The sequence below is a fragment of the Globicephala melas genome, chromosome 4, assembly GCF_963455315.2.
Source record: "Globicephala melas chromosome 4, mGloMel1.2, whole genome shotgun sequence".
Classification (NCBI taxonomy): domain Eukaryota; kingdom Metazoa; phylum Chordata; class Mammalia; order Artiodactyla; family Delphinidae; genus Globicephala; species Globicephala melas.
This window is the reverse complement of record NC_083317.1, coordinates 107,549,819-107,621,907: the sequence shown is the minus strand read 5'-3', so window position 1 is coordinate 107,621,907 and position 72,089 is coordinate 107,549,819. Positions and strand designations below refer to the sequence as shown.

General features: G+C 40.1%; 1 protein-coding gene across 2 annotated transcripts; it reads left to right on the top strand.

The window, feature by feature from the left end:
- Positions 1–16,250: 16,250 nt before the first annotated feature.
- Positions 16,251–45,132, top strand: TIPARP (TCDD inducible poly(ADP-ribose) polymerase). 2 transcript variants are annotated; one of them, XM_030842411.2, is made up of 6 exons: positions 16,251–16,487; positions 19,336–20,292; positions 35,202–35,370; positions 37,016–37,176; positions 42,095–42,373; positions 43,058–45,132. In XM_030842411.2, the coding sequence occupies exons 2-6, from the start codon at positions 19,376–19,378 to the stop codon at positions 43,503–43,505; spliced, it is 1,974 nt and encodes a 657-aa protein (XP_030698271.1). In that variant the 5' UTR covers positions 16,251–16,487; positions 19,336–19,375; the 3' UTR covers positions 43,506–45,132. The 2 variants fall into 2 exon arrangements, with proteins under 2 accessions (XP_030698271.1, XP_060154471.1); XM_060298488.1 differs by having other exon boundaries at positions 16,251–16,592.
- Positions 45,133–72,089: the final 26,957 nt, after the last annotated feature.

Here is a 72,089-nt window from a genome sequence, read left to right as displayed (position 1 = left end):
GTGAGAGTTGCATGCAGGTATATTTTACAGGCTCCTTTTCCTTTTTTCAAAATAACTTTAACATACACCTACTCAAATAAGCCACCCATCTTATATGAACTGAGTCATTTGTCAATAACAAGTGCAGAAGCCAGTGTGGAGGCTGACTGCTCCACCAAGAGCACAAAGTGTATTGTATTTCAGCTTAAGCATGTCGAGCAGTGAACTTTTCCTTGTTCATAGGACATCCATTGACTTACATGTGGGTCCTCAGTGTCCTGAGAGAGACTGTAAGTTCAGTGCAAAGGGGACAGGGACACAACATGGGTAGAACGTAATAGAGATGATGTATGGACTATCTCATTGTATTCGTTATTGTATTAGTGTCCTAGGGTGGCCACAACAAAGTACCACAAAGGGGTGGCTTAGAACAACAGAGATGTATTGTCTCCCAGTTCTGAAGGCTAGGAGCCCCAAATCAAGGTGTTGGCAGGGCCATGCCTTCTTCTGAAACCTGCAGAAGAAGTCTTCTTTGTTTCTTTCTAGCTTCTTGTGGTTGGCCAGTGACCTTTGGTGTTTGTTGGTTTACAGCTGCATAATTAGTCTCTGCCTTCATCATCATGTGGCATTCTGTGTCTGCATGTGGCTGCCGTCTCTCAAGAACACTAATTATGTTGGATTAGGGCCCACCCTACTCCAGTATGACCTCATCTTAACTAATTATGTCCATTTCCAAATTTTTGTGACCCTATTTCCAATTAAGTTCACAGCCTAAAGTACTAGGGATAAGGACTTCAACCTATTTTTTTTTTTTTTTTTTTTGAGGAGACACAATTCAGCCCACAACACTCATGTTCACATCAAGGAAGGGATGGGAGGGAGGAAAGGGGGAAAGAAAAGTGATAGTTATGGATAATGAGTTGGAAGGCTAGTTGTCCCCATTACTGTTTCCAGACCACTACTTCCCTACCCTCTTCTAACAAAAAATTGCTTCCAGGGGGCCCTGCTATTTGGCTAAACTACCCTCTCTTCCTTTCTTCTGGTAGATATTGTTATATACTGAACAGTCTTCTGTTCTTTGCACTAAATACTGGGCAGTGGTTCTCAAACTCTTCTGGATATTCCAGATCACCTGGGAACTCGGTAAAAATACACAGAAGTCCAGGCCCTATCCTACTTCAACCAGCCTGTCTCTGTATCTTCTAAGGCTCCCTCAAGTTTGAGAACCACTGGCCTTGGACATATGGCTTGCAGTCTTTACCCCAACCTTTGCCAACATCGTGGGTACGTTATCATCAGAGTCACAAAGATGACTCTGCCAGCACCAGACCTTTCATTTCTTGACCTCTTCACCCTCAGTGACCTTCTACTCACTCCTTCAGAGCCAGCCTGTCCCACAGCCACACCCTGGACCTTGTCGGCATTATCTCATTAATGTGCGGAAGCAATGTCTCTTGCCTCCTACTGGCTTCCTACAATTCCTTCCTCAGCCCCTGGCCATCTATCTGGTGGCAGCTCCTTCCAGCCCATCTTGAAATCTGAGATAGCTCCAGACTGCCTCTTCCCACAGGCCCCCACGTGGTCTAGGAGAAATACCCACCCCTACCCCACCGCTGGGAGAGGTGCTCCCAATGCAGCCTTACCACTCCCCCCTCTCCCCTTTGGTCAGAGCTTCTCTTACCAGTCCTTACACTTTTCAAACTTAAGGAGGCACATTTGAAGTTCTTCAGGTTGCTTCCTTAAAGTATCTCTCTCACTTGGTTTAAGAAGAGAGGAGAACCATTCCCTTCACCTGGCGGCGGGGTGGGGTGGGGTGGGGGGGGGTGGGCACGGAAAGAAAAAGCCAAGGTATTCCAACAATTCTCCAAAGAAAACTTCTCTCAATTTTTCAGCTCTTGTGCTTATACAAACTCCAGTTGGGTGGATTAAAGGTCACAAAACCAGTTTGACCCCTCTTTACAAGTTCTGCATTGGTGGTATAGCCCCTCATTATAGCACCTATTGTTTTCTTCTCAGTCTTTAGGCCAAAACTAAAACAGAAAGAGCCCCAACTGAACATCCTGTTTACACACACACTGCTCCCTAATTTAGGAAATGGCTAGTTCATTTGTTGAACAATTTTCAGTAGGACCATTCCTTGACCTTAAGGGGACCCTTCCCTAATTCGTGGTCCCATTTACTTTCACCACTAGCCTTCTCCCGCCTCCCTGCATCACAGGTTAGATTTCATGGTTCCTACTCTCGGTAATCCTCTTGCCAATGCCATAAATTTCCTTGTCTCCTTATCTTTTCCTCATATCAATCTGGAAAAACCTCCATCCTGGATGAACTCAACAGCCTACAGCCTCCATGCCTGCACCCAGGCAGCTGTGCACCACACTTTAGAAACACAGAAGGGCAAGTTGGTATGACTATAATTTTAAGGTCACTAGCTCTAGGCCCTTACTGCCAACAATTCTGTTATATTTCTTGGAGAACACAGAAGTCATTATACTGTAACACCTTCTCCCTAGCAAATTTGCCACCCAACCTTCAACTGCACCCATCCTATTCTCTTTCCCTCCTGTTAAAATAGAGATATTCCCCCTTTGGTCCAAGACCAATGCCTCTGTTTCTTCTTTGGATCTCATTCCCTCTCACCTTCTTAGGAACCATACACCATTAATTATCCCTTCTTCCATCTGGATTCCTGTCGGTGTCTAAATATACTAAAGTCTCCCCTAGATTAACAAACCTGTAACAGCTTACACTTTATAAAGTACTGTGCATCACTGTTATGCTAAGTACTTCACATATGCAAATTATTTAGTCATCATATTACCCTCTGAAGTAGGTAGTATTTTTATCTCCATTTTTTAAAGAGGAAACAGATTCAGAGAGATTACATAACTTGCCCAAGATCACACAGCTGATGAGTAAAGTGGGATTCAAACCCAAGGAGTTTGGTTCCACAGCCTTTTCTATTCTCTGGATTCCCTGTTGGTCTGTTTTTGTTGTCTGTTGTTTCTCCAGATTTTCCATTTCATTGTCTTGTCTCCTCCATGAACTGCTTATTCCCCCCATCCTGCTCTAACTTTTATTATGATAAATTCAAAATTTACAGAAAAGCTGCAAGAATAGTGCAGTGGACCCCTATATATACTTTACTGAGATTCACACACATAAATAGGTGTATACACACACACACACACACACACACACACACACAGAGGCAGTTACACAATGACATGATTCAAATTTCAGTTACGATGGTATACTAGCTGTAATTGCGTAAAGACTTCCCTGCCAGAGCTTCAAATAGCTACATAATGAACAGATGCCCATGATGATCGGTGACAGTGACCAATCATGACACTTCTTTCAAAAATCCATCAGATTGGTCACTGCACATCTGTTACTCAGTTCATGCAGACAGCAAAGCATGCAATTGTGTTGCCTCCTTGTGTCTCAGTGATAAACTCACATGACATTTTATAAAAATGGATACTGATCAAAAAAGATGAAAGTGCAGGAAAGAAATTAAAAGTGATAATGCTAAAAGTGAAATTCCAATCAAACATAAATGGAGTTGTAGAAGACAGAACTGGGAATATTGACACTGCCACCATTAGAAACACTCTAGATATGCAGCCAGAGGAGCTTGGTGAAGGCAAACCTATCAAGATTAATGAGGAAAGTGGTTGTGATGAAAAGGATGAAGATGTCCCGGGAGAAGTGACATTAGCAAAAACTTCACATTAAAAGAGCTTCTGGAGATATTTCACAGCATTGTAAGTGCAAATGATAAAAGGATGCAAGCTGATCCAAACTTAGAAAGGAGTATGACAATTTGCAAAGGCACAGAGAAGATTCTATATAGTTAGTTATATGATCAGAAGAACTGTTCAAACTACTCTCAGTGTTTTACAAAGAAAATATTTTAATCCTCAGTGTTTCTAATGGTTTAAATTACAGTATACTAAATAAAAATTAGTTTTACTAGTATTTCATTTTCCTACATTTATAACTGACCATAAGAGTTCATAGTGTTTTGACAAAACTGTTTAAAAGTCATGCAACAGTGGTAATTTTCCCCATTGATTATTAAAAATAAGTTTGCACAGTTTCACTTTACACAGTCATTTCTGAGTCCTGTACTACCATGCAAAGTGAGGACTGCATATATGTATACATATATATATTTTTTTTTTGCCTGAGCCATTTGAAAGTACTCTGCAGATATCATAATGCTTCATCCCCTAAATATTTCAACATGTATCTCTATCTCTTAAGAACAGGGGCATTCTTCTAGGTAATCACAATACCTCTCTTACCACTCTCAAGAACTTTAACATTGATACCATATCTAATATTCATTATGTATTCAAATTTTCCCAACTGTCTGAATAATATCCTTTGTAGCATTTTTTAAAATCCAATGGCTACATAAAGGCCAAACATAGCCTTTAGTTGCCTTTAACGTAGAATAGTTCTGCTGCTTTTTTTTTCTTTTCTTCTCCTGACATTCATATTCTTTAATGAGTTCTGTAGAGTGTCCCACTACTTGGATTTGTGTGATTGTTCTCTCATGCTTAGATCTAGATATTTATGTTCTAGAACTTGTTTCCTTCACCTGCCCTCCTCCCATTTCCCAATCAGTGCCCAGGTAGCTATGGTAAGGTATGGTGAAATTTCTGTAATGTCCTTCTCTCCTTTTTATTCCTTTCTCTCTCCTTAACCAAGTAACCAACCAATCCTCTTCTCTCAAAAAAAAACAAAACCAATCTACTCTAAGTAACTCCCTCAACCCTGCCACACATTCTTATGACTGACTGAAATTCCATCATCCATTCCCTTCATTCTGTTGTTTCTAGGAGAGTCTCTCTTTTCACCCCTTGGGTGCTCAAATGCCTGCACATTCTCTATCCCAATCAAAATCTGCTCTCAAGAAAAGACTTAAAACCCTCATATTCAAAGTGAACTGACTACCAGCAGTTTAAAAAGGCACATCTCCCAGGGGAAGATTTGCCTTTTAGCAAAGTTCTGTGGAGATATATGCCCAGTGCTCAGCCAGTTGCCAGGGCATAATAGAGTCTCTAATTTTTTGTTGAATTAAATTGCCTTATAGCTCAGCAGGCAAGTTAGAGATTTCCATATCAAACTCTGTCTTCATTAAAGCACTGCTTTCAGTGGTATCTCTTTCTACTGATAAGTTCATATAGGAGGGCTAGAGTCTTGGATGACCAGGTGGGCATTTGAAGAAAATCTTTGTAATATTGTTGTTTTACTCTTGGCAAACAAAGTAATTCTTGTAATATAATTTTCATGGATGGCTTGTCTCATGAACTAGTTTATAAACTTGAATTCAGAGAAAACAAAGTTATGATATCTTAAGGTCTCATTCTCCCACGACTCCTAACACATGCCTTACCTGTAATCAAAGTTCAACAGATGTATACATTTGACAAGAATACTACATAGATGATGGTTTGTCCTCTTTTGTTCATCATATCACAAGGTATATAATGTCTGTTCGTAGTCATTTAAGTTTTATCATTGGGTTAAGGTGGTGTGTGAGATTTCTTTGTCAGATTACCTCTTTCCTTTAATTATTAATGAGTACTGTATAAGGAGGTACTTAGAGACTATGTGAATATTTTATTTTCCAGCCTTTCACCCAGTAGTGTTAACATCCATTGATAACCCTTCCCTTCTCAGTTATTATTTTGGTGGTTACAAAATGAAGATTTTCTAATCCCATCAATCCATCTACATTTATTACCTGACATTTTTCTGTAAAGAAGAGCTTTCCTTCCTCTCTTGCACCCTACACCCACCCCCTGCCTTTTTTTTGAGTATTTTAATTGACTCATGGATCCTTTTTCATTCAGCATGCTATAATGAATTGCCATCGTTATTTTTATCTTTCAGATTGCCCTGTTTTGGCTAGTAGGAGGACCTTTAATCTGGCTTCTGTGTCTTTTGACATATCCCATTCGTTTGGAATGCTTATTTGGTTGCTTTTAATTGAGTGCCAGATATTGCATTTGGATAATTGTACAAATAGTTGGAGGCCTACAATAACATCTTTCTCCAAGGAGGATTTATGTTTGCTTCTGGCAAGAGGTTAAGGACACTAGCAATCCTAGATCATTTTAATCCAATTGGAGAACCTGAGAGGATTTGAAGCTGGGAGGGCTGGTCTATTTCTGGTTTACCCTCACTCCCAATGCAGTTCTTTGGGTCCCAACCCAAAACCTGGCGTCACTCCCTTTGACCTTCCCTGAACTTCAGTTTTTATACCCCTATCCCTGCTAGTCTGTCAAAAGTTCTGTTCAGCTTCTTAGCCACCTCTTTGGAAAAAGTGGCTTGAAATGTTCTGCTCACCTCTGAGTTTTCTTCTCTCAGGTCTTATTACCTTAAATCTTTGTGTTAGCTCTTGGAGTAATTTTTAAAGTATTTTTTTCCCAGCTTTTGTGGGTTTTCTGGGTAAGGTGCTAGCCTGAATTACCTAATCCATTACTAGAAGTGGAAGTTCTCCTGACCCCAGAGTTGACTTTTAAAAATAAAGTATGGTCACATCATCTTTCTAATTTAAACACGTCAGTGACTGCCTATCTTTCTGCAGAATTGTTAATTAGGCCTGAACGTCTACATCCCCAAATCATCTCCAGCCACTCTCCCTCTCACTTTCTGCTTTCCAAACCCACTCACTCTTTTTTGCATGCCACACCTTCACAATTCTGGCTTTGCACTTGCCGTTCCCATCTCCTGACCGCCGTTCGTTTCTCCCACCTATCTCCCTCTGAGCTAGTTAATGCTTACTTAATCATCAGAGCTCAGTCAAATGTTTCTTCACCAAGGAAGCTTTCCCTGGCTCTCCCAGCCTAGGCAGGTCTCAGTGATGGCACCATGCTCTTCTGCAAAGAACTTAGTGAGGTTTGTAAGTTTAGGTTGTTCTGAGTGATTATTCAAGGAAAACCTGTCATCTTCCATATCCTATATGAAGGCAGGGATCATGTCTGTTCTGCTCACCATTGCACACTCAGCGACTGTTTGTGGCAGGCATTCAATAAGATAGAAGAATGAATAAAAATAATTGTCAATCAACAAGTCCTTTTCTGGGTCACTTATCTATGCAATTAGCCCACTTATTTTTACCAACAGGTCCTCATGTAGGGTTTCGTTGATGCAGCTAAAATTTCCTGGCTTTTAACTTTGAAGTCTGATAAAAAAACAGTTTCGGTTTCCATCTCTCTTACGGTCACACTGATTTCATGTCTATAGGACATTATTTTTAACCAAAGACACACTGTTTTTTTGATGACTTTACAAAACTTTGAAACCAAGAGTTTTCCTAGGTTTCAATAATCATCGAGAAAAAGCCAGTTCAGATCCTTGATTTCCAATTTAGTTAAGTCTTCAGAAAGTGAAAAAAGTCAGAGTCTCAGGCAGGTGATGAAGTCAAAATAATACGGCAAATAATGTTGCAAATATTTTGTTTAATATAGATTTCCCTGACAGAGTAAATTTCCATCTGTTTTGCATTTGAAAATAAAAGCCAGCTGTTTTGTAGGCAAGAAGTCAATAAATAATGGGAACTCTAATTGATACTATAGAGTTCTGTTTTAAAACCAGACTTAGGCTTACATTGCTAGAAACTTGTATGCACCTGTACCAATTGTTAATTTTCATACTGTAATATGCTTGACTTGGATATTTTTCTTTCTGTAAACTCATAGAACACACAAGTGTCAACTGTTTCCTTAGACTCTAATTTCTTACTCAGCTTCCCCAAATGGGGTCTTCATTGACCAAGTTAGGTAATAGGAACTGTAAATTAGCTTAGATTTACAGGGATTACAGCTTGCCTCAGCTGGAGAAATATGAAATGAGTGGACACCACTGGGCAACACCTCACTTTCAGGCTTTGTGAAAATAAATCTCCCTCATCTACAACAAATGAAGAATGCAGCCCAGTACTCTTTTTAAAAGACACACGTTTAGGGACTTCCCTGGTGGTCCAGTGGTTAAGACTCCGTGCTCCCAAGGCAGGGGGCCCAGGTTCAATCCCTGGTCAGGGAACTAGATCCCGCATGCCACAATGAAGATCCCGTGTGCTGCAACTAAGACCCAGCGCAGCCAAATAAATAAGTAAATATTTAAAAAAGTAAAATAAAAGCTAGCCCTAGTCCCACCAGGGTCCCTAAGTTTAAAAAACATAAAATAAAATAAAAGACACATATTTAGGCCCTCCTAATTAACCTTTATGTCAAATGGAGGAACCAATGTATTCACCATGTAGGTTTAGAAATGGGGAAATTCTTAGATATGATAGCAAACAGTCCCAACTTTTCTCCTAAACTCTAGTCTTCTTATCTACTAACCATCTCCTCTTTGTTTTTGCTGCGTTGGGTCTTAGTTGCGGTACACGGGATCTTTGCTGAGGCCCATCGGATCTTTCGTTGTGGCATGCAGGCTTCGCTCTAGTTGTGGTGTGCGGGTTTTCTCTTTCTAGTTGTGGCGCACAGGCTCCAGGGCGTGTGGGCTCTGTAGTTGTGGTGCACGGGCTCTCTCATTGAGGCATGTGAGCTCAGTAGTTGTGGCGCGTGGGCTTAGTTGCCCCATGGCATGTGGGATCTTAGTTCCCTGACCAGGGATCGAACCTGTGTCCCCTGCCTTGGAAGGCGGATTCTTTACCACTGGACCACCGGGGAAGCCCCTAACCATCTCCTCTTAATGTGTCCAAAACTACACTCTTGTTTCCCTTTGCTCCCAAAAGCCTGCCTTCCACAATCTTCACCCATCTCAATAAATGACAATTCCATTTTCCTAATTGCTAAGCTGAAAACTGAGGGATCATCCCTGGTTCTTCAGTTTCCCTCATAAACTGTGTCCAATTCAACAGCAAATCCTCTCAGTTTTACCCTTATCATGCTTCCAGAATCTAATCACATCTCGCCACTGCCACGGTTAGTACACTGGTCCAAGCTACCATAATCTCTTGCCTACACCAATAAATGATCTTCCTGCTTTTACTACAAGGCTCTTCTACACCCAGTAGCCAGAGTAATCCTTTTAAAATGTAAATTATATAGATTTCTGTCTCAAGTTGGAGTACAAACTCCTTACCATGGGCCTAAAAGATATGAGATCTGGTCTCTGGCCACCCCTTTGACCTCTTCAGCAGAACTTCCTTTCATTCATTCCACTCCAATCAAACTGGCCTCTCTGATTTTTTTTCTAATATGCCAAGCTTGCCTCTACTTCAGATGCTATTTCATCTACCTGGAATGTTCTTCCCCTGATATCCTCATGGCTAGCTCCTTTATCTTCCTCAGACTTCTGCTTAAATGTTTCCCTTTAGGAAATGCCTTTCCTGAACAGCACATCATTTTTAAAAAGCACCATCTTACCCAGAGTGACTATACGTCTCGATTTATCCAGGACAGTCCTGGTTTTATTGGCATCGTCTTAACATAATTGTGAATAATTACTCTCAATGTGTCCTTGTGTGATATATTATGTGGTTGTCCACCCTTAACATGTCTTATTTTTACAGCTTTCACCACTACCTGATATCACCTGTCTGTCTCCTCCCATTAGAATATTTGATAAGAGTTAACCATTTGTTCTATTCTCTAGTATCCCTAGCACTTAGAAATGTCTAGAACATAAATAGTAAATGGGTTGAGTGAATAGGACATTAAGTACCCGATAATGTCAAGTGCTCTCCTGGGAACCAGAGAGGAAAAGATAAATAAGACAGTCTATATTCAACGTACCAGCCCCACCTGAGAGATTCTGGTTTGACTGGTCTTGTGTAGAGACTAGAAACGTATGTATACATATAGGGTGTGTGTGTGTGTACACATATATATAGTCAGTGGCTCAAGTGATTATCACAGCCAAGTTGCAAACCTATGGTCTAGGAGCTATATGCCTGTAGAGGAGTCAGAGGTGAAAGGCAAGTGCACTTCAGAGCCATCTCTTTTCAGTGAATGGCTACGATGTCCAATCTGCCAAAATCATCATATTGAGTTTGGACATTAGCTTTAAAATTTATGCTCTGTACATGATCTTGCCCAGTGTGGCTGGCCAGGGCTACTGATGAATTAAATTCCTAAATTCTGTTTTTGTCACTGGAAACAGTGTTTACTGTAGGGATAGAGTACTGGTTTTACAGAGCCTGAACAGCAAGACTGGGAACTATTTATGGTCCAGAATGTTTTAAGACAATATAAAAAGTAGGGACAGGGAAGTTGTCCATGGAGAACAGATTCTGGGACTTGATGAAAATGAGCAGTTGGACACAATTTATTTGCTGCAGGGAATAGCTTTGTAATCAAACCTGTGCATAACCCTAATTATATCCTTAGGATAAATTTACACAGTAGAAATGCTGTTAACTCAGATGATCTCTGCATACAATTTTCAAGATCATCTTTAATTACTTGGGAATTCACTTATTTAAAAAGTAAACTTTTTCTTATTAAATTTAGGAGTACTTCAAGAAGAAACAATTGAGTTGCTTAACATTCTAAGGAATAATGATTCTAGATACTTCAAGAAATCTTGGTAATTCTCTCCTCTGACAATTTATAGTCAGGCTTAACTCTTCCTCACTATGTATTCTTAGCACTTTGCAGGTGTAACTCTATTATAGCACTTACCACACTATAGTGCATTTATTTGTTTTCCTGTTTGGCCATACCCTCCACATCTCCTTTCCCTCCCAGCACTTACCTACCCCTGCTCCAAGTCCACCTCCCCAACCCCAGAGTGTTTTAAACTCTGAACTCTTAAAGCAGCAGTGCCTAGAACATGTTCAAAGTGCAGAATCCTCTGCCCTCTGAGATTTTGATTCAGGAGGTCTAGGGTGGGGCTGGGGAATCTGCAGCCAACTTTCCCAGGTGCTCTGGGTCGTCAGTTCACAAACAATTGACAGAAAGTAGGAATTATCTTAGTCATCATTGCATAACTAGTACCTGGTACATATACACCCAATAAATGAATAAACTGAATGAATGGCCTGGAAAAAATGTGGGACTTCTCTGAAGGAATCATTTCATATAGACCAAAACCAGTTACATCAGAAAGCACTTTGATTATGTGCTGTGTGAATTACTCAACAGGTCCAAAATGAAGGGGATGAAAGAGCACACTTGGCTGTCATGGATCCTGTGAAGATAAGAACAGTCCAGCAGATGATTGGGCAGTTTACAAATACAAATCTTGGCTAAACAGAATAGCTGGTGATCTGGCATAAGCGTTTTAGAATTCATCCTATTCATATTTTGTCTGTATCATTTTCTAGTAAGCCTTCACTTTTCCTAGACATACGTACCTTGTTGCCTCATCAGAGGTGGAGAAAAAAAGTTTCAAGAAAAAGAGTATAAATGAGAAATATTTTTAAAACTTGGAAATGGTCTGCAAAGCGAATATTCTATCACTTTATGAAAATATGAATCTTAAGTTTACATTTATCAAGGCATGTTCATGTCAAGCTCTAAACCAACCTACCTCTGAGCTTTGAATTAATTCACCATTCATGCTGATGAAATTCTCTACTTTTAGTTGCTGTGACATATTCTCTAGTAGCTTTTTCCAGTCTTCTCCCACCAACACCATATTTAAGACCCACTTGAGGTAAATACATTTCAGCCAAAATCTTTTCTTACTCTAGGATCCAAGGGTGCAGAACTGCCTCTCAGGAAACTAGGAAATCTTCCTTCAGATACATTCCAGGAGTTGGCCCATTAGTAACAACATCAAGACAGAATTTTCAATAATAGGTTTTATGTTTTAAAACATCAGTAATTCAGTTGCATAATATCAATTCGTCTTTTCTTTCACTTTGAATACAGTACATACATGCACTTTGAGTTAGAAAATCAGTTTTCCTTATGTACATAGAAAAAATTATAGCTTGGACTTAGCACTCACAGATAAGGAATTGTCAATCTGCCATTTATGCAAATTGGCTGTGTTCTCAGAACAGCATTGCTAAGAGCCAAGGCCTCTGCTTTCAAATCTCAGGTCTTTAATGACTCTCTGAGTCATGCTAGTCAGTTTCCTTCTTGGTGTGGTAACCAGAAATGATTATCTTTCCACCAGAAGGTTGTTGGGGAATTAAGTATTACTGATAATTGTGAAAACAGAAAGGAAGAAAGAGTTATTAACACTTTGAAGCATGTATTCTGTTAATAAAAATGAAAACAGGTCTTTGGTCACTTGAAATTTCAGGTGGTCTCAGCTTTTACATAAGTTGTTCATTGGAAGTGCTATACTGAACTGATCAGTCACGCTAAAGCAAATCCAGCAGACAAGGATAACAGAAATGATCAATAAAAGGAGTACATGGAAAGGTAATTAGAATATTTCAATCCTATAAGCATATTTAAAAGCAATTAAATGGCTTAGGGCCACATACAGAAAGTGTGCACATGCATATGCTATATATGTCGAATGTTATGTTTTGTCTTTTGTAGTTGTGAAGAGCGTTCAAATAGGAGCCACTTCTTACTGGATAATATTTAATCCAGTGACTTGAATGTAGTAGATACTCAGTGAATGAATGATTTTTTTAAAAAGTGAATTAAGTTCAGTGACAAGAAATGAGTTAGGTAAAACTTATTATAGTTACTTGGAATGTTAAACAGCTATTTGTTTAAAAGCTATTTGTTTCCATGTGTTAACATGGAAAACTGCTTATAATATAGTGTTAGGTAAAATAGGAATACACTGTAATGTTATTGTGAAAAACCTGTGAATAAAATAAGACAGCATAACTATAGGAAAATGTTAAAATGGGACTTGAGAAGTTTCAACTATGGGTAGTCTTATGTCTCCTCTCTACTTTCTATTTTTTCTTTAATAAACATGTATTTCTTAATCATATAATTTGGCATATCTGGAATTGGCAGCAAATGCTATAGGAGTTGATGTATTGCTTTGTGATAGCTCTTATATTTCTGACATACTAGATCATGCTGCTGCTGTCTAACTGGTAGAGCCTGCAAGCAGGAAGACTAGTTAGAAGATAACTTATGACAGTTTATGTATTAGCCAAGAATATGTTTAGCTACACATAACAGAAAACAGTTTAACCAAATTGGGGTTTATTTTTCAGACTTACTAAGTCCACAGGTAGCCACTCTAGGGCTGTTGCAGCCTGAATGACCCAGGCTTCTCCTCTCATTCTGCTCCAGGATCCTTAGCTTATAGACTTCATATTTTCCACATCATGTTCACCTTCATTCTTGTCATGAGGTTCCATCTCCATCTTCATGTTAATATTCTAGGAGGAAGAAAAAAAAGGAAGAAATGAATTGGGGTATATCTACATTAGGGAAAAAAGTTCTTTTTTAGACATCTTCACCGTGTGTCTAGAACTATATCCATGGCCACCCAAAAGTGTATGGGATCTAGGGAAAAGCATTTGCGGCTAGGCACATTGCTAGCCCTTCTCCTCAAAAAAAAAGTGTCAGGATCTTTCTAATAAGAAAGAGGTAACAAGCAATGTCTTTCCCTTCTTCTCATATAAGGAATACTCATCCCCTCCTTTAAAGAAAGAAAAAATCCCAAAGTCTCTGCAATGAGCTTAGAGTCCAAGATTCAGGAGTCCCAATGATGTGGAGTACTCCCCAGTAAGAGTGTGGATCCTCATGCACCGGCACCAATTTAAAAAGTTATCTGCCTCAATACTCCTATTAAGTAATGATGGATAGACAGGGTACATGATGTTGGTAAAACTCCTATTCAGAAAGGCGAAGATGGAAACACCCAGTGGTCACTGGTCCATAGAACATCTCCTATCCTGTTGGAAAGAGCAAAGATTCCACGCCCTTGCTTAATCAGTCAATTCCTGGTTCTGTTCTTTAGGAGGATCTTACTACTCCATTATATTCCAGGGATCACATCTGAGGCAGACAATGTGGAAGATACATTTTCTGGAGAAGTAAAATTCTAGCAGTCTGAGAAGTCTAGATCCACGAGTGGTGAGTCCAGAATCTGGTGCCATTTTTCCAGTTGGGCCAATTGACACTCTGAAAACAGTAATGGAGAGGTTGAGAACTAGCTAGAGTTCTCTGTTGCCTCAAGGGGAGTAACTGGGGAGTGGAGGGTGAAAAATAAGTTGGATTCCAAAGAGCTACATCCTGGGAGTAACTTTTAATTATTAATCCTTGATTGGGGATTAAGGTGATCTGCTCTTAGTCTAAGCATCTCCCAATATTCATGGCCTCAAGCAGTCCCCCTCCCACATAGACTCTGAGCCGGGTAGTGTGACTTGCTTTGGCCAATAACACATTATTAAGCATAACGTAAGCAAAGGCTTGCATAGTGAGGCTTGTCTTCTTGGAATGCTCCCTCTTGGAACCCCGAGAGGGGTCCATGCTGTGAGGAAGCCCAAGTTAGCCACATGAAGAAGCCTTGTAGAGAAAAACCAGGGAATTCAGCCAAGGGCCAGAACAGAGGCCCAAGACATGTGGCCCTAGTTGAGCCAGGCCTCAGCCATCTGAGACACCCCAAGTGAGACTCCAGATATGGAGCAGAGATGAGCCATCTGCACTATGTCCTGACTGAATTCCTGAGCCAGAGAATCCCGGATCATAAGCAAACAAGAGTTGTTGTTTTAAGTCATAAGTTTTGGGGTCATTTGTTCACAGCAATAAATAACTGAAACACTGCTAAAAGAATAAAGAATGTATAACAAGTAACCTAATTGTTGAGAGGGAATAGAATTTAAAATACTTCAAAAGAAGGCATGAAAGGAAAGAAAAGAACACAGAACAGATGAAACAAATAGAAAGCAAACAGTAAAATTCTAGGAAATTCCATATGTGAGTAGGCACACATCAAGATTTTGTCTCAATACAATTTGTAAAGCCTGGAAATTCTTGACTTTTACTTAGTAGTCCCTGAATTCTGTCCATATCATTCTCACCTTAGTTTAAATGGCATCAAGGCACCTGCCCTGATGCCATTTGTAATAAGCCTGCTGGGGTAGGATACTACCCTTAATCTATTCTTTGCTGATATGTCACTCAGTTTGGTTTAGAACAGTTTAAGAAAGGCTTGGAACCCTAATATTTATTACTACAACCTCTTATTTTTTACAGGCTTCCATGTTTGGTAAGGTAATAGCTGACTTTTTCAACCCAGAATGCCTCCAAGTTACAGAATTAAGCCACTTTAGATTTCAGGCCACATGAAGAGAGTATCTCTTTGCGAGCTGTGTTCCTTTTTCTGCCAGCTGTTGGGGATACAGTCGTGATTAATTTTCTTTGCTTTTGACCAGGGCCTCTCCCCCCGCTCGACACACACACATATATGGCGATTATATGAATTTAACGTAGTGTATGTTCCTCCACCGCTGAAAAATTATTCAACAGACTCACCATCCAGGGCATTTTACAATCCAGAAAATATGGAAAATTCACAGGTGGTGTGTATTTTAGAGGTGAGTACATGGTGCTTCGAAAGCTCCATGAGGACAGGCAAGGTGTCTTGGCTGATCAGGGCTGTAGTCTAAGCCTACAGTTCACCCAGCATGCAATAGGCACTCGACAAATTTGTTGAATGAATAAACAAGTCTCTACCGTGTTTGTGGCCTTTAAGACACATATACGTGCTTCTACTGTCAAAACCCAAAGCTAGGTTTCCCTTCTGCAATGCTGAGAATGTTTCCCGTGAAACAGGAATGCGTGCAACCAGGTCGGGCAATCGCAGGCCATGGTGCGCCGCAGGGCCTGCCTGTGCGGAACGGGGCGGGCGACCCCGTCTGGCCGCAACGGCCATAGCAGCTGATCGCCTCCTCTCGGGGTCGGTGGCGTCAGGGGTAGGAGGCCTCTAGTGAGGAGGCAAATAAACAAAGCCAACCGCACAGAGACGGATTGTTCCGTTTCACATCCTCCCTCGGGTGCCTGAGTTTCCTCCGAACAAAGTGACCCTCCATCTGTCTGCAGGTAGGTGGAGCCCGCCGCACGGTGCGAACCTCCCCTCCTCACAGCCACGCGATCCCAGACGCTTGCGGACGTAGACCCTCCGGGACCCAGCTGGCGGCGAAAGGACACGCCCCCTCCAGGGAGCACGGGGCCGCTGCACGCACACCTCGAGCGCGCCTCCCCGCGAGTAAGCGCGCATGCGCACGCGGGGCGGGCCGCCTACCCGTCACCCACTGAGCTCCTGGTCCCCTCACCCCACCCCAGCCCCCCTGCCTCTCAGGCTCCGCCTCCGCGACGGGGCTGCCGAGAGGAGGCGACCGGAAGCCACTTTAAAGCAGAGCTCGAGGTGACAGGCGAGCGAGCCGGGTCGGGAGTGCAGTCGCGGTTTTCTGCGCTCCCGGCGGCGGAATGGCCCGAGCGCCGCTCGCCGCGTCTCCGGCCTGCGACCCCTAGACTCCCGAGCCCGTCCCCCACGCCCACCCCCACACACCCCTTCCCCCCCCCTCCCCCGGCGCGAACAGTGTAAGCCGGCGGCACCGCGACTCGGCTCCTGTGGTCCGTTTTCTCAGGCTGCCTGTTCAGGTAAAGGGCTCCGGGTGGGCTCTGAGGGGCCGAAGAGGGACCCTCGCTGGGAAGGCGGGCGCGGAAGGGGTCGCCGGCCTCGCTGCCGGCTTTCACGGATCCGGGGTGAGTGCTGTTTAGACTGCCTTTTTGTACTGAATTCACTCGGATCCCGTCAATATCAGGACGGCATTGGTTTACACTTCTTAGTCACTTCGGGCCTCTGGCAGGTGTATAAATTGGAGTTAATTCGCTGAAGGGTTTAGTCTGGGGCGCCGGCGTCTCCCCATTCCCACTGGGTCGGGGAGACTCGGGGGTGCGTCTGTGCGGTTGCCCCCGCTGGGCAGACCCTGCGCGCTCTGGGGCGCAGATCGAGGGGGAGGGCACGGCCGCTGAGAGGAGCCTTCCGGAGGACCCGTGTTCCGGCTGCAGCCCAGAAGTTTGAAAGCTGATTTCAGTTTAACTTTGAAGTCGTCGCCTTCCTCCCCGCCGGCCCGAGAAGCGCCCGCCGCGTTTCCCCGGCTCTTCTCGGGTCGAGCCTCCGAGCCTCGCAGGACGGTCTTCGCGGGAAGGTCGGTCGAGGAGAGAAAGAAATTAACTGTGGAAGGCGCCACGAGTGGCTTCTGGAAGGGAGGGCAGCCAGGGCGGGAGTCTCTCGTTGGGTGGGAGGAGGCTGGCCCGGGAGTGTGAGGGCAGGCGGGGGCAGGATGCTCGGGAACACACGGGATGGGCCGCGTTGCGCGGAGTTGGTGCGGCCCGGGGGCCCGAGCTGAGCAAACTACCGCGGCCGGCAGGAGGCGTCGCTCGGACCCGAGCGTTGCGCTGCGCCCGGCCGGAGTGCTGAGTTTGGAGCAGGCAGTTTCCCCGGATGGTGCGAGGGGTCGGGAGTGCGCGAGAACCGGGGGCATCACGAGGTGAAGGGTAGAGCGGTAGGTCGCCTACAGCGGGGACTGGAGGAAGGTGTCCTTCCAATCTTTATTTCTCTGTTATGCAAACTAATTGAGGAACTAGGTTCTAGTGACTTCCCCACTCCAGCCACTCCTCCAGTTCTCTGCCCCTTTCTCGGTTTTATTTCTGAGGTTGACAGAGGGCAAAAATAGGAAAAGTTGTGGCGTGTGTGTATGCACCCGTATAAATGAACTGGGTTTCGTCTGTTTTGCCTTGATTGGGTGTGATAGGAGTGGTGTGTGTGTGTGCGCGCGCGCGTGTGGGGGAAGGCACAGGCCGGTTTGGTGTGGTGAAGAGGGAATACCACAATCTGTGCCAATTGTGCCTTGAGGCAAGAGCACCAAATGATGAATAATAACGCCTGGTTTGGCTGCTTTCCAGTTGATTTATGTCTTATGTCAAGTCTCTCCTTCATGAAGCTTTCCCTAACAATGCCAGCTCACATTGAACTTTCCTTTTTCTACCTTTTTTTTGTACTTACTGTGTGCATTAAAACCTTGTTATAAAAAAAAAAGCTTTGTTATATACTGTGTTTTTACTTTTTTTGAGTTTGATCATTAAGCACTTTTTACAAATGTACATTTATGAATCTCTCCAATTAGTTCTTTTTAATATTCATTTTTCTGGGTACTCAGTTTTATCATTTTGTTGCTATTGTTGACTCATAAAGCCTCACAGAACTAGGCATTTAATAGGTGCTTTTTCTTCAGTAATTCAGCAAAAAAATATTGTGGAGCACCCACTATGTGCATTGTGCCAGGCACTGTACTGGGTACCTGGGATGCATACTTGATGAAGTCACGAGTCCTTGCATCAAAGATTTCTTTCAGTCTGTTGGACAAGGGAGAAGATTAATTGCTCATCACCACCCCTTTACCACCTGGCACAATGCTCAGTAAATATTTTCAGAATTAGTTAATGAATGCTAGATTGTGGAGGAGACACCATTCATCATTTTACAAAGTTTTCTTTGCTTTTTACTTTAAGTTCCAGTTTCTTTCAAGGGGTCTGATTCTTTGAAGAAAGCACTTTTTTAGTCACTGAGTAGTTCTTTAGGGATCTGAAATTTGGTGGTTTTTTTTTTCTTGTGTTATTTTTCTATGCCTTCATTTGTCTTTTTGAAAAAATGCATATATGTAACTTTTCTGAAGAGAAGGAGGCCCCTTTCTGTATTAGGAAGTTGTGTTTGGTTTCTAAAACAGTGTGCAATGGTTGTTGGTGATGTAGCTTCTGTTACTAACAAGCCCTGATATTCTTCTTCCAGTAGTGGTTATGTTTGGGGATTGCAAAAGTAGACCCTTAACATCCTTGGGGAATATATTGGAAGTTTCTGAATCTAGAAATGCTTCAGTAGGCTTTCTCCCATATAATATTTCGATTGAGAAGCCCCTGTTTCCTGAGTATATCCTTATACCCCAAATTCACTCACAGTTAACTTTGCAGTTTTTCCTGCGTTTGACAAACTTTTTTTTTTTAACAAAGAAATAGTTTTTGTCACCTCATGAGATAGGCAATACATAAACAACTGTGAAGAGAACCACAAAGCAGTAGAGATGTGGTTTCCCCACTGTCATTAGATGCACTTATTTCTACCCCTCACCCTCCACCCCATTCTAGACTTACTGTAAACATTCATACCCCAGCAGAATTACAAGTCGTATATTAAGTCCACAAATAAATGTCAAGAGCCTATTGGAAGATACTATCTCTCTCTCACCTTATCTGTTGTGGGCTTTTGAATAAGCCTTGGCTGCTTTGGAGCCTTGATTTCTCAGTAAAATTTAAAACTGACCTGTAAAGGTGAAATACAGTATAAGAGGAATGATTTCAGGGACTTAGAGACTAGAACAAAACACGTTGATGAATGAATAGGATTCGGTTGTTGTCAGCTTGTAAATGATATTCTTTCTTTTCCTGGTAGGATTTTTTAGACTGAGGAGCAATTGGAGCTAATCCACATCATGGAAATGGAAACCACCGAACCTGAGCCAGACTGTGTAGTGCAGCCTCCCTCTCCTCCTGATGACTTTTCATGCCAAATGAGACTCTCTGAGAAGATCACTCCATTGAAGACTTGTTTTAAGAAAAAGGATCAGAAGAGATTGGGAGCCGGAACCCTGAGGTCTTTGAGACCAATATTAAATACTTTGTTAGAATCTGGCTCACTTGATGGGGTTTTTAGACCTAGAAATCAGAGTGCAGAAGAGAGCAGCTTACATGAATCTATGGTGAAAAAACCTTTGGAAATCAATCCATCGTGTCCACCAGCAGAAGACAGTATGTCTGTCCTGATTCCTGATGGAACAAATGTCGGGGGCCAGATACCAGAAGCCCATCCTACCACTGATGATCCTGAACAAGTGGTTCCAATCCAGGATCATAGCTTTCCACCAGAAACCATCAGTGGGACAGTGGCAGATTCTACAGCAGGGCACTTCCAGGCTGACCTTTTGCACCCAGTTTCAAGTGATGTTCCTGCTAGTCCTGACTGCATAGACAAAGTCACGGATTACGTTCCAGGGGTTTTCCAAGACAACAGTTTTACAATCCAGTACATTTTGGATACCAGTGATAAGTTGAATACTGAGCTCTTTCAGGACAAAAGTGAAGAGGCCTCCCTTGACCTTGTGTTTGAGCTGGTGAACCAGCTACAGTACCACACTCACCAAGAGAACGGAATTGAAATTTGCATGGACTTTTTGCAAGGCACTTGTATTTATGGCAGGGATTGTTTGAAGCACCACACGGTCTTGCCGTATCATTGGCAGATCAAGAGGACAACTACTCAGAAGTGGCAGAGTGTATCCAATGATTCCCAGGAGCACTTGGAAAGATTTTACTGTAACCCAGAGAATGATAGAATGAGAATGAAGTATGGGTATGTATTTATAACTACTTTAAAGCTATTATTAAATCCTATAGAGAAGGTAAAGAGGCTTTAGTAGGGTAGTTTCTTTCAGTAGTAACCTAACAGGTTTTTTTTTTTTTCTAGTGTTATTCTTTTGGCTGTATGCTATCCTGATTTTTCATGGCAGTTGAATGCAGGCTATTTATCTAACCAGACAATGAAGGTTTTATGATTTGAACAATTCAAATGTCACTCTGTGTAATATGTGTGTGACTGAGAAGTTGCATATACATTGAGTGTTGTGAATCAAATACTATTTTAATCATACAGGAGAGCTTGCTTTTGAAAGAAAATCCATGGAGAATCTTATAAATTACGAATGCCTAATTTATCTAATTTTAAAGTTTTGTATATTGAGTAGTTCCTGTTTTTTAAAGGAAAATAGTATTATTTGGAGATTTTTGTGGCCCTCTTTACATTTTGAATAGTCCAAACAATTTTTCTGTGAATGATTCCGAAGTACCTCCCAAACTTCTGAATCATGCCCAAACATGTTAAATCTTTTTTAGTTTCCTTAAAGCTTTTTACCATTAATTTTATTATTCTGTTTATCTTACAGATAAAATAAATTGTTCCACAACTCAGGGTATTTTTTTAAACCTGAAAGAGTCTTACAACAGTGAGTGAAGGGAAAATTTATGTTAATGGACATATTTGTTTGTCATTTACATAAAAAAAGTTATTCTCATGTTTTTGTAGGCAAGATATGTATATAAATAATTTGGTTCTTTTATGGATGTCCAAGCATTATTTACTGATAGGGAACTGAGATTTCCACATCTCAGTTCTTCTTTAATGAACTTGAAAGTGGAGAAAATAATACTTGCACATGTAAAGTTGCTAGTGCAAAAATGGCTGTATAATAAGCATTGATCTTTATATTCCTAAGTTGTTTCTTCTGTAGTATAAAGGGACTTAAAATAGTAGGCTGACCATCCTAACCCAGAAGTTCGGGAGAAAAACTTTGTGGAGGGTCATCTTTGTTCACAAATAAGTCAGGTTACACTACCCAAGTGTCTGGAGAGTTAGAAGGCAAATGGTGGCAGTGAACCATTTTCATGTTGTCTAATTCTATTAGTTTTGATGTTAACCTTCTGTGTTCTAACAGTGCCAGAGCGTTGTTGGCATTACAGTAACCTGGTCTTTGTTTAACTTCTCTTGCTCCCATTTAGTATTAGCTAGGTGGTTTTCTTTGAATATTTCAGTTGTATAGTACACAGATCTATGTGTGTTTTTAGCAACTTAATTACCATGAGACTGGAATTTTGCGTCTTGTGTTTCAAAAGCGACATATGGAACAAGATGAGAAACAATATAAAGCCCAAGTTTAAAGGCGTTATTATGTAGAAGACCTCTTCGGATAAAAGTAAAGCTTATATCAGAAATGTAGTTCTCCTGATCATAAATGCATTCTCTTGATAATGTAAATGCATTCAAGATTCTGTCTTGCTTGGGTAGCAAAATTCTCAGATCCTGTAACAAAGCTAAGTACTTCTGACTTATTCTTTTTAGCCAGCATTGGAAGAGAGAAAAATGTTTTCCATTTTGTCTTAAAAATCTTTTTAATAAGGTATTGTCCAAAATCTCTGTTGCCCATGAGCTAGCAATTCTGATTGGTGTGTCAAGGGTAATTAATTTTATATACTCTCAAAGCCACTCTAATCCTTCCATCTCCAGATTGCAAAACTGTGCAGAACAGTGGCCTCCCACTTCACTCTTATAAAGCAAATTTCCAGTCTGCTAAGTACTTCAGCATCTTGGTACATTAAGTTTCTCTGTTTGAATCGCTCAGGAAGAAACTAGCAGGATTATTGTCCAACACATTACGTTCTGTTACCTTGAGCAAGGCAAGACAGATATTTTGATTCCCAGAAAATCCAGGAACTCTTATGATAGCAGCACACTGAGTATTTTATCCTTTGGTAAAATTTCTTTGCTGAAGAATAGACACAGATAAAAGCCCATACGCATTCATTGTTGGATCAGTTATAAAGTAGTTGCAGTGACTGCTTGATTTCCAGATCAGTTTTCAGGAAGTAAATTAGTGTTTATTTGACACTTGAGAGGAGAAGTATGAGTGAATTATTATACGTGGTTCTGCCCTGATAAAAATGGCAAAAAGTATTAACAGTTAATTACTAGTAAAGTGAAGTTCTTTGTGGACTACAGTAAGAAATGTTATAAGATTGTAGATAGCTAAATGTCAAAAATTAGGCTTTTGGGAAGTTGACCTGTAGTCATTGCAACCTGGTTTTCCTTGTATTCCAAAGCGATGTTGTGTTTCCTGGCAACAAGATGCAGATAACGGCATGTTGAGCCTTGCTGAGAGATTCACAAACAAGCTGGAGCAGCCCAGGTTCACATGGTTACCACATTATTTAGCTAAAGCTATTAATCTCTGTGGTCAGGCCTGTAAAGCTGGTCTATCTGTGCAGATTGCACATAACCAGGAAGTGTGTGTTCAGCTGTGTATATGCCCAAGTTGAACCAGTCTTTAGATTCAGGAATAATGAATGGCAGTTGTTTATCCCACTTGTTTTCAGCAGTTTATATGACTTGGTAAATCATTATTATATACTATACCCATAATAGTTCATTGTGTGGAACTTGGGGAAAGTTCATAGTACTGAGTCTCTAGCAGAGACAAAAGTTCATAGTTTCAAACTGTGTAGATAAAATTCTTTGGTTTTTGCAAATGGATTTAACATCTAATTTAATCCAAATTAGATGTGCAGTGTTCATTTTATTCTCAAGAGTGAATGGAAGGAAAGTTGAGCTAGATAAGTTCACAGGTGCCTTCCAACTCCTTAGTCAAGATGCTTAGATACTAAAAACACATGTAAAAACAAGATTTTAATAATAAAAGTGCCTACTTGGTTCATTATAATGAAATTATTTTAATTACTCTTTTCCAATTTTGCCTTCACCCCAGATTATACCATTCCACTTTGCTTTCTCATTCCTTTTGTACATCTGCAAAATCAACTGGAAAGTAGTTGTATGTATGAACTCCCCATATTTAGATGCTAAGGCTTTTGCACACGGGATGGGCTTTGGAGAATTTCCAAATTCCAGATAAGCAGTTAAGAAAACAACATCGAATGTTGTGTTTTCCATTAAGAAAACATAGTCTCTGACAGTTTAGGCACTCATCCTTAGTAGAAAATGATATTAAATGGCAGGACTAAGCAGTTTTAAAAGGGTCTCGGTAGCTGTGCGGAATACTGTTGTGGATAATTGAAATTGTGGAGGATGTGCAAATCTCCCTTTAGCAACTGCGACCACCATAGGTTTTCACATTACATTCATTTTAAAGTGTGCCAGAATAGTCTTCTAGTTATTATCGCCCATAAGGAAGAGGCACTGTGCTGACCTTATTTTGTAGGTAATTTCACCTACTGTGAAAATATGACCAGTGATTATTTCTAATTCTGAATTTCCTGCAAAGGGGGGAGGATGAAGAAGAAAGTTGCAAGCTCTGACTCCACGGTTAATTTTTCTCAGAAGACAGTGTTCTTTTCTCCTCTTTAGAATTAAAGCTTATTGATAAAAAAGGAGTTTAAATTTTATAGCTTAAGCCTAGAGTGTTGTCATAGTCTTAGCTAATTAGTTTTGAGTGATTTTGATTGCTGGTGGCTCTTAGAAGTTTTTGTTCTTTTAAAAACTGTCCAAGGGACAATACCATTAGAAGACTTCACAGGAACTCTGAAAGAAGACAAGGAGAATTGCATATTAGTGATAATAAAGAGCATATGCTGTTCATTTCTATATGACTTGCAGAGTGGATTATCTAAAGTAGAGCAAGCTCCTGACTGAACTCTACTGGAATAGTTAAATTAGCCAAGTTAGCTCTGGCCTGCACAGCTGTGATGATGTATGAACTAACTCATTATGTGTTATTGATAATACTGGAGAGAGGAGAACAGCTGAAACTTACTATGCCTTGTGACTTTCTGGTATTTCTTGAATATACACAGCTGGATGAGTTTGAATTTATTTTAAAAATTCCTGCCTAAGAGAAAGCAAGAGCCCCATAAGCAAGAACTGTGTTTGAAGTGACTTTCAAAATAATGTGCCTTGTGCTTTAGGAGAGAGCAATCCAGTGAATTATTTTCTGTACCTCTTTATGATGCTATTTACATATGAAATAAAACTAATTGGCTTCTGTCTATACTAATCCAGGGAAGTTAATGGGTCTGTGTAGAGCTGTCATGGGAATCAATAGCAATCATTCATTTATTCCCTTTCTAAGCAGATTAGACTTTTTGAAGCAGCTGTCACCTGGCTTCAGGTTGGGGTCAGTCTGTTCCTGATATATTCATGGTAATGAAAATGAAGCTTGCAAAGATGTGTAACTTTTAAATCAGACAGTTGGAGGAGATAACTTACAAGGTTATCTCACAGTTCCTAAAAATAATTGTGTGATACATTCATTATACATTTTATTGTTGAGTTGACTCTAAAGCTTTTACTTTTTATTGTAAATAAACAGAAAAAAATAACTCCATTCAGCGTTTAAAACTTCATTCTGCATATGTGAACGTGCAAAAAATGCAACTTTTGACTGATTACTGTGCTCCTGTAAAACTACTTCCATTGTTACACTAGAATTTCTAGATTCTAGATTTGCATTCTACCGTAAAACAAAGGTAAATTCATAAATTCCATCTGTGTGCATCTTTGATCTTAGTGATCCTTAGTTTCATATTGGGTTTGGGGGGGCTATTTCTAAAGGGTGTAAAGCAGTATGTAGCCCTTACAAACCTTGACTACTTATGGAATTCTACTAAAATCCAGCCATTTGAGATGGTGACTGTTTTCCTATGGCCTCTTATATCTCATCCCCTGATTTGAGACCACCAGATTCTGCATCCTTTGTCTGATGGTAATAATTTTGATCACATTTAAAATAGGACCTGAGATCCTCTTAACCTAGGTCATCAGCCTTTGATAATTACCAGTATCCTGTTTGTGAGTTGTAGTTGCCTTTTTGTGGAAGGAAAGCTTAAGTACTTTTGAGTTACAAGATGATTCTTGATTATCCTGGAACAACTTTCTGTAAGGCTGGTTCAAATTGGACACTGGTAAGTTTTGTAAGAAACTCCCTTTGTAAAAGCAGTAGAGTTTCTCTTTTAAATAAGTCTGAGAGTCTTAAGCTAAAAGGAAGTGAATATGAATGATATTTGTATCTTTGGAAGATACCAGAGTGCTGAGGATTGAGCCATTTTGTGTTTCATTCTGGGCTTGAAATCGTTAGGTAATAGCTTAAGCCCTTGAGGTAAACTGTACTTTGCAACACCATAAACAGAAACTGTACAAAAGAATAAAATATTTCTAATTAAAGTTCATTTCTAGGAGCAAACAAGTCATGTTTTTAAATATGAAGGAACTCCCTTAACAAAACCAAATATTATTTTTGTATTTATGGCAGTGCTTTCTAGGGATCAGGGATCATACTGCACAGACTGGCCTCTATTTAAAATCCCTGTAAGTGTTAAACGTAATCCAGCCCAGTCCCCAACACATTAACTGAAAGCCTCAAATTTCTAATGTAGATGAATTCCTTGTTAATAGGGGGATTTTAAATTACAAGGGATAGGTTCTGAAATACATTTTGAAATCTTTGAAAATAAAGGATTTTACGTAAAAATAAATTCCACTTATTTAGCTTGGTAGTTTGATATATATTTGATTTGTGCAAAAGATAGTATTGCAGGCTTGTTCTGAATAAATATGACTAATTCTGTGATCAGGCACTCAAATTTTAGAAGTTGCTTGTATTAATAAACTTCTGATTATGAAAATTCCAATTTTCCTTGCTGACCTGTCCAGTCGCTGTTGCTAAGACAAGCATAGAAGGGAGTTAACTGAGCATTCCTATTTGCCGTGACCACACCGCAAAATGTGTCTGTCTCCTCCATCTTTCTCTGCTATTGCTGTTTACTTACTGGTAACACCCACTTGACCAGTAAAGAACCTTTGCATGGTCATCACAATGAAAGGATAAGCATGTATGAGAGTGGGAATGCTAGAGCAAGTGTTTCTTTTCACATTCTACAGAAACCAGTGATTTGCGAGTATGTGTGCCACAAAATGTTGTGTAAGGAGTGTATTAGAATCCCTCGTGACTAAGTTATCTGAGAGAGAGATCGGGAAATTTGTATTCCTTATGCAAATAGATATCCTTTGTTTTGGTGCTATTGCTTCTGAGCTTAAGGAAGAATTTGTGAATAGTCTTATGTTGAAGCTTAGCACTTCTTATAAAGATTGGAAAATGTTTAGTTTAAACCACATTTACTGGAATTTCTCTTTATTACATTAATTTTTTGTTTCCTTTTCGGATTAAGACATTCTTAAACTGTCCCTCTCATTTGACATATAGCCATAGAGTTTGTGTGACTTTCTTTGCTCTAGGTTTTTACCAGCACTGAATAGTCAGGGAAGAATGACAGGGGTAGGGGTCCCAGGGTGAACTTTGCTTGCAGTGTAGTACATGTGCTTTCAGAATCTTGCCTGCACCTTGTGATCTTCAAAGCTCCTGCAGCTGATCTGGGCATAGGGAGGGCAAATGGCACAAAATACTTTAAGTAATTTCCTGCTGCGGTTGGTCTTTGGTTTCTGACTGTCACCTGGCTTCGCTCTTTCATTTCCAGGCATTGTGAGAATAAAAATAAGCACAGGAGAAATACCAGGTTTGCCTTCCGAGGTAATAAAAGAAAGACATCGTTGAATGGGGGGGGGGGTAGAGTATGTGAAACAGGAGGAACTTTGCTTGCTTGCCTTCTGATGTTCGGATTGTCAGAAATGCTGCCACACATCAAAAACTTTGTGTAAAGTCTTCTATTGATACAATTAATTTGTTACTAAAAATTAATTTAGACTGTCTTAACTAATCGATAAAATTGAAGGAAACTTGGCTTTGTAGAATCTCTCTCCCCTAGGAAAAGTTACTGACTTAAGACCCTTTTGAAAGGTTTTGTGGTCATAGTTTACAAAACCTAGACAATAAAAAAAATTCTCTTAATATGTTTTCTGTAGGAAGTTTTTATTTTTCTTTCGGAAATTTGCTTTAAAAACTCTCAGTGATAAATTCTTTATATAGTTTGTATACATTTAAGTCTCTCATGCTAAGAGCCTCTTAGTTATATCTGGGTTCTCATGATAAGCCATCAGTGAGTATATTTTTAATTTGGTCACTTATCAATTAGTTTATCTGTACTAATTGGGGAAAAAGACACGGCAAAATTTTAAATAAAAAGGATTTGTTTATAATTTTAAAAGTCAATTTAGAAATAAGCTAATAGATTGTATCTTACTAGGGGTTATTAGGGGATATATTTTATGATAATTGTAATTAGTATTTCATTTATGTGTAAATGAGTTCCAAATTGTTTGAATTTATTTGAAAACAGTTATTTTTAAGAAATTTTAGCATTTGCATATAACTGATTTTATAATTATGTAGAAAAGTTTTATAAGTAAATATATTTCAGCCCACTTTAAACGTCAAATTTCATATACACAAAATTTAATTAATCAGCTGAGAACACAGACATTTTTTATTGTCTACTTTGAGACAATTAACCTCCTTTCTTAATCTGTTGCATGCTTTCTATCCCAGCTGTTCTTGTAGAAGTTGTTTCACTTCCTTTTCAGGCCATGGTTGAGAAGTATGTCTCACTTAAGTTACCTTCTAGGAGTCTCAGGACATGTGACTGAACTGGGATAAAAGTTAAGGCTATATGACATTTTTGATGTCTTCAGTGTGCAAATTTAAGCCCGTGCCTCCATAAATAGCAGTGAGATCTTTTGATCTTATAAGCATAATTTTTATTTATGAAAGATTTTAGGCTTATCCACATTGTATTCAAAAGTTCTTTTGTATTCTTTGCTTTGAACTGATAGTTTTGTAATTAAAAAAAAAGCCCAACGTAACAGTATTCTAGTAGGTTCTCTTCCTCAGGTGGCTATTGTAATTTGCTTTAAGTGGTTGTATGGGGTAGAGAGGACTTCAATGTACGATATATTTAGGGGTTTAGAAAACAGGTGTACTCACATGGCTGTGTCTTAGTACAAAATTTTTTGAGAATAAACTGTTACACCTATTTGTTTACTTCCCCACATGCTTTTGGAGAATATAGAATAATAAAAGCTTAAAAACAAGTATCCTTTCACTTAGAAAGCCTACCTCACTGCCTTTTTTCTCCTATTATCCTCTTGTTTCTATTTCACTGTGTTCACTTCTAGAATCACTTTAATACCACAGATTATATGTCTGACAATTTGTAAATCAAACATGGGGTTTACAAATAAATGTGGTTCCACACAGCATCCACTCATTAACTTACTGCCTTCTCATTCACCTGTTTCGAAGATGTCCTAGGAGGGACCAAGAGAGCAGCACCCACAGCCAGAAGTTTGCCCTAAGAAAGTTGATCCCCAGAAACTCATTGACTCTTAAAGTACGGAATATTTTTACCTACCCAAAAATCTTTTGAGGTAAATCCATGAACCAGGTTTAATGTTAATTGTTTTACGGAGTGATCTAAAATCTCAGTAATCCTGCCTTGAATAGGTCAGTGTCTCCTTAGAGGTGGGCAGGTTTAGTTGTGAGTCAACATTTGATTCTTAGTCTGCTCATAAGTACTGAGGGCCATATGCAAAATAATTTAAAAAAAAAAAAACTCCCAATTTTGATTTGTAGGTATGTCTGTGCCTACAACTACTTCTGGATACAAAGGGGAAATACCCAGTTGTTACCAGGGCCCAATGTCATAGTGTAGAAGTTAAGTAGAGAATTTTAACCTCTGGTACATATTGAAAGATATTGCTTTGTATATAGGCAACATACAAAGATAGATAATTTTATAGATAATTTTTATTGCCTCCCCAAATAGCTCTGTGCTATTTATTCGAGTCAGTGTTAACAAAAGTCTTAATTAGTAACAGAATAAATGACAGTTACTATGCTTCTAAAACAGAAAGAGTACATAGCCCTCTGAAGTTTAATAACTACACTGCTATCACAAAGTATGTTGGTATTATATATGCCATGGCTTTGATTCTCATCACCTTGTAACATACTTGAAGGGATCTATAAGCTGCCAGATATTCCAACATTGCTAAATGAGTTCCTGGAAACATCAAAGCCAGGTATCAAAAGCCAGCTATATTTCGTGCGCCTGTGAAATTTCTTTAGCAGCAGCAAACATACCCCATCTGTCATGCCTGTCTTAGGTCTGTAGCAGAAGAGCCTAAATACTCTCCATATTGCATTTGATCTTTATCCTTCTATCATTATGACCCTTAGTTTGGGGAGACATTTTCACTTTACATCATAGTAATAAGTAATTGTGTCTGATTAATCCAGCTATGAGGGTGGGTGTTGATTAGTTTGAGGTCACAGGTTTATCCTTGTAGAAACCAGTTAACTTTTATGGGCAGGAAGCCAAGGTTCCGAAGTCTAACCCACCTGGTTAAAACTGTACAGAGTAGTGTCCAGAAAACTTTATACTTAATTGACCTTTGCTGAAGTATGAGTTCTATATCTTATTTGCATCATCTTCCCACTTAAATGTTTTCCGTCTCCTGTGTCCCGTTTCATTTAATGGCACCATTATCCAGTCATCCAGATCAGAAACATGGGACACATTCTGGACCCTTTCTACTCCCTTCAGCCCCTCCATGCAGTTAGAGTCTAACTCTTAAATACTCTCAAATCATCCCCACTGTTACCTCCTGAGTTCTCTACCATCATTTGCTTTATATGCAGTTCTAGTAGCTATAGGTGGCTAAGCATAGAATAATAAATATTAATAATAAACATGCTAATAAATATTTAGCAAATAAGGGCCTGTCTCCACCCTTCCCCCACCGTCCTCTACCAAAAATAAACAAATCAGTCCTCCATACCACTACTGTTGGAGTGATGTTTATAAAAAAGCAAGTCTCTGACCCTTTTTGAAACCCACCAGTGATTCCTACTGCCCACAGAATCAAGTCCTAACTCCTTAACCTAGCATACAAAGCTCTTCATTATCTGGCCCCAGCCAGCCTATCCAGTCCAGTCTTATCTCTTATCATCCCACTCACACACACATACACCCTGACCTCCCACATGAACTGCATGTGCTGCTCACTCTGGGTCTCTTGTGCCTCGCTTGGTTGGCTTCTACACATGTCAGTCACTCTGCTTGTGGTGACTCTCATTGTCTGCCTGGTGGCTGGCCAAACTTGATTCCCATTTCATCCATTCTGGGACACCTTCCTTGACCAGCTTGCGTGACCCCTTTCCCAGCACAGTTAGGCCCTCTGCCTCTGGATTGTTCCAGACCACCTTTGTGCCACATTTCACACTGTGCCACAGGGTTTGCTTGTCTGTCTCTCTCCCCACTGACTTTGGGTATTTTGCTTTTTTCATCTTCTTATCCCAACATGTAGTCCAGTGCCTAATCAGTGTGTCTACTTAAGATTACTTTCGTTTGTTTTCAGTTGTCACATTTCTTTCTTGGTTTCAGACAATTTATAGAGAAATTGCCTAAAATGGTTACACTCTCCTGAGCTCCCAAATGCATAGTCCCAAGAACTATTTATCCAGCAAAGAGATCATGTCCTGACTAATTTCTGTTTCATTCCGCAACTATTCTTTAATAGTTTTGGTTTTCATTACGGCTCTATTATTTATATCGCAGGCCTTTTTTACTTTTTAGTATCTGAAATATACATAGAAGAAATGATGGTGTGTGGGGCAGACTTTCTGACTTAGTGTGGGTGTTGGTGCTCTATGTGTTAATAATATATGTTGGAAATGTTGGTATGTCAAGGTATTTAAGTAGGAAGAAAACCACTGTTAGAAAGCATCTAAGTTATGAGAATGGGTGTTCTTTTCAGAATTTTTAATTAGTTTTGTATCTGGATTCTTGTATTGGTATATGTAGTGGTATGTTTGTTGGTGAAGCATGTGGACACAGAATTGTTAATATTTCAGCAGTTCATGTTCATTCTTCCCATCAAAACAAAAATCAGCAATCTGTTCACAATATTTTTTTTAATTCATCATGATAAGGTTATATTTTGGGTGAGTCCAGATTGATTGATGGTAGCCACATGATATATTTAACGAAATCTAAATCCTACTGCGCAGTGGCTATCTCCCATACTCACTCTTTTCTGGCCATCCCTCAGTAGGGCTACCATTAAGTCAGATAGGGTTCTCATCTGCCAGGATGATTGCATCTTGCCTTTGTGAAGCCCTCTCCTCCCCACCTCCACCCCCATCTCTAGCACTGTCTCTGTTGCTCAGTTTTTACACATCCTATATTTACTACTTTGACCTTTTACCACAATCTGCTCAATACTCTAAATTCCAACCTTTATTTAAGGCTCTGAGACCCTGGACTTACCTCCTTAGCTCATGGCCCGACATCTCTCACAGTGTCTGTTATATATCCTGTTCACATTTGCTCATCTCTTATGTACCCTTGTTTAGGTTTCCTTTTCCAGCTCTCTGTTCCTGTCCTTCCCTGTCCCTACCCTTCAAGCAAAATACTGGAAGAACTCTTTTTTTCTTGTTCTTCCACACAACCTTCACTTACTGGTAATTATTTCCTATTAAACTATTCCTAAAATTCTTTCTCTTACAGAAAGCTATCTTGAATTGATACTGGAAAGCCTCTTACTTTTCCTGACCTTTATCCATTCCTGGAGGAGCAGCCATCTCCTCTCCCATAATGCTGCATTATTCTGTTCTTTGTCCTCTCATTCTATTCTTTGTCCTCTCATTCTTTGTCCTCTCATTCCTAGAGTGTACTTGCCGCCGATGAGTTTAGATAGGCAAATGTACTGCTTCTTTGGTTTTAGATTTTGTTAGTTATTTCCCTCTTGAAGCCCTGGAAGTCAGGGACTACATCTGCTTAATTATTTGTGTATTGCCTTACAGCTCACCATCACCATTTCCACACACACGACTCATAACTGCTTTCTGGTAACATGAAACAATGGCTTGATAAGAGTGGTAAATGTTGAACATTTGGCATTCGTGTTGCATGAATTTTACACTGATGCACATTGAGGAGAATAAAAACTCTTGGCTTTGTTTTTTTTTTTTTTTTTTTTTGGGGCTGCATTGGGTCTTTGTTGCTGCACACAGGCTTTCTCTAGTCACGGCAAGCGGGGGCTACTTTTCTTTGCAGTGTGCAGGCTTCTCACTGCGGTGGCTTCTCTTGTTGCGGAGCACGGGCTCTAGGCGCGCGGGCTTCAGTAGTTGTGGCATATGGGCTTCAGTAGTTGTGGCTCACGGGCTCTAGAGTGCAGGCTCAGTAATTGTGGTGCACGGGCTTAGTTGCTTCACAGCTGTCGGATCTTCCCGGACCAGGGCTCGAACCCATGTCCCCTGCATTGGCAGGCGGATTCTTTAACCACTGCACCACCAGGGAAATCCCGGCGTTGGATTTTTTAAGGATTCCCTGTTTAAGGGAGAACAGGTGGTAAAATTAATCTTATAAAAAGATAATGTTTTTCAGATTTGTTGTTTTGTCTCTGTCAAGTCTACTAAAGCATATTGAAAATCAAATAGAGCTAAAACAGTACTTTGATACATCAATCCACAGAACAGTTGATTGTAGTAAATTAGGATTTGTCATAAAAATTTCATAATGCCCAAAGGACTGAAGTACACAGAGAACGTAGCAAAAGCTGCAGTTTTAGATATCTTTCTCATGCAGATCATTATCTATGAAGTTTCAATAATACAGGAGTAAACAGAAATTGCTAGAGAGATGTCCAGAATAAAATCTGATACTTCAATAGCAAAAAGCATTGGCTGTTTATATTATAATGTATGTTATTAACATAATGACTGCTCTTCTAAGAACTCCATAAAGAAAATACTGAGGATTTATTAACTCATAATTGGGAACAGTTACTGGGAAATAAACTTAAAATAGGAAAATCTGTTTAGAAACTGGAAATGATCTTAACAGGGAGAAGGAGGTTAATATCTCTCCACTCAGTGATAACATCAGATTCTCCTAAAGTTAAGGAAAAATTGTTTAAAGCAACTTGTTGTGAAATTTAATTTAGATATAGGGGTTCCAGTTTTCAGTGTTTTTCTTTTTTGAAGAATTTCCCAGAAATGTTTTTTAAAATTTTGGATTAAGTATTCCTTTTGACCATAAACAATTTTAAACAAAGTAGTGTTCAAATGTGATGTAAACTACATTTTATTGTCTTCTTCCCATTTCACACTTAAAATTATATGTTCCGTTTAAGACTACATCCTACTAGTTAGGTTGAAATTAGGTATCCTAATCCTAACTTGAAATTAAGCAAGAAATTAGGGTTTTGGGAAGCTTTTTAGGAATTTTTTAAGGAACATACTGCTTTTTACAAGTTATGTGCTCCATGGCACCATCAGTTGGTATATGACTTTTTTTTTCTTTTTTCAAATAGAACCTGATTCACAAATTGTGAACATTGGGGTGGAGGGTGGGAAATATTTTCTTTCCTCATATTTGCCAGGGTGTTTAGTGAGAGATGTTAATAGGTCTTCATGGGTAAAAGGGACAGAGCACTGTCATAGGTTTAGAAGAGTACCTTCTAGCCCTCATCATGGTACTTCAATATATCTACCTTAGCATATTAAAGGGACTGAGGAGTGGCTGCAGTAAGTAAATCGTTTAACTTTGTGTAACCAAGTTTTTCAAACTTTTGACCACAGAATGCTTTTTGCCTAGAATACTTATTAACAGTCCTTGAAACAAATGTTCGAAGAGCAGTCTGGAGCATCATACTAACCAACAAAACCCATAGATCAAAATTAATACCTTTTTCAAAATCTTGATTTACTGAAAGGAAATATGTTAATTACTGGGAATATCTGTCCAGACACCTGGATTTCACCTGAGCCAGTTCTGAGTGCCACTGGATCTGGAGTATTTGGATGTGTGTTATAGACAGTCATTTAGAAATCTGTGGTTGAAGAATGTATTTGGAAGCTTAGTCACTCTGCTTATATCTGTGATGTTATTATTTTATGTCTTCTTAGGGGAATTTTGAAATATACATGAAGAGAGAGAAAAATAAAATGAACATTTTGCCATTAACGGTTTAGATGTTTCAAACACTAGATGAAGTTCCATTAAAAAAGGAACACGTTTTTTAGAGCACCCTTTATAATTTTTTAAGTGATTCTGATTTATATAGCAGGACCTACACACGCACACACACACACACACACACACACACACACACACACACACGTAAAGTGCTTATTAAGCAGCAGCAGACCAGATAAAAGAATGACGAAACTATTCTCATAGCTGAACTTTACAGTAATCCAAACTATTTTTTCTCATGTTTCGTCAACTTTTTTTTCTACCCACAGGATAAAGGACAATATTAATGTTGGGTAGGTAGATTAGCAGTACTTGCCTCATCTGGGGTCATTTTATTTTTCCTGTCTTTCATCAGACAATATTGTGTATTCCTATGTTGACTTACGAAAACTGATGCCTCTTGAAAAAGAGAAGTTCGTTTCTCTCTCTGCTTTCTGTGGCAGCTTCATCTTAGAGCTGACTCCCTGATTGGTTGAGACCAGGTTTGGCTCATCCCACTGTGGTAGGGAGGGTGGGACTGTGTTGATTGGTTTAGGCCAGTGATGTTAAGGGATAGAATCAATCCCTACTCCATGGCTTGCACGTTTTGGTCTTAAGGCATATACGAAATGGGGAAAAAACCAGGAATGATGTCCTTTTACTCCAAACAAGACAAGCTTTGAAAATTCTACAGTATGCTATACTAGATATTTGTAATATCACATGAGATGTTTAGATATTTCCATTATTTATTAACAGTTCATTTTTTTTCTTGGGTCTTTTTAGAGGACAAGAATTTTGGGCAGACTTGAACGCCATGAATGTGTATGAAACAACTGAATTTGACCAACTACGAAGGCTGTCCACACCACCCTCTAGCAATGTCAACTCTATTTACCACACAGTCTGGAAGTTCTTCTGTAGGGACCACTTTGGGTGGAGAGAGTATCCTGAGGTATTTACAGGTTCTTTTTTCCAAAAGTGCGTTTAAATTTTTGTCTTTCACTGTTCCTTCTCAACGATGACTAGACAGAACCACAGATCAAAGAACTTATGGATGTAAAATTGAGTCTTGTTGATATGAGTAACGCTATTCTCTCTTGATTTTTCTGAAAATATATTTCTTTGCATTAATCTGTAACCCATAAATAGAATACCACTATTATCAGAAAATGCTTTTCCCAGTATCTTTCTTTCTTTCTTTTTTTTTAGATGTAGGGGGTAGGAGTTTATTAATTAATTTATTTATTTTTGCTGTGTTGGGTTTTCGTTTCTGTGCGAGGGCTTTCTCTAGTTGAGGCAAGCGGGGGCTACTCTTCATCGCAATACGCGGGCCTCTCACTGTTGTGGCCTCTCTTGTTGCGGAGCACAGGCTCTGGACACGCAGGCTCAGCGGCCATGGCTCACGGGCCTAGTTGCTCCGCGGCATGTGGGATCTTCCCAGACCAGGGCTCGAACCCGTGTCCCCTGCATTAGCAGGCAGATTCTCAACCACTGCGCCACCAGGGAAGCCCTTCCCAGTATCTTATACTATAGGAGCCAAGTATTAAATGTGGTAAGTACTCAGACTCAGTGCCGCCTTTGGAGTAATTTTAATGAGATGAGCACTGGTGTAACTTTTGGCTATATCTGGCTCCTGGTGGTTGGATCATGTGTTACACTATTAGCAGTTTAGAAGTCTAGGGGGAAACAATCACCCTTAAGCCCCTGGAAGAAGTACTTGAAAATGTTTACTGAACTGTGGTCAGGCAGATCAGTCGTTTAAAATTCTATCACATGTGCACATGCATCCTTAGTCTGAGATGGTAAGAATAGTTCATCCATCACAAAGCGAGGTTTTAAAATGATGGTGGTTTATTTTGCCTGTGAGAATTCTGAGTCACATTTAAATGCCCTGAAATGGACTTAAAGATTAATTTCACATTCCAAAGATCTGACTTCTTCAATTTGATTAAGTTCATTTCCAGTATTACAAAAAGGGAGAATTGACTTATCTACCTTAGGTTTTCTTTTAAGGCAATAGCAAAAGAAAATGACCTAGTATGTTAATTAGTGTAAAACACAATATTGAGTTAAAATTTCTGTCTCTTAAGTAGTCACTAGGATCTAATACCTTTCAAAGAGAATAAGAGGCTGTTTAAAATGTATCCTCAGAATAGTTGGACTGTCCCTGTGTTTTTCCTCAGAGAGGTTTCTTGGGTTTGGAACTTAATTGGTTTATTTGAACTGTATATACTACTATCTTTAATCCTGTTCTGAAAATCCCTTAAGAAATATTAAAAAAAAAATCTCCAGGACATTCTTATAGCCTCAAAATAGAATAGACTAATCCTTCACATGTTTCATAAGGTGGAAATCCATGTTCTGAACAGGAAGCATTTTTCTATTCTGAATCTTTAAAGAAAATAAAATTCCTACGTGTAACAGGAGGTAATTTGACTCACTGTACTTTATTGAAACACTTCTGATGTTAATAGCAAAGTTAACTATTTTTACCTTTAGTTACATTAACATTTTTCATATTTTATAGTGACTATTTACCATTTATTGCTTTTTTAACTTGCTTTTTTTTTCTTTACCTTCTGTTTTCTGCTCCATAGTCTGTTATTCGATTGATTGAAGAAGCCAACTCTCGGGGTTTGAAAGAGGTCCGATTTATGATGTGGAACAACCACTACATTCTTCACAACTCATTCTTCAGGAGAGAAATAAAAAGGAGACCCCTCTTCCGTTCCTGTTTTATACTGCTTCCATATTTACAGTAAGTGTCCAGCAGAAAGTCTCATCTTTGCTTCCATTTTATGTAAATGTACACTTAATGCCAAAGAGAAAAAGACTGTAAAAGACTAACTTATTACCTCTAGAATATAAAATTCTGAGTTATCTTTAGATTTAATTCTTCAAAAAATGTAGTTCAGATAAGCTGCAGTTAAAACCCAACACTAAAAGAGTGAGTATCCTATTGAATTTTTTGAACTGAAAAGCAGAGTTAACATTTTTCCACAGCTAAAAGTACTTATACAGTATCTGGAATAAGGCAGAGTTTGCATTTGCCTCCTTCATGGAAGATTGAGATACCCTTCCATGTTATGGGACTGTTTCCCAGCCCAGGTAAACTGCCTTGGCAAGTAGAGAGAGAGTCCCTCAAGGTGGTGTTCTCCATTCTTCTTCCTTGAGTGAATTTGCATGGGAAGAATTCACCTTTTCAAATAATTTGCATTCTCATTTGCTCAGTAAGCCCCATCTTCCTATAATATGCACTAAAATTACCTGTCATACTTTTAGGTCAAGACAGAACTCATCCTTCTGAATTATAGGTGAGCTCTCCTTCCATTTTCCCAAGTGCCATTTTTCTTTTCCCTCTCCAGAGAGCCCAGTGGCACATCTCCATAGGTCCCAAAAGCTGGGGCACATTACCATTAGCAAGGCCATGTCTGAAAGGTAGTATCTCTAGGGAAATCATTATCTACTCTAGTCAGATACACCATATTTAGAGCTTGACTTTTAAAATGCTACTAGGTTTACTTGGTTTTATGAACTGGGGAGGTCTAGGGTGATATTGGTTGGTCTCTTCTGCTGATCTTTGAGGTAAAAATCTTCTTTTGTATTCTTACTAGTAGTTTTTTATTCCAAGGCCAAAGTGTGTTTTTCCCAGATCATTATGGCAGAGTGTTAATGATTCTAATTCTGAGATTGCAACGGGAACATTAAGAACAAAATATAAACAAAAATCCCTGAAATGCTAGGTACCCAAAAACAATTTGTTAATAAGGCAGATTTTAGAAATATATATATCAACTTGAGGTAAATATGTGCTGTCTTCTTAGTTCAAGTGTAAGGTTTTTTTTTTATTATTATTAGAAACTAATAAAAATGCCATTTCACTAGCACAGCTGGAGATAGTGTCAGCGTCCAGTAGTTAGGAACATATTGTCCTCCTAGTGAGATAGTAGAACTCATTAGTGAGACCGGCAGCTTGGCATGCTGAGCCAATCAAGCGAGATGCAGCTTCTGTGAGAGAGGAAGAATGCTCATTCAAGTGCTGCATTGTTGGGGGAGTTTTACAGAATAGTGAAAGTTGATTTGTTTGCATCTTAAGTAATTATGGAATACCCTCTTCCTCCCACCTTTTTTTAAACTTAGGCTTGTTTTGTAAAAGTATGAACTGTAAAAATAATATGAGCAGTAGTAGAATTAATGCCACAGATAAAGCCTTCCTATTTATAACATAGGCTTACAAGAGAACAAAGAAAGTCACTCTTTTCTTTTTAAAACTTCCTAGTTTAGTCTTCTTATCTGGAACAGTGATGATCAGGTATAAAGTAGGAGCTTAGCAAGTCAAAGAGATAGTGCAGACATTTCAAGAGGAAAAGAGCAGAGAAGCAGCAAGTTCACCAGGGTGGAATGGGTAAATGCAGCCTTCAGTTCCTGTTTGTCCTAGAGTCTGGGGCTGGCCTAGAGGGCAGAAAGAGGAGGGAGACTAATTCCAAAAAGCAGATTTCAGAAGTAGATTTCTAGAGAGACTGTGATCTTAGCCAGGAAGAAAGTTTTGTTTTTAAGTGTTAGCAAACACAAAGGGTCAAAGAAAAACATAGGTGTCAAAAAGGCCACAATTATCAGGGAACCAGAGATGCCTAAGAATTGGGAATGCTGGAGTAGGGAGGTGGAGGGTGAGGCAGGGGCTTAGTTCGTGAATTACGGCAAAAGCTTGGCTCTTTTTAAACGAGGGTTTCCCTGCTTTTTTTCCCCTTCCAGTTTTATTGATATATAATTGACATAAAACACTGTATATGTTGAAAATGTACAGCGTAATGACTTAATATATGTATATGTTGTAAAATGGCTACCACAATCACATTTAGCTAACATTCCTCATAGTTAAAATTTTTTTCCTGTGCTTTGATGATTTTTAATAGGGCTGATAAAAAGGATCTTATTCTTTAATATTCTTAGAATACTTGAGCTAAGGCTGCATAAGCACACAAATATCAGATTTAGAGGTTTGGAAGTCCATTTCAGCTGGAAGGACATCTGCCCTGTGCAATCACCTCATGGTCATGAGACGGCCTGAGAGGATTTCTTTGACTCCTCCCCAAAAAGGATAAAATTAATTTTTACTTCATCACTGAAGTTAGGTTAGGAAACGTCTTTCAGAATGGCCAGGGGAGGGAAGGAGAATGATAAAAGGTGACCTTGGATTAGGAAAATTTGTTCTTCAGAGGCCCTTGAGTACAAGTGCCGTAGCCTTTGACTTTGCCTCTCTAAAGAAGGCTGGTTACGGTATGAAGCTCGCAGTATGTCATTGGAATATCCATGAGCTGAATACAAACTCAGCATTCTTGGAAAATAAAGCTACATTTGTAAGCTTAGAATATGTATTTTTAACCCATGGCAACCAGAGTGTAGAGTTCCATCAGACAGATGTCTGTATACATTTTTATGTTTTAGCCCAATTAAGATGTTGGCTTATTATAAGTAAGCATCCATGGGTAAGAATGGATGCTTAACCAAATACATAAAATCTGATTTAATGTCTTAGGATAGATGGGATTTATTTACACAGGCTCATCTTCAAGCATGTGTAAGGAAATAATAGACCCCCCCAGTCCCCTGAAAAAGGAAAGGAGACGTTTGAAGCGGTCATTTTGTGAAACTGATTTCTAGGCAGGAGTGCTAGCAGAAGGAAAAGGAACAGTCTCTTCTATTGTCAGTGCCACGTTTTCAGTATGGCTGTGACAGCCTAAAACCTATTTTGGGCAGTGGTTGGGAGAATCTTACCTTCCTCCTTCAATCCAGAAACCTCTGTTGGTAACTTCAACCCCTAACAATACTGGGAACTTTGCAGAGCAGGGATAGAGGGAACAGCTAAAAATAAGCAGCTTATGGTCTGTGTTTCCTACCATTACTCTAGAATGGTGATGGCTTTTTAAGGAGTTACAGACCTATCAGAGTCTGATTAAAGCAGTAGGGGCCTCTCTTCAAAAAAATGTACCAGTGAAGGAAGGCTCTGGAGGAATCTGTCAGGGCTTTGTGAAAATGCTCCAGAAGAGAAGAAGTGTTGTGCCCTCTGTCATGAAGGTTGGGGAAAACGGCACCCCTTTAGATCTGCTCCTGAACTTAAAAGCACCTGGGGGATTCTGCAAGCCCCGGATTCACCCAGAACTCTGTCTCTGTCTAACAAAGGGACTTTGAGGCACATTAATCATAGGCGCAGCTACTTGAAGGAGGTGGGGGGTAGAGGAGGCAGGTTGTACCTCTATAGCAAGCCATCTCTTAAAAGTCAAAAGGCTGTGGGGTAGTGGCAATGGTAGTGGGAATCAGGCAGACCTGAATTGCAATCCTGGTATCCATCCATCACTTTCAAGCCTTGTTTAAAGATAAAAAAAGAAGACAAAGAAGAAGAAAATATATGTACATGTGAATTGTGAAATATATGGAAATGCAAGGAGTATGTGCTTAGAAACTAGATAGGCCTGGGTTCATATGCTGTCTCTGTTCTTTACTAGCTGTGCTGGCAGTTTCTTGATTTGAAAAGTGCTCTACAGCAGTATCCAAGTATCCAATAACCAAGCCATTGTGTGGGGTTATGACGAGTAGTGACACTGGGTGTGAAGTGCCTGGTCCACAGTATGTGCTTAGTGTAAGGTGGCTGATGGTAAACATCCTCCTGGAGATTAGATGCATGTTCACCTATTGTTGTAACCTCTTTGTCCCAAAGCTCTTCTGAAAATTTCAGTTTCCTAATGATTTGGCAGACTTAGGGCTTCCCCGTGACCAGTGTATGCTTATGAGTGGAGTAGTACCCCAGCCCTGAATCTGGGTCTCAGGGTCAGGATTATCTTTCTCTCTGCTTCTTCCGTTTTGCTCTGTTTTGAAAATGGCGAAGAAAAATGATTTAAATCATTTAATCAGGCAGGAATAAGTAACTGCTTGTCTAAACTCATCCTTCAACGTAACAGACCTGAATTTAAGGTTCAAGGATATTCTAGTGTCTAGGGCTTAAAGTAATTAGCTCCATCTTAAGCACATCTGAAGCTATAACATTTGAATTGTATTGATGGTTTTGTTGTTATATGTGACATTTAAAACTGAAGCAAATGCCAACTTTCAATGCCTACTCCATGATTTGTTTGTTTTTATACAAAAACCAAAGTATAAGCTTTTTATTTTTAATATTTTCTGTCATCTCCCTGTAAGCTCCCTCTTGCCCTGCTTCACTTTGCCTCCACTCACTATGCTTCCCCATGTACACAACCTCTAGCAATGATACGTTTTGTGCTTAGTACAGCAAAGTTTGAGGAACGTATATAAATTGTTCCTCCCTTGAAACGGAGCATAACTATATAGGCAAAAGAGGAATCCAGGATTCAGAAAGTAAAGATATTTATAAATTGGCACTTGCTTGCTTGCCTTGCAGCAGTACATTCCAGAGTTTTCTCCACAAGGAGGAGGCCAGGGGAAGCTAATAATAGGTTATCTCTATACAGGCAGTGTTAGCTCTAAGGTTTTTTTTTCTTTAGTTGATAGCATTTTCTATGTTGTTTTTTTAAACAAGCATTGAAGCTATTCAAATTATAATATTAGATACTGCTGTAGAGCACTGTATGTGAGATGGAGGTTTTGATGTAGAGCACCTTACTGCTGAGGTTGTACATTGACGTTCTCCCTCTCCCTTCTAGGACACTTGGTGGTGTTCCCACACAGGCACCTCCGCCTCTTGAAGCAACCTCATCATCACAAATCATCTGCCCAGATGGGGTCACCTCAGCAAACTTTTACCCTGAAACTTGGGTGTATATGCATCCATCTCAGGACTTCATCCAAGTGCCTGTTTCTGCAGAGGACAAAAGTTATCGAATCATTTATAATCTTTTTCATAAGACTGTGCCTGAGTTTAAATATAGAATTTTGCAAATACTGAGAGTCCAAAACCAGTTTCTTTGGGAGAAATATAAAAGGTGAGTCAGCAGTATGAAAAGTTTGAGAGCTTTTCTTGATGTAGCTAATGACAAATGCAGAACATAATAGTAGAGACTTGCATAGAACTTAATGTCATATTTGTTCATATATTTTAACTCACATATAATTCTCATAACAGACCTACAAGAAAGATTATTACAATCTGCATTTTACAGAAAGGAAACTGAGTCACAGAAAAGTTTGGTAACTTGCCACAGGTCATACAGCTAATATGATACAGTGCTGGAATTTGAACCCAGGCAGTCTAGCACCAGAGGCCTTGTTTTTAATCACTTTACTATGCTGCCTCTCAAGTCAGCAACAAATTAATGTAATTCAGAGGGGATACATGTAGATTCGAGGAACCTCAGAATTAAGAGACTCTCAGGTTGGTGGAATTAGATAAGGAAGTCACCCTGAGAAGATGTGAGAACTAGATTTGAAATGGAAGAGAGAGCAGGTGAACAAATGGTTGATGGAGAAAAAAGGGAAAGGGCTTTTCTTGTCTGCAGTGGAAAAGATAAGTTTAAACTTTTAGTATGATCTTTGATGAGATTTTGCCCTTGGTAGCTACTTTAACATTTCCTCCCCATTGAAACCATAAAAAGAAGTTTATGACTACATCATGCCTATTAAACTGATCTACTCATTTTTCTGAATTCCCTGTCCACTCTTTGCCTTAGGAAAAAGGAGTATATGAACAGGAAAATGTTTGGCCGTGACAGAATAATAAATGAGAGACATTTATTTCATGGAACATCCCAGGATGTGGTAGATGGAATCTGCAAGCACAACTTTGACCCTCGAGTCTGTGGAAAGCATGCTACAATGTTTGGACAAGGCAGTTATTTTGCAAAGAAGGCAAGCTACTCGCATAACTTTTCTAAGAAGTCCTCCAAAGGAGTCCATTTCATGTTTCTGGCTAAAGTGCTAACTGGCAGATACACGATGGGCAGCCATGGCATGAGAAGGCCCCCTCCCGTGAATCCCGGAAGTGTCACCAGTGACCTGTATGACTCTTGTGTGGATAATTTCTTTGAGCCTCAGATTTTTGTCATCTTCAATGATGACCAGAGTTACCCTTATTTTGTTATCCAGTATGAAGAAGTCAGTAACACTGTTTCCATTTGAAAAATCTTGGTACTGATAAATTATTTGTATAAACTCAATCCAGCATTTGTAGCAGGTTTTGGATGGGTGGGCCAGAGTGGGGAACAGCATTGACATTAATAGGGCACTTTTAAGACCCATTTTTTTTAAGTTGCTAGAAAGTGAAATTTTTTTTTTAAGGAAAAACACAAGTTTTAAAATGACCACTTATTCTTTAATTATTTACTAATTGTTGTTAGTGTACTCAGTGTGGAAAAGACTACAGACTGCATACTCTTTTCATTCACACCTGTACATATAGGCAGCAGTGTTATTGGAAGCATTTTTTATAAAGAAACTGAACAGCCTAACTAATTACATGTGGCTTAAGCCTGGTAGAAGTTTGGCCAAATGAAACGGAGGCTGTGAGCAAAGTGAGGATTCTGTTTATTTACAAAGATTAAAACTGAGTGGAACTAGTACTACCATATTTAATCCCTGTGCAAAGCATCACTGCTGTGCTGTAGGATAAGTTCATGACATTCTGGTGGGTGGAAAGAAATTTCTATTTCTATCAGCAGGACTGAAATATGTCACCCAACCAGAGAACATCAATGACTTTGTTCTGCAGAGTTTACCCGAGAACTCAGAGTTCTGTTTAGAGGAAGTAAGAAAGAAAAAAAAGGAACCATTTGAAAAGTTAGTCACCAGCAAAATTTTTCATTAACTAGTTCTCTGAAATGTGATTCTCGTGTTAAACTTCAGCATTGGAAAACTCAGTCTCTTTCATTATCATCCCACCCCAGTTTGAAGGAGTTGTGTATCTAATTTGGTTAAAGCCAGTCTGGAGAATTAGAAGTATTACTTTATTTTAGGGTTCCAGACCTCGGCCCTGACTGAAGGTTTTAGAGAAAGGAAGTACGTCTGTAACTGAATTGGTCAGGTTTTTTACTGTGCTTTGCACAAAGTAGACCCTCGAAGTCTTTGTTGACATGGAAATATTGTTCAAGGTGGAGCTCCCACCCTTCCGCCTGCTCTGCCAGGTGCAGCTGGGTTCCCTGGCCAACTCTGTATCTTACACTACTTCACAGAAACACAGACTTGGAAATTGTGCCCCTGGCCCAGCAGGAGCAGTGTTAGGTGAACATGCCACTGCCTCAGCTCAGAGAGGCAGCAGCTTGGTGTACTTCGCCTTAAGTAAAGCAAGTGGACCTGGATTTATAAAAGCAGTAGTGGTTGTTCACAGAAGAATTCACCACGAATTCTTTCAGGTACCAAGCTCCTCTAGTATGTTTGTGGTTATTTCATTTACACACAACCCTTCAGGAACTTCTGTGTTGTTGAAAGCAAGATCTATCTATCCTGATGTCTCAGTGACTCGGCCTGTTAAAGCACTTACCAGGGCTTCCACACAGTAATTTATTTTGCCCTAGTAGATCTTGTTGTTTGCTGCCATTGGCATGAAGCAGCCAACTGAGGCTGGTACAGTTGTCCTTTCATTCAATTGTAACTTGTAAGCCAGTGATTCCCAATCTTTTTCAAGTTAAGATACCTTACCGTTGCTTATTTGATTTTATGAGACTTGTTCCGTTTTTTTCTCCCTAAAGAAAAAAAAAAGCTTTATGACATATTTATTTTTCTAATAAAACTGAGCAAAAATAAAAGTTCTGGTAATTCTTTAAAACTTTTTCTTGTGGTTTTGGTTCCATTTAAGACAGCTGCGTTCAACACGTAGTGGGTGATCTGTAAATGCTGGTCGGTTGCTTGAATGGATGTGTGATTGAATGACTGAATGAACAGACCTAACCAGAAACTGCTGCCTAAACACTTGTGCTCTGATAATCAGCAAAAAATACATTATCTGGCAGTCAACCGTAAGTCACAAGAGAATAGTGAATATTTTATTTTGCAGGTAAGTGCTTGAGGGAATGGGACAAGTTTTATTTCAGCAAAGTGCTGTAGTAGAAACTATGACCAGGTTGTCCCCTGCAACAAGTGCTGAAGGAAATAAAAGAAGTGTAAAAATCTCATCTGCTCTCAAGCACCTCCGCTTTCAGCTAACCTAAAGTGACCCAACTGGTAAACGTGAGCCTCTCTGACAGTACTTTCTCTCCAGTGTAATGATTTTTAAATTCATGTATAGTATTGTATGTTCTAACTAAACAAGAACTATGGAATCAGACTAAATTTTGTAATGGTTCCATGGATTTAAAACATACTGAAAAGCATTCAGTAAATCTGTCTCCCTACTGGCACAGCTGTAATTTACACCATTTCAGAAAGCTGCAACTCACTCTTAAACTATGGTTAAGATTTTCAGGGGGAGTCTGCAAACTAAGATATTCCAGTGTCATACAATTCTGTAGACAGGAAGGTTTATGTGTGCAAAGTTAATAAATATTGGGCCTTTGTATTTATAAATTCTAAAACCCAACTCCACATTTTGCTATTAACCTCTTTTAGTAAATGGCTTACATATAAAAATAATTATTAGGGCCTGAAATACTGATCTTTGAGGAGGAATTTTTGTTATACTAGGTCTGAAAATGACTTTAAGAATATATTCAATACCCAAACAGTCCTATATGGTCAGTTTAAATCAGGGTTTTTTTCCCTCCTTTATTTAAGGAAGGTAAGAAGGTTTCATGTGGTTAGTTTACTCATCTTTGTAGGGGTTTTTTTTTTGGTTTTTTAAGACTACAAATGATAAGAATGTTACAACTTTGAGACCCTACAATGCAAATTTTTGTAAAGTGCTGTACAAATCAATAGCGTTTATTTACAAATTAAGAGCCAGAAGCAGTATGGAGGCTCCTCAAAAAACTAAAATAGAATTACCATATGATCCAGCAGTCCCACTCCTGGGCATATGTCCAGACAAAACTCTAATTCAAAAAGATACGTGCACCCCTGTGTTCATAGCAGCATTATTCACAATAGCCAATACATGGAAACAACCTAAATGTCCATCAACAGATGAATGGATAAAGAAGATGTGGTAAATATATACAATGGAATATTAGCCATAAAAAAGAACGAAATAATGCCATTTGCAGCCACATGGATGCAACTAGAGATTATCACACCAAGTGAAGTAAGAAAGAAAGACAAATACCATATGATATCATTTACATGTGGAATCTAAGATATGACACAAATGAACCTATCTACAAAACAAACAGAGACACAGAAAACATACTTGTGGTTGCCAAGGGGGAGTGGGGCAGGGAGGCGGAGAGGGATGGATTGGGAGTTTGGGGTTGATAGATGCAAACTATTACATTTAGAATGCATAAACAAGGTCCTACCGTATAGCACAGGGAACTATACCAAATCTCCTGGGATAAACCATAATGGAAAAGGATATAAAAAAAGAATGTGTACATGTGTGTAACTGAGTCACTTTGCTATACAGCAGAAATTAGCACGACATTGTAAATCAAGTATACATCAAAAAAAAAAAAAAAGCCAGAAACATTTTCCTTAGAAATGATAGTGTTGCGTTTTAAAAACAGACCCATCTAGTTTATTGACTTAGGTACTCTTATTGCAGGAAAGTTAGAGAAATAAAACAGTACTTTTCCTTAGCTTGCTTACCTCGCTCATAAGCTATCATCATCATAGGTAGAAAAAGATGTTATCGAAGAGTTTCATCAGCATTATTAGTTGGTCTTACTTTATTGCTTTACTCACTCTTCAGCATATTTTTTGGGAGACTAACGCCTGAATAGAACTCTCAGATGGCAGCTCTTTTAAGGCTTTAATCTTAGATGAATGTGGAAGATTTGTGTGTTAGAAGTGTTTCATGAACACTGCTAAATCCTCCAAACCAGAGCAAAGATGCCCACCCACTTTGATGAGGTCAGAATTTTATGGGCTTAATTGTTCTTAAGTACCTAATTAATAAGATGAAAAATGACCAAAAGCTTCTATGAATTCAGTGATCTTTTAAAGCAAATTATATTAACATCACAACAGTATCTACGTTTGATATGTAGGATATATTTAGTCTACAGGCAACGTTTAGTGCTCACATGGATTAATGGGCTCCTTACGATAACTCCCATATGCTGCTAAAGTTTACAGCCAACAGGCTGGAAACCACTAGGCTAGACTATTTCTATATTCAAGTTTTATGTCTATCTCGATTATATCCAGTCCTAAAATATCCTTAATCAAATCAGCTAAGAGGCTCAACCCAGTGTTCAAGAGCCTCTAACCCTTCTAAAATAACAAGTTTTAGGTGCCAAATTGTCATTTGTGGGGCCTTATGCCCACATACATCAGCTGCCCTTCAGTGTTTCACAGCACATTAAGGACTGCATCTAACAGATCTGAGTGGCAAGAGAACACTAAACAGGTGCTATTCAACTATATGATAATGCAAGACTCTTCAATGCTAATATGAAATTCTTGTGTAACCATCAGTTTATAAATTTTTTTGAGGAGCAGTGATGGATTTGGGACATTAACCCACATTTTTCTGACAAAGGTCCTCCTTGAAGGTTTGCATTTCATAGTATCTTGGTTAAGGATTTAAATCATAATTTCTAAGCTGAGTTCAATGAACTGTTCCACTTAGGAGTAGCAGCCATAAATCTAATGAGAATTACTCTCAATGATCTAAGCCAACTGAACCCAGTAACTACAAGCTTTAGTTCCAACCACTCATAAATGTAGCTGAACTTCTTCTAAATGTAAATTTCTACCCATATGACTACATTTTCTAAAAACACAAGTTTGTGGTCTCATTTATAATTAACTTGTAGGCATATATAAGTCAGTGCTGGATAGGAGTAGGAATGCAGATTTTGTGAATCATTGTTACTCAATTTTGCAGTGAATTACTGTCATCGGAGAGCAGTGGCTTAGTCACAAGCCTGTCTGAGAAAGTTACACAATCTTAGTGTGTGGCTTGTGGACTGAGATAAAGAATGTAAAGCAGCATAGTGCCTGGCTCATGGTATACAATCAAATTTTAGCCAGTGGTAGTAATAATAGAAGTAGTAGTAGGGTAGGCTGAATAACGTCCCCAAAATATCCAAGTCCTAATCCCAGGAACCTATGAATATGTTATATGGCATCAAGGCTTTGCAGACATGTTTAAGGGTCTTGAGATGGGGAGATGATTCTGGATTATCCTAGGATGCCCAATGTAATCACAAGAGTTCTTGTAAGAGTGAGGCAGAAGGTCAAGAGAGATTGGAAGATGCTATGGTGCTGACTGTGAAGATGGAGGATGAGGCCATGAGCCAAAGAAGGCAGGTGGCCTTTAGGAGCTAGAAAAGGTAAGGAAACATGCTCCCTTAGAGCCTCCAGAAGGAACGCAGCCCTGCTGACACCTTGACTTTAGGAATTCTGGCCTCCAGAACTTTTTAAGATAATACATTTGTGTCATCTTAAGCTACAAGTTGGGTAATTGTAACAACAGCAATAGGAAGCTAATACAAGTAGTAAATATAATAGAAATTATATTGAATCATCAGGAAACTGTTCTAATATAAATTAGTAATTAAAAAGAACACTACAAATATGAAAAATTCCAACGCTTGTTGGAAATTTTTAAAGGTTACGTGAAATCCCAAGAGAGTAGGCCACCCGCCCGTGGCTTCCCAGGGGTGGTATACATGCATACCAAAGACAAACCTCACTTAAAATAAGGCTGCTTCTAAGAGGTATTTAAAGACTGAATAAAGACAAGCACTGTAGTTGGTCAGATAGCCCAGTCTTCATGAAAGACGGGAGAGAAACCAAATTGCTTTTGAGAAATGGTTGGTGAAAAAGATGTAGGGATGAAAAATGTTAGCACTGAGATTGTCTACTAGTGGGTTTACTTTGACGATTCAAGCCTCTTTGGAGTGATCTTTTGTTCCTACTAGGAAAGAGTACACATCTATTTAGAAAACATTTGTTGACTAGCTCCTAGAACCCAGGGAATTCCTCCTTGAAAGGGCACTGCTCCAGGATATAAAGTAGCTTCCTTTAACTTAGCAAGGTACAGAGTTTTCCTCAGACCCTTGTTAAGGAATATCAGAAACCCTTGTCTTTTTACTGCCTCAAACTGAAAGACTAACTCCACTCTTAACCAGCTCCTATTTTTCTGTAATCAGAAAACAGAGGACCTCATTTGGAGCTTTCTTTTGAAGGAATGAACATCCGTTTAGCTTTGCTTTTCTCTGTTACACCTTCCTCCGAAGAGTCTTGTGGAGAGGGTCAAGGTAATCAGTTTGTTGTGGTAAAAATACATAAAGATGTCTTAAATCATAATGAATACAATGAATTCTTTATCTCTCATAACAGAAATCCAGAACAGGTTATTCCAACACTGATTAAATTCAAAGGTGCAACAGCTCCCAGGATTCTGTATGATTCTCTTGGTTCTCCCCTCATGATTACAAAATAACTGCTCTGGCTCCAAGTACTACAATACATCCCATTTGTGACATCCAAAAGTAGGAAGGGATGATCCTCATCTAGTGCCTTTTATTTTTTTTCAAGAGTTAGTAGATCTTACAAAAGCCTCCTAGTTGACTGCCATTTTTGTCTTTTGTCCTGGGTTGCATCTGGTGACCATGCTTAAACCAATCCCTGGCAAGGGGTACAGAATCACTATGAAAGATGTGAACTAACCAACAGTCACTCCCTAGGGCAGGGGACTAATCCATTAAGCAGGTGATGACCCATACATGAACAAGATTGGGGTTTTGTTAGGAAAAAGGAAAATGGCCACTGGGGAGAAAACCCAACAATTATCTATCTCAAATATTGTTTTTCAAGGTTAAATGAAGGAATTGTATTAAAGAGCACCCCTTGGGGAAGTTTTTCAATCTATTTACAAAGACCCTGGGTACCCATTTCCTTAAAGATCAAATGGTTATGGAAGAAAAACATTACTTCAGAAAGCTTATAAACTGACTTAAAGCTGGATTTACCACTGTCCGGTCTGTGAAACTTCCAGATTCTAAGTGGAGCTATTTTTAATATGAAACTTTGGCCCTTATAATGGACTGACATCAAAAAGACCATGCAGCATGGAACGCAGAAACAAATCTTAGCCCCATTATCTCCATGTGGGGTAACTTTAGCAGGTTAGCATCACTTTTCCTTATAATAAATAACCTCATGGGCTGTATAAGGAATAAAAGAGAATTCATGTAAAATGTTTAGCACAATAATTAATAAATAATAAAGCTGACTTCTTGTTACTTGAGTCCAAGGACTCAAATGAGGCAAACTTGAAGATCTATATTTGGGAGTAGGGATAAATCCCTGTAAAGTTAAAGTATCCAGTTTCCTTGGTTTTAGACTCAAGATCTCCTACCTCCTAATCACAATTTGTAAAACTATAAACTACAAACATTAAAAAAAATACAGCTAAGTAGAATATAATGAAAACATACTTCAATTAAAGAAAAAATAGAATTGACCACACACACACACACACACAAAAGTTAACTGTCTACCCTATCTCTTAGCATCAATGCCAACCCCTCAGCTTTATGGAACTGCTACAGCAGGCTGGGGCTCTCACTCAGAATTTGGGAGGGGAGGTAGGATTGGCAATGGGCAGCATCAGAAATGGACACTCATCCCTCAGAATTTGCTGGGACACTATAGGCCTTGAGTTTGTGGCAGTGAGATAAGCCTACTTGGAGACAATAAAGTTAAATTATCTCATTATCAGCAAGCAAACTCAGTAGCTTTCTCCATTAATGCACACAAACATATCATGGGATTAAGGTATTACCAGGCAGTATCTGACTGAGAAACTCAGGAATACCCCATCCTGGGTGTGCCCCGTTCTGCCTTGGACTCATCACTTCACCTTCCCACAAGATCTCTGAGGAGGTATTTGCCCAAAGGAAGCAAGCAAAGAGACTCTTTATTATCATCTGGGGTCTTGACTCCAATCTCTTAATACAGTAAACTGGACTGAGGGTTGGAAGGTGGAAGGCTACTTTTTCTATTATTAGTTAGGACCAAATGCCCTCGGATCTAGCAGGATATATAGAAGCCCTGCTTCAACTACTCCCTACTTCCAATGCCTTAATTGGGGTTAAGCCTTTACTTCTATGATACAAAGAAAAACCAGTTTAATTCACTTTCCTGTCAGCTCTAAGAGAAAAGTATTCATTATTTAGAGCAAGGGTTGACAAACTTTTTCCTATAAAGAGCTTGATAATAAATATTTTAGACTTGGTGTGTCACACAGAATCTCACAGCTACTGAACCCTGCCATCATAGCACAAAAGTAGCCCCGGATGATGTGTAAGTGAATGAGAATCGCTGTGTTCCAATAAAACCTTACTACTAGCCTGAGGTCATCTATGCTCTATACCACTTTTCATTCAATGTAAATAATTGAACCATAATTTATTTGACTTGTTACTTGAGATGTTCAGGTACTGTATTAAATTTTTGCTTCTTGCTCCTACTGTAGCTGTGCTCCTAATTATAGGGAATGTACTATTATTACTTGTTAATATTTTATTTTCTTTCCCTCCCTATCCTATATTAGACTATGTTCAACTCAAAAAGAAAACGGAAAACCCTTAAGAAGTCTAAGCCCTTGCGGCTGACATTACTTGTGAAGGCATGTTTTTCACTTTGCGGTCAGTGATGGGTGATGAGGCCACTATGAGAAGGCTTCCATCATTACACTGATAGACACACCAGTTGAAAGGCAGTCCCATCCTTGCTGTTCTGGTTCAACAGAAACCTCCCATCAGAGGACAGAATAGATGAGAATCCAACTGGATAAAATAGTGGCAGATGGTCAGTCTCTTACTGGGGTTGCAAGTGGACAGAAACATTTTCTGACTTTGGAATTTTCTGTCATAGGGTGGCCAAGGGCCTAAAGAAGTCCCTAAAGGCAAGAGGTCACTTATAATAATCCCCATCCCCTTTGTTCAAGAGTTAGAGTTTTTTCGATGGTGGTGGGGTTCCCCAGAGCCAAGAAATAGTACAGGGCATTTCACTGGAGGCAGTGAGAGACAACAGGATGGAAAGGGTAGAAACTATATTACAGAGCTATGACCATATATTGGACAAGGCTCAGGATCAGCCCCAAGTCTGAAGAGGCCTCAATGTCAGATATGCAAGAGATCAGCACTGGGATATGGGTTTTATTCTAGTCTTCTGTCCGGAAATGGGAGAAGAGGGTATCTGATGAGTAAAAAAAAATGTTAGAAGCTGCAGACATACCTAGAGACAAAATAAGGAGCTCTAGAGGGCTTCCCTGGTGGCACAGTGGTTGAGCGTCCGCCTGCCGATGCAGGGGACACGGGTTCGTGCCCCAGTCCGGGAAGATCCCACATGCCGCGGAGCAGCTGTGCCCATGAGCCATGGCCGCTGAGCCTGTGCGTCCAGAGCCTGTGCTCCGCAACGGGAGAGGCCGCAGCGGTGAGAGGCCCGCGTACCAAAAAAAAAAAAAAAAAGACCTCTAGAGAGCTTTGGCGGGTATTCATAGAATTGCCACCAGACCTCAGAAAAGCCAGCAAGGTGGTAGTGATGGCTATGGGGGTAGTGATTATGATCATTGGAGTGATGATGTCGGTCCTTCATGTTTTTGTTTTGTTTTTTTTGGCCACGCAGTGCAGGTTGTGGGATTTTAGTTCCCTGACCAGGTACTGAACCTGGGCCCTTGGCAGTGAGAGCATGGAGTCCTAAACACTGGACCTCCAGGAAATCCCCCTTCATGTTGATGTTGCCTGTGATGATAGCAGTAGTGATGTGGTGGTGATGGAGATGATATGGTGATGGTGGTAGTGGAGTCATGCTCGTCGTCAAGGTGGTCATGTAGGTCATGACGGTGGTGATGGTGATGATAGCATTGTTGCTATCAGTAGCGGTGGCGGTTGAAAGAGAAAAAAATAAAGACAACTAGTACTTGATCTAGAAAGAAAGTAGGGGTAATAAATTATATAGTGTCCAGCTCCACTATAAAGACTCACAAGGAAAGTACAAAAATTTTGACCTTGAGCCCTGCCTGCCTCAGAATTCAATCTGATAACTTTGGAGCCAGAAAAGAAAAACAGTAGATTCAAAAGCTTCTATTGATTGTTTAGTGAGAAAGAGAGACCTATGGTGAATGGTTTTCTTCTTCTTCTTTTTTTTTTTTTTTGGAAGATATGTTAATGGATTCTTGATTTTGAAAGTGAAGCTTTTCACCACCTCCACTCTTGATGGCTTGATGGAGAGGGTCAGGGCTGCCTTATTGTATAACTCCAGGGAATGTTATTCACACATCTGTGTGAATAGCACCCTGGAGGAGTTTAATGCTCAGACTGCAGCTATGCTTAAGGCCTTGGCATGATAGAGTAGCCTGTAGTTGTCTGAGAAACTGGGGCAGGGATTCAAGGAAGAGCTAAGAAGGCAGAAAGTTCTCGGAAGGGAAGGAGTAGTGCCAACAACAGGGAGACAGGCCAGGCCCAAAGCTGTACAGAATCGATAAGATATTCCCAGCAGTGGACAGCAGTCCATGAACTTAGGAAGGACATTGTGTGATACCGAAATTTTAAGTGGATTCCTGTTCAGAACTGTATTTACCCTGTGTTATCCACACACATAAGTCTTAAGGCTTATGATAGCCTTGAGTCTCAAGGAATGCTGGAAATGAGATTATGTCCACTTGGGAGTCATGTGGAGAAGGAATAGGATGGAAGACTACAGGAGATGGACAACTGAGCGAGGACAGAGATATCAAGCAACCACCAGGAAAATGTAACCACCAAAAGAATTTAAGAACCTTCTGCAGAAATTCAGGGGCATGTGCTGGCCTTCTCATAAAAAAGTGAGATGGGAGGAATCGAGTTACTTCATTGGAATATTAAAGAAAAGGGTGACCCTGGAAGGCTGGAAATGTTTATTGAATATTTATGATATTTACTGAACATTTATTATGTGCTACACTATGTATTAAATGCCAGGCCTTATCTCAATTTATGGTGAGAAAATAAGACCTATAATAAATTATTTAGATCAAGAGAATGTAGCCAGTGAGTGGCAGAGCCCTATTTAAACCTATCTGCTAAATTCCAAACTCACACTCAAAAACCACCGGTCTCCAAACATTGTGATGATACGTTCCCATCATTAAAAACTTTGGAGGCATGTACCACAATCTTTGTATATTTATTTACTCATAAATTATATATAATGTACATATCTTCTTCTCCACTAATAAATTATATGCATTATAAAATAGACATGAAAATAGAAAAGAGATGAAGTAAATAATTTTTAAATGTTTTAAAAATAAGAAATGTTTTTATTTATTAAATGTACACAAATATTTTTATTCTTACTAAAAAATAATAATAGCTGGAAAAAGCATATCACAAACATATCCAAATGGAAGGTGTCCATCACCGACTAAGCTTACTAAATCATGATAGTCATTTTTCATTCTTAACTTCCTTAGTTTTGGAAGTCCTAGCCATGGCAGTCAGAGAAGAAATAAGAGGAATCCAAATTGGAAAAGAAGTAAAACTGTCACTGTTTGCAGATGACACGATACTATACATGGAAAATCCTAAAGATGCTACCAGAAAACTACTAGAACCCATCAGTGAATTTGGTTAAATTGTAGGATACTAAATTAATAAACAGAAATCTCTTGCATTTCTATACACTAAAGATTAGAGAGAGAAATTAAGGAAACAATCCCATTTACCATCGCATCAAAAACGAATAAAATACCTAGGGATAAACCTACCTAAGGAGGAAAAAGACCTGTACTCTGAAAACTATAAGATGCTGATGAAAGAAATTGAAGATGACACAAACAGATGGAACGATATACCATGTTCTTGGATTGGAAGAATCAATATTATGAAAATAACTATACTACCAAGATAATCTACAGATTCAATGCAATCCAAATTACCAAAGGCATTTTTCAGAGAACAAAAAATTTTTAAATTTGTATGGAAAGACAAAAGACCCCAAATAACCAAAGCAATCCTGAGAAGGAAAAACAGAGCTGGAGGAATCTGGCTCCCTGACTTCAGACTATACTACAAAGCTACAGTAATCAAGACAGTATGGTACTGGCACAAAGCAGAAATATAGATCAATGGAACAGGATAGAAAGCTCAGAAATAAATGCAAGCACCTATGGTCAATTAATCTATGACAAAGGAGGCAAGAATATACATTGGAGAAAAGACAGTCTCTTCAATAAGTGGTGCTGGGAAAACTGGACAGCTATATGTAAAAGAATGAAATTAGAACACACCCTAATACCATACATAAAAATAAACTCAAAGTGGATTAAAGACCTAAATGTAAGGTAAGATACTATAAAACACTTAGAGGAAAACATAGGCAGAATACTCTATGACATAAATTGCAGCAAGATCTTTTTGGATCCACCTCCTAGAGCAGTGAAAATAAAAACAAGAATAAACAAATGGGACCTAATGAAACTTGAAAGCTTTTGCACAGCAAAGGAAACCATAAACAAAAAGACAACCCACAGAATGGGAGAAGATATTTGCAAATGAAGTGACCAACAAAGGATTAATCTCCAAAACATACAAACAACTCATGCAGCTCAATATTAAAAAAACAAACAAACAACCCAGTCAAAAAATGGGTATAAGATCTAAATAGACATTTCTCCAAAGAAGACATACAGATGGCCAAAAAACACATGAAAAGATACTCAACATCACTAATTATTAGAGAAATGCAAATCAAAACTACAGTGAGGTATCACTTCACACCAGTCAGAATGACCATCATCAAAAAGTTTACAAACAATAAATGCTGGAGAGGGTGTGGAGAAAAGGGAACCCTCCTACACTGTTGGTGGGAATGTAAATTGGTACAACAATTATGGAGAACAGTATGGAGGCTCCTTAAAAATCTAAAAACAGACCTACCATATCCCATTCCTGGGCATATATCCAGAGAAAACCATAATTTGAAAAGATATATGCACCCCAGTGTTCATTGTAGCACTATTTACAATAGCCGAGACATGGAAGCAACCTAAATGTCCATGGACAGAGGAACGGATAAAGAAGATGTGGTACATATATACAATGGAATATTACTCAACCATGAAAAAGAATGAAATAATGCCATTGTAGCAACATGGATGGACACAGAGATTATCATACTAAGTGAAGTAAGTCAGAGAAAGACAAATGCCATATATCACTTATATGTGGAATCTAAAAAAATGATATAAACTTATTTACAAAATAGAAACGGACTTACAGATATTGAAAAAATAATTATGGTTACCAAAGGGGAAAGGTGGGGGGAGGGATAAATTAGGAATTTGGGATTAACATATACACATTACAAGATATAAAATAGATAACCAACAAGGACCTACTGTATAGCACAGGGAACTCTATTCAATATTTTGTAATAACCTATATGGAAAAAGAATCTGAAAAAGAATGGATATAGGTATAACTGAATCACTTTGCTGTACACCTGAAATTAACACAACATTGTAAATCAACTATAATATAAAAATTAAATTTAAAAACTTTTAAAAACAAGAAATGTAGTGTTTTTATATTTATTAAATGTACACAAATATTTTTGTTCTTACTAAAAAATAATAGTAGCTGGAAAAATTATATCATGAATATATTCAAATTGAAGATGTCTATCACTGACTAAGCTTACTAAATCATGATACCCTTTTTTTTCATTCTTAACCTCCTAGACAAAGATTTCTGTTGAAATTCAGCTAGTAAATATTCATATTTCCAGGGCTTCCCTGGTGGCGCAGTGGTTGAGAGTCCGCCTGCTGATGCAGGGGACATGGGTTTGTGCCCTGGTCCGGGAAGATCCCACATGCCACGGAGCGGCTGGGCCCGTGAGCCATGGCCGCTGAGCCTGAGCATCCGGAGCCTGTGCTCCGCAACGGGAGAGGCCACAGCAGTGAGAGGCCCACGTACCGCAAAAAAAAAAAAAAAAAAAAAAATTCATATTTCCAGATGTCAGTCATTCTTGCAAACTAATAGAGAAATGTTGCATTTTTATATTTTTAACCTATGGCTTCAAATTCCATCGAAACTTCATTTAGATGACTTTTAAATGGAAAATTTCACTTCTGAATGTTTCTAAGAATGCACGAGAATATTTTTATGTGATATACTGTTTTTAGAAAGAGAATCACATAAAATGGAAACACATCAAAATATTCTTTTTCAAAATGTTCTCTCCAAAGTATGTCTTGTGAAATAGATAAGTATTTCTTATGTATCGTTTGAAAGTGAAAAGACAGTGTCACTTGAAAAGACAAAAATGTTTGTTTTGTGTTTTTTCAAAAATGTCTTCTAAGTCACTAGCGTCAGCTACTTGTCATCAGAAGAAAAAGTCAGAAACTTTGAAACATTAGTGTTTTCATAAAAATACGAAGGTATAAGTCATCTTTAATGCAACCTTTCTTTTAAGCATTTTATCACGAGGTAACCAGTGAATCTAGGTAAGAGACAAAGATTTTCATGGCCACAATCCTCCCATACCTATCTTATAAAATTTTACAAAAATAAAACTATTTAGACAGGGTTTGGCAAATGTTTTCTGTAAAGGCCTTGATAGTAAATATATTAGGTTTTCCAGGCCATACAGTCTCTATTGCAACTACTCAACTCAGCTGTTGATGATACTAAATAGATAATATTAAACCAAGGAGCATGCTGTGTAAATAAAAATTATTTACAAAAACAGGTATCAGGTGGGATTTGGATGTGGCCATACTTTGCTGAAGCAAGACTTAGGGTGGAATAATCCTTAAATCCACTCAACGAAGTGCAGATAACCTGTCGTATGTTACTCCAAAAGGGAAAAGAGTGCTAGTGCCTCTGTCTCCTCTGGGAACCTCTCACTTTTTCCCGAAGTCACTATGTCTACTGTATGTGATGTGTCCCCATCCAACATACAGGCCTGATGAGGGTTCCAGTGTCAAAGTTGGGGAAACAAGATTTTTCTTAAATACCTTTAGATAAAGAAATGAATGTAAATAGATGTTCCAAATTTTTGTCTTGCATCTCAGTTGATCATTGTTTACACCCCACTCTGGAGATCTTCACTCAAAATTATTGCACATCTGGCTATGCAAGCAGATCATTGGGATAAAAATGGGAGGTGAAGTGAAGGAGCGGGTTGTGGGAGCTTTACGGCCTCTAACGCTAGCCAACTTTCAGATTGTTGGGCGTGGGGGGCGGCAATGTGATGGCGGCCTTCAAGGATGAAGGTCAAAGACTACAGAGGTGAACCAATGGAAGAAGAAACAGAAGAGGGCTTGGGCTTTGGACAGACTTTCTAATCACCATCCATCCAAAGTCTGTTGTGCTCTTACCACACTCTGTTGTTATGATTTAATTAAAGGTATGTCTCTACCAGTAGACTGGGAGCTAGCTCCATGAGGGTATCTTTATATCGTTAGTACCCTTTTTTTTTCTTTTCTTAGAAACCAGGTGTCATGAACACTCAAATAATGTTTGCTGAGTGAATGAAGGCAGAGGTAAAGAAGTGCCACAAGATTTGGGACTCTTTCTTAAGGAATAAGGTTAATTTAAGATTAACTAAAATAAGACACAAAAATATAAGGCAGTGTATGTCTCCAAAGTGTCCCTGTGCATCTCAGCACCACCCCAAGTGAGGGAGGGAGGAAATTACTATGACTCAGGAGAAAGGGATATTTCGCCATCACCAGGAGATGTGCTACATAAGGAGATGCAAGGTAAGCAACCAGTTTTTTTAATTGCGTTTTTTCCAGATAGCCAGAGTGGCAATGATTTAGTTGATTTGATCAACACAGACTGCAGAACTGGAAAGTAATGGTAAAACACAACCTACTTCATGCCAAATTATGTGGTTTGTTCAGACTCACTGAACTGGAAAAGGCCAAATCACTTTTCACTTGGCACTGCATAATCACCTACAATGATTAAGGGCAGAATCCCAGACCATGTCAAGATATCAGCCAGCTGATGACATGTAGTCCTCAAGCAGGCATGGCTTCCCCTGAAAACAAAGGCTAATCCTATCTTCTGTATTTCGTATGTTTGAGCTGGTATCATTTCATATACCTCAAGTGTTGTTAAACCTGAATATTATTTGTCAGTTAAGATTCTTTCAGTCACACTAATCTTTGTGAGCCTTATATATAGGTTTGTGCTAGCTCTCTGAAAATTCCTGCTGAATCAACATATTCACTTCTCTTTGGGATAGGGAAATGGACCACACAATTTGAAACGGAGTGAACAGAGGTGTGAGTAAAATGTAAAAGTAGGAAATTAATGTTACTTTTCAAGTAGCAAAGGACTCTCCTTGGAGAAAGAAAAGCTAAACTCTAGTCCCAGCTTTTCTGATAACTTTATCCAAGTTACCCAGCCCTTCTAGGCCTCAGTTTCCTCATCTGTAAAATGAGTGGGTCAGATCTCTACTAAGACTTCTAACTCTATGATTCTAAGACAAATGAAGAATTAATACGTCTGTCTTTAATACTGAAGACCTTGACCTTAATGACATAATATGCTTCATCAAGAAAGTCATCTGATTCCAGGCTGACTGGAAGGTGGAAAGTACAAGTCAAAACTCAAGATTATTCACACTCCCGCATCTCCACAGGACTCTCAGACATATTTACTGCCTCTAAGAGCAGCCATTCTTTGTGACAGCCAATCTCAGTCTTGATTTCTAGAGTCGTGTGAATTATTCTTCCTCAGGTTTCTCTCCACCTCCACTAGTCAGTGCCCACACCACAACCTTTTCCCTCCCTCCTCCAAGAATACCAGAGGGTGTGTGTCTTCAAGGGCCACCAAAACATGCCCTGAAACCTGATCACGAGGACAGGGGACCCTGATCTGGAGTCAACCCAGTCCTCACCAGTGACCCACTTTTTAATGGATAACTTGCCGGCTGGAAAGGCCTCCCGTGATATTGACTCTGTCCTTCTCCCCTGCGGCTCGCGCTGCTGTGCAAGCCCAACGGCCTGGGAGTCCAGAGTTTTTTCGGAAACACCTCTCATCTGTACCGGCTTCCCAGAGCAGGGAAACTCTGCCAAGAATGGATGGCATCCTCTTCTTGAATGGAGCATTCAAAGCTGCTGCCACGTGTTGAAGGTGAGCCATTTCTGTCTCGTGTGCCCCTCCTTGGTCAGGCTGTGCTCTGACTCAGCTTCACATGCAGCTGTTCCCTGGGGTGTTATCACGGTTTTCTCTAATGAGCCATTTCTCCTTCCTGCAGCCGCTCTGGGACTCAGACCTCAGGTCACTCTGCGAGTCCCCCAGCCTCTGCCTCAGCACGGATTCTCACAGCGACCTTGCAGCTGATGGAAATTCTGCCTGCAAGCAAGTTAATTCCTCATGTTTCTACTAGATACATATTTAATGCATTTTTAAAATAGATACTGAATGTCATTTCCATGGCTCTTGCAGATTACCGATGGCAAATTCTTTTCAATCAACTTTTATATGCATAAATGATTGATTTAACATGGGGCAGATTTTATTACCATGAGGAATAGAGGTTATAAGTATTATTTGCTGTCCTCCGTGGCACAGCAATGTCGGAAACCACAGAGACTATGCTCCGAACACAGACATCTGAAAAACATGTGATTTCCATCGTATTTCTTAAAAATTTTACTGGTTGCTGAAGACCCTTATCGGGCCATAATTATAAATGGCCCAGAACATGAAATAGCTGTGAGAGCTAAGAAAGACCTTCCTGCTGGAACAAGTTCGTTCTTAGAAACCAAGGCCTCTTACAACTTAGGAGAAAATTGTAATATCATATGTGCATTAGACAGTATTTTTCAAGAAAAGTCTTTTTCCAATACTTTATCTGAACATTGGTCAGGTTAGTTGTTCAAATCTTCGAATGGATTAGAAATGAGTGCACTGTCTTCCAAAAAAAGGAGGTCCATCCTAAGAGAAAATGCCTTTCCTGAAACATTTCCTAAATTCCCTCTTACAGAAGCCATATTTACGCCTGACTAAGAAATGCCCACATATTGAACCAGCCAAGAAGACGATTACACACTGATTTTAGGAGCTTTTCCACTTTTTTCTTTTTTTTAAATAAATTTATTTTTGGCTGCGTTGGGTCTTTCTTGCTGCATTCAGGCTTTCTCTAGCTGCAGCGAGTGGGGTCTACTCTTCGTTGTGGTGCGCAGGCTTCTCACTGCGGTGGTTTCTCTTGTTGTGGAGCACAGGCTCTAGGGCCGTGGGCTTCAGTAGTTGTGGCACGCGGGCTCAGTAGTTGTGGCTTGCGGGCTCTAGAGCACAGACTCAGTAGCTGTGGCGCAGGGGCTTAGTTGCTCGGCGGCATATGGGATCTTCCCAGACCAGGGCTCAAACCCGGGTCCCCTGCATTGGCAGGCGGATCCTTAACCGCTGCACCACCAGGGAAGTCCCGGAGCTTTTCCACTTTTAACATTTGAAATTAATTCCAGCCAGAACTGTGATGTATAAGTACACATGAAAAGAACTTTGTATGAAGATTATATATAATTATACTGCAATGCTCTATTTTTCAACATGTTTATCAAATAGCTAAGACATGCACAAGTAAAAAATGCAAAAGTTACAAGAGAATATATAGTTTCCCTAATTCTCCCTTAATCCCTGTTGAGGCAAAAACTTAGTTTCTTGTATACTCTTCCAAAGATAATGTGTATATATATATTTTTTCAAAGATGATAGCATATTGAACATAATTCTTGCGTGTTTTTGCCTCGCTTAAATTTATCTTGGAGCTCAACCTCATTCTTTTTAATGACAAGAAATTTCTCTCATGTGAATGTTCCATAATTTACTTAGCCAGTCTCCTAATGATGAACTTCTGGGTTGTTGACAGTCTTTTGCTATTATAAGCTATGCTGTGGTAAATATCCATATATATAGATAGATAGATACCCATATATCTTCCTGCATATATGCCATTGTTTCCATAGATTAAACTCCTACAAGTGGGATTATTGGGTCTAAGGATAATTTTTTTTTGGCCATGCAGCGCAGCTTGTGGGATCTTAGTTGCCCCACCAGGGATCGAACCCAGGCCCCGAGAGTGAAAGCACCAAGTCCTAACCACTGGACCACCAGGGAATTCCCAATAATGTATTTTTAATTTTAGTAGATATTGCAATTTTGACCTCCTTAGAGACTGAATCGATTTACAAGCATTCCTTACATACCTCCCCCAACTCAAAAAAAAAAAAAAAGTATGAAAGAGCAATGCTCTCCTAGTAAGTCTCTTTGCTCTATTTGAGTTTGTGTTTGTGGAATTGCTTTAAATATAGAGAATATCAGATATAACACAACTGACATAATATTATCACTCAGGTCTCAACTCTAATGTTGTTATTCCCTCCACAAAGCTTCCCTGACCACCCAAAACACACATCCCCAAGCACACTCTAGCTCACTCTCCTTTGTGTATCACCGTCACTTATCGCTATCAGAAAATTACTTTGCTTCTTTGTTTATTCTCTCCCCCTACCCTGCCACCTCTCACTAGAGGGTGAACCTTGGGAGAACAGGAAGCATGACGACCCAGTACTTTGAACAGAACCTGGCATGGAATTGACACTCAACATGTGTGTGTTGAGTGAAACCCTGGTTTCAAAGGTACCTTTGTTACCCGTGGATGTGAGTTTGCTCTGGAATAACTTTCCAGAGCCCTCCAAGAAAGGGGATGGGAGTTGCTCAGAGGAGTTTCTAACACATTCTGGGAATATTTTACAGGCCTCAGAGAGAAAACAGGCTCCCACAATTTTGAGGAAAACAAATGGGGCTGGTAGAAACCATCCAGTTCTTTGATTTGGGCCCGAACAAAAATCACATTATCCTTAGTTCTGAGCAAACTATGGGTCAAAGTGGAATAGAAATTAATATTTGTAAAGTGGTTTGAAAAGTGTCACGCACCATTGCTACGGCTATTAAGAGAATAGAGAGCTATTCTTAATGAAAAATAAAGAAGTGGTTTTTGACTTTCGGTTCATAAAGTGCCCCCTTTTGAGGAAGTTCTGTCAGGTGGTATCTGCTGGAGAGGTGATTCACTGAATACAGGTGGTAATAAATGAGTGTTTGTTAAAAGGGTGTTTCTAAATCCTCTGTGGGTTATTAGCTGGGTCCCGGGTATGGCTGGCAGGCTCAGCTAGACCTAATTAATTAGATTCAGCTGTGTGGGAAACGTTAGTAATGACTGTCGGTATGACTATTTCTCACTGCCCATTAACTGGCTTGGCACCAGGAAGACATGAAAATGCCATCTGAGCTTTCTAGACGTTATATATTCCGGGAGATACAGGATGTTATATATTCTGGGAGATACAGGAGATACCATGTGAATTTTCCCATTGGAAAAGATTTTTCAGTCTTAATACAGGAAGTAGATTCATCTTCATTGTCCAAGAAAGTACATTTCTCAGAATTCTTAGAGAAGCTTGCTACTCAGTTCCTTATATAGAACTTGCATGTAGGCTTTCATGAGCCAGTGCCATGTCAAGGGGAGGCTTCTGGGGTTTAGACCCCTTTAATCCTCATTGGAGTCACCTTTGCCAATTCTTTAAATGGACAGTGAGTGTTTTCTCAACCTTAAAGTGTTATGAAAGTGCAGCTTCCTAGACAAGTCTCCCAGCTACATGGCTGGCCCCGAGCACCCCCGTAGAGCGGTCCTGAAGGCACCCTTGGGCCTGGTCCTCTAGATCTGAAGGCCCTGGAGAAAGCAGCCCTTGCAGGGCCATCTGTCCAAAGACAGCCTCGATTGTTAGCTCACTACTTCCTCCCCGCCAGATATACCACCTCCAGGGAATTCAGTCTGGGTGGCCTTTCATAGAGTTCCCTGTTCTGATCTCAGCAAACCCAGGGCCTAAGTGAACTTCTGACTCTGGGGAAGAATGTTGTGGGACTGGGTTGTCCTGTGTGGAACAGAACAGGCTCAGGAGAACTTTTCTGAGTCTGCCAAGGGGTTTCTTCTCAGGCCCAGGCTCTACAAGTGGAAACTTACAAATATTAACTCTTAGTAAAAGGGCCTGATAGTCACACAAGACCCTCCCTCTGAGAGCTGCACAAAACCCTGAGCCCCCCTAGACTGGGCCGTTTGAGCAGGTGCCGTCTCCAAACCTGGGAGGAAAGTACAAAGCCAAGTTGGGAGTGACTAGAGGCATTCAAGATTTATTTGAAACACATGATTTCTAAGATGTAAGGACCAAAGTTGATCTGAAGGATTCAAGATATTCCTTTTCATACCACATTTTCCAGGCCTTTCGTAAAATACCCTCCAAAGAAAAGTGAAGGATATATTTGTGTTTAAGAAATACACAAGATTTTGAAAAAAGGTTAATGCTAGAATCCTGCCCTATTTAAGATTCTCCCATATATTTCCCTTACAGGTTATCAAACATCCGTCTGCCTGCCTTAGATTTTCTGTCCAGGAAATAAGAATTTTCCCACAAGTAACCTAAGCTGCCTAAGGGGAAAAGGTGGAGAGACACACATACTTCCTGGCATGTGGAATGAGGAGTGATGTTATGATTCCCACTCATATGATCCACTGGGATTGTTGCTGAAACAAAATGCCCTCTAATTAAGAGTGCTGCCCCTTAGAAAGGCTCGTCTTGCCAAGCCCTGCTTACAGTACTAACAACGTCTGCCCTTGGAACGAGTACCTAGTAAGAACCTGTGTCTCCACTCGGTTTTGCAGAGATGAGGCACAACGTAAGGACATGGCTTTCTTTCTTCCTTTTTTTTAAAGTCCTGTACAGAACTGTTCTGTCAAGGACCTGTGGCCGGGTGACCAGTGTGGCTATGAATAGCCTAACACTGAGTCAGGTTTGTATGAGAAAAGCCTTTGTATGAGAAAAGCCTATGTGGGATATTATCATGGTCAGCTGGGGCTACCATAGCAGAATACCATTGCTCGGTGCCGTAAACAGCAGAAACTTATTTTCTCACCGTTCTGGAGGCTGGAAGTCTGCGATTAGGGTGCCAGCTTGGCCAGCCTCTGGTGAGGACTCTCTTCCTGGTTCGCGAATGGCCATCTTCTTCCTGTGTCAGAGACAAAGAAGAACGAGAGAATATGAGGGACCCACCCAAAAGCCACACTACAAATACCATCACCCGGGGGGGCGGTACAGGGCTCACAAAGGCACCAGCCAGGCAGGGCCCAGCTATCCGCACTGAAGGCTAACAAAACACAGTCCAGATTCCTTCCTCCTTCGTCTGGTATTTATTGAGCCCCTACCGTGAGCCAGGCACAGGTCCAGGCAATGGGGATACGGCGACCAAGAAAGTATTGACATTCCCTGCCCTCGTGAGGCTTCCAATTTATATATTCCACCAAAAGCCTGGCCCTCAATAATTCTGATACAGACCTAGGGGCTTTGACAAGCTAAGGTCTGAGCACTCAACCAGTGCTGCATTTTAAAGATGTGCATTGTTTCACGTTTCTTGCCTTTGTCAGGTTTTGAGACACCCCAGGTGTCACATTCTGTTCAGAGGTGGAACCACCCAGGGTGGGAGCAGAAGCCCATGAGCCTCACCCCATGAGTACTGCTTGGCCCTGTGGCTAACATACCTGCCGCCTGGCTGTTGGGCTGCACACTGCAGACCTGCAAGCCTTGTAGTCGTCCAGTCCAGAGACTGAAGGAAGAGTAGAGACATCAACGGCTTATCAGACGGGGGACTCTTACGCAAATGTGCGGCAGGCGGAGAGCAGAACATCACAACCATCCTCGCTACCCATGGGAGGAGACTACTATTTATAGAGGGGAATTAATGTCAGGTGGACTCAGTTACCAGGGACTAATTAAGCCCTATAATTAAGAGAACTGGGTAGTCCTGTGAGAGAAGCAGGACCTGGTTGAGCAGGGGCTATACAGAAGGCAAAAGAGTAGCCATCTTGAATGGCCTGATCATACATTGGCCCTGGACCAGACGGTTCCAACATGCACCCGTTTCTTCACTGACAAAGAGGAGATGATGCTATTTACCTGTGTCCTAGGGATGTGTGTAAATTTTACCCACCAGTCAGAGATTGGAAAGCCCACTTAGGTGGAAAGACAAGTAAATGAGCTTTACAACTTGCCTTCACACAGCTAACTTGCTGCCTGCCTTTTAGGAGATCCGCGTTTAAACACAGGACCGTGTAATTAACCTGATGTCAGGAGAGACACATTTGGGCAGAGGCTTTGGGAGAGAAGGAGCCCTTTCTTCTGGCTCCTCATTCAGATCCCTTCAAGGGAGGAATGACCTACCAAACGTGGGCAAACGGTTCCCAGAACTGCTGAGTTTCATTCACACAGAAAAAAAAATCACAAAAAGTTACCCCTGGCAGGCATTTATTTTCCAAGAAGCCATGGGCAGCCAGCGGCTGTGGGCACTTGTCCAGATACTTCAGGTGGAAGCTGCCATTACCTGATATGGTGATGTCTGCTGTGCTAAGTAGGGCGTGGAACATGAACTGCATTTGGTCCTGTGACTGCTGACAGAGATGGGGGAGGGGTGGGAGTTAATGGTTAAATTTCTATCTCCCATGTTGTCCAATGTTCTTCTTCACTTGGGGAAATCACTAATATTGTGATGAGACGATTTATAATGAATTTTAAAGGCATAAATGCCTTTAAAACACAAGGTGTGAGAGAAAGCCATGTTGTCACTATAGTAATAAAAAATGCAAAGGTAGGGCTTCCCTGGTGGCGCAGTGGTTGAGAGTCCGCCTGCCGATGCAGGGGACACGGGTTCGTGCCCCGGTCCGGGAGGATCCCACATGCCTCGGAGTGGCTGGGCCCGTGAGCCATGGCCGCTGGGCATAACCAGAATGGTTATCAAAACAGAACACAAATAACAAATGTTGGTGAGAATGTGGAGAAAAGGGAACCCTTGTACAGTATTGATGATGGGAATGTAGATTGGTGCAGCCACTTTGGAAAACAGTATGGAGGTTTCTCAAAAAACAAAAAATAGAACCACCATATGACCCAAAAATTCCACTCTGGGGTATATATATCCGAAGAAAATGAAAACACTAATTCAAAAAGATACATGAACCCCAATGTTCATAGCAGCATTATTTACAATTGCCAAGATATGGAAGCAATGTAAGTGTCCATCAACAGATGAATGGATAAAGAAGATGTGGCACATATATACAATGGAATACTACTCAGCCATAAAAAATAATAACAATAATGCATTTGCAGCAACATGGATGGACTTGGAGGGTATTATACTAAGTGAAATAAGTTAAAGACAAGTACTGTATGATATCACTTATATGTAGAATCTAAAAAATAAAACTAACTAGTGAATATAACAAAAAAGAAACAGACTCACAGATGTAGAGAACAAACTAGTGGTTACCAGTAGGGAGAGGGAAGGTGGGAGGGGCAAGATGGCGGGGTGGGGGGGAGTGGAAGGTACAAACTCTTATGTATAAAATAAACTACAAGGATATATTATACAGCACAGGAAACATAGCCAATATTTTATAATAATTATAAATGGAGTATGACCTTTAAAAATTGTGAAGCACTACGTTGTACACTTGTAACTTAGACACTACTATACATCACTATACCGCAATTTAAAAAAAAAAGACATAACGAGCTCAAAGACTGTCAGGGCAAGATGTGGCAGCATTAAGGAATCGTCTCCCCAAGGCTCTCCCACAATTTAAAGGAAACTTCCTTCCTTCCCTCTTCCTCTCCTTTCCGTCCTTCATTCTTCTCCCTCTCTGCTCTTAACCATGATTAACAGGTTTTAGTGCTTTAAGTAAAAAGCAACACCTTTTTGACCTCTCTGTCCTCCGAGGTGTTCCAAGTGTGTCACCTGCCCAGTGTGACTGCACAGGAACGAGACAGACTTCCAGGTCTGGCTTGGGAAGGTAAGTCTCATCACTTTGTGGTCACAGCACATTGTTTCGGGGGATTATCAACTCCTAGGGAGGGAGTCAGGCAGGCAGACAGGCAGGCTAGTGACCCCGCAGGAATGCGAGCTCTGGTGAGTTTTACAATAAGCCAGCTTCCACCATGGGAAAGCCGTCCCTTCTAGAAGGCCCGGCAGGCACGCAGTGGGATCAGGTGCCTTGCAGCCTTCTTTGGGCCAGGTGTCTGACTGTATGTGTTCGTGAGGTGGGCAGGGCAAGAAAAAAACAAAACAACCAAAGCAAACACACCGCTGCCCTCACCTTGAGTCCCTGCACCCTCTCTTCATGGGTCCCAGATCCCCTGATTTCAGGGTTCCTGCAACACATCCCTCCCGACACCCCAGGAGTTGTCCTCTGCCCTGGGTTCATAGAATGAGACCTAGATGATGCCGAATTCTGATATCTACTCTGAACAGTCAGCAGAGCTGAGTTCTGAACAGTGTTGTTTGTTTGTTTGGGGTACGGTCTCTCTTTACAGGTTGGTCTGTTTTCCATTCAGTGGTTAACTTTTTAATAAATAGACATTAGGAGCTGTGAGTTCTCACTGGGGGTATTAGTACATCAGACTGGTGATTCAAGAACTCTGAGCCTTAGAAACTAATGACAAGCGACACAGGTCACCTTGTAAATGTGCTCACGTCCCGGGGTCTGTCGTGAACAGCCTCACATTCTGGAATAACAGACCTTCTTCCCAGCACGCCGGGCCCAGGCTTTCAGTCTCACAGAGCTTTCTCTACCCCAAGGAGAAGCTGCTCTGACATAGTGTTCTGCATAAAACATGCAGTCCAGCTGGAGGGATGGGTAGACATGATCCCACTTTATAATTTTTCCAGTTATCGCACTTCCTGTGCTCAGAGCAGCGAGTCTCTCTGTGCTTTTTGGAAACACATGTCTCAGCTGGAGTTAACGCTACAATGCCACCGACGGGGTTAACTATGGTCCAGGCAGTCAGCTTGTTTGTGGACATACCTTGTGGACTCAGGGGCTGGTCAAGATGATGAATTTTATACAGTCAAAAGGAGAGTCACTATGTTCATCTGTCATCAGGGTGCTGACATAACACTGGGTTTTTCTAATGTGCTTTTTTCACCTTCCCAAAAAAGGTAGCATCGGCTCTCAGAATGTTTAAAAAATACCAAGCATAGGTTACCATAGGAATTGTTACATTTCTTATCATTGAAAAAATTGAACAAAATTACAAAAAGGCAAGACAATATGTTGATCCTTATAGAAGCTAGGTAATACATACAGGGAGGGTTATTATACCATTTTCTATACTTTTATGTGTGTTTGAAAGCATTTAAATAATTTTTTAAAATAGACTCTGAACACCCATTTGAAACGATACAAGGACAGCTGACGTGCAAATTCTTACTCAAGAACTATTAAGAGCTGTCATTTAGGGAACACTCAGCCTTAGATCTGAGGATCCTCTATGTGCCAAGCCTTCACATGTGTGATTTCCAAACCTCACAACAACCCTGCAAAAACAGGATAATTAATCCAATTTATAGGTGAGACTCACAGAGGCTAAACGATTAGCTCAAGCCACTTGTCAAGTAACAGAGTCAGGACTGGAACACAGACTTGTTGTGCCCTAAGAAGAACTTTCCACAACTCCACCCAAACTTCAGCTTTCTGTGGGTGCAGAGTGCAGGATTCCCTAGACCCGTGATTCCAAGGTCAGGAGTAAGGCAGGGGAAAGCCATGTCTACCTCCAGCTGATTCTCATGGAAACAGAATTTAGGGAATTCTCCAATTCTCCTTGATTTGAGGCTCTTGGATTCCCCCCCTCCCCCCGCCAAAAAAAAGGGAAACTTGTTCCTCAAAGTGTCCCCTCTTCAGAGGCTGTCTTTTAAAAATGTATTGCTTCTGGGTGGCGTAAAACATTTCAACACATTCCTAATTCTTTCCCTTTGAGTTAGTTTATTCCGCAGCTTCATTTTTTTTCCCTGTTGGGAGAGAATGTCCTAAGAGCAGGGACATCTGGGGCAGCGGAGTCACTAAGAGGTGATAGAAGGTTACAAAAAAGGAAAGTGGGGAAATCCAGCGTCCTTTCCTTTGTGATTTCGCCTAAGCAGCAGCCAACACCACACCCTTATGGGTGTATATTTGGTCTTTATACACTGTAAAGTCTAAAAATAAAAGAACGGTCTTTGAAAGGGAACACTGTGCCCTCCGTTTTTGTGGAGGATTTGAATCCAGTAATTAATTCTATCTTTCAAAGGCCAATTTTGATATCTGGATTTTCTTCCCCAATGCCTCTTCCTTGCCCGAAGCAGAGAGTGTTTGTCAAATGGATGCAAGGGTCAATTCCAGGCCAGAAAGAACAATGGGCGCATTAGAATTGCCAAGGGTCAGAAACTGAAGCATTTCACATCATAGGTCTGAGTTCCAGGAAACCATGACATTCCTGAGCTCTTTGGAGATACTGGCATTCAGAGGCATGGATGATTTCAACTTAATTTCAGGCCTCGGGGGACTACATCAGGTTGTGAAGATCTTCAAAAACGAACACCAAAAATAGATGGCTAGTGGGAAGCAGCCGCAAAGCACAGGGAGTTCAGCTCGGTGCTTTGTGACCACCTAGAGGGGTGGGATAGGGAGGGTGGGAGGGAGGGAGACGCAAGAGGGAAGAGATATGGGAACATATGTATATGTATAACTGATTCACTTTGTTATAAAGCAGAAACTAACACACCATTGTAAAGCAATTATACTCCAATAAAGATGTTAAAAATATTTATCCTTCCCAATACCATATCCACCCTCACTGTGAGGGATCCAGAAGGGCCTCATAATATGCCACTGTGAGAGAAGGAAACCAACACTGGATTTTCCCCCCACGTGCTTGCTTGCCAAGGCTAAGAAAACATTCAAGCCCATGGCTTCTTCTTTCAACCAGCTGAACCAAGGGTAGGGGAGCGAATGAGAGCGGGAGCCTCAGTAATTCCTACATCTGACCTCAAGTCCAAAGATGACGTCCTCCTTCAAAGAAAGAATTCTTTGAATGTGTCCATGTAATCTTGAGACAGGGGGTGCAGGTGGCTGAGGCCTACAGACACCCAGAGTAGCAGTGGCTCTCGTGTCCTTCCAGCCTAGGATGCCGGGTTGGCTGGACAAATGTAGCTGTAGGAATCAGACACACCACGGAGACACGGGGTCGATTAGTATCAGTCGCTCTGAGGAGAGACTGCATGGTCAGCTGCTGTCCCAGAATTCCCCTCTTGGGCCCTGACGGGGGACTCTGAAGGCATCCAACAGGGACACTGGCAGTGCCCCTAGACAACCTCCTCAGAACCATTTATAAAGTTCTATGACCTTAGAGGCCCAGGCCTCCGAGAATACAGACTCTCAGACCCAGAAGGCATCACAGGGCCATCCTGTCATGCCCAGTCAGGGAATACGATAGATCCTGTAACTGAACTTTCTTCTTATCCCTTTGAGCCCCACAAAATCTCTGGTAAGCCACTTTTGAAGGAAGCATTTCTAAATGATGTTATCTACTAACCTGTTTCATAAAACAGGTGTTAACGAACATACAACCTTTTCATAATAACTTGACATCACCCTTAAACTTCAGTTTTCCCATCTATAAAATGTAGAAAACAATAGCCCTGACTTAATAGGGGTATTGTCATGATTGAATGAGACATGACATATGGAGTGCCTAGTACAGCCCCTTACCCATTATCAGTGTTAAATAAATGACAGCAAGAA

Coding starts and splice junctions, on each gene's coding strand:
- TIPARP (XM_030842411.2), top strand. CDS start 19,376: ATGGAAATGGAAACCACCGAACCTGAGCCAGACTGTGTAGTGCAGCCT. Junction 37,177..42,094: donor ATACTGCTTCCATATTTACA/GTAAGTGTCCAG, acceptor TCTCCCTTCTAG/GACACTTGGTGGTGTTCCCA. Junction 42,374..43,057: donor CTTTGGGAGAAATATAAAAG/GTGAGTCAGCAG, acceptor TCTTTGCCTTAG/GAAAAAGGAGTATATGAACA.